Source organism: Manihot esculenta, chromosome 5 (genome assembly GCF_001659605.2).
Source record: "Manihot esculenta cultivar AM560-2 chromosome 5, M.esculenta_v8, whole genome shotgun sequence".
Classification (NCBI taxonomy): Eukaryota; Viridiplantae; Streptophyta; class Magnoliopsida; order Malpighiales; family Euphorbiaceae; genus Manihot; species Manihot esculenta.
Window position 1 is genome coordinate 31,299,078 of NC_035165.2, and position 69,249 is coordinate 31,368,326.

At 30.9% G+C, this 69,249-nt stretch overlaps 4 protein-coding genes, 1 long non-coding RNA gene and 1 other non-coding gene across 8 annotated transcripts; 3 read left to right on the forward strand and 3 right to left on the reverse strand.

Annotated features, from left to right (window-relative positions):
• Window positions 1–1,777: 1,777 nt before the first annotated feature.
• Window positions 1,778–9,042, reverse strand: LOC110616061 (putative aminoacrylate hydrolase RutD). Of its 2 annotated transcripts, XM_021758370.2 has the most exons (11): window positions 8,564–9,042; window positions 8,250–8,457; window positions 7,807–7,889; window positions 7,439–7,539; window positions 5,331–5,426; window positions 4,886–4,939; window positions 4,388–4,536; window positions 3,590–3,707; window positions 2,910–3,003; window positions 2,209–2,408; window positions 1,778–2,120 (listed from the first exon to the last, which is right to left on the reverse strand). In XM_021758370.2, the coding sequence occupies exons 1-10, from the start codon at window positions 8,679–8,681 to the stop codon at window positions 2,230–2,232; spliced, it is 1,200 nt and encodes a 399-aa protein (XP_021614062.1). In that variant the 5' UTR covers window positions 8,682–9,042; the 3' UTR covers window positions 1,778–2,120; window positions 2,209–2,229. The 2 variants fall into 2 exon arrangements, with proteins under 2 accessions (XP_021614062.1, XP_021614063.1); XM_021758371.2 differs by lacking the exon at window positions 1,778–2,120 and having other exon boundaries at window positions 2,266–2,404.
• On the forward strand, window positions 3,606–6,395 carry LOC110616062. The gene is made up of 2 exons (XR_002488136.2): window positions 3,606–3,744; window positions 5,341–6,395. It is a non-coding gene; the product is annotated as an uncharacterized LOC110616062 (long non-coding RNA).
• A 14,362-nt stretch (window positions 9,043–23,404) lies between the features above and the next one.
• Window positions 23,405–28,818, forward strand: LOC110615932 (RNA-binding KH domain-containing protein RCF3). Its single transcript, XM_021758158.2, has 8 exons — window positions 23,405–24,429; window positions 25,518–25,997; window positions 26,288–26,536; window positions 26,951–27,154; window positions 27,894–27,973; window positions 28,105–28,213; window positions 28,298–28,424; window positions 28,529–28,818. The coding sequence occupies exons 1-8, from the start codon at window positions 23,749–23,751 to the stop codon at window positions 28,546–28,548; spliced, it is 1,950 nt and encodes a 649-aa protein (XP_021613850.1). The 5' UTR covers window positions 23,405–23,748; the 3' UTR covers window positions 28,549–28,818.
• Window positions 28,819–37,248: 8,430 nt separating this feature from the next.
• LOC110614336 (target of rapamycin complex subunit LST8) lies at window positions 37,249–44,446 on the forward strand. Of its 2 annotated transcripts, none has more exons than XR_002487774.2 (11): window positions 37,249–37,481; window positions 37,880–38,002; window positions 38,474–38,575; window positions 38,664–38,776; window positions 38,886–38,955; window positions 39,704–39,781; window positions 40,459–40,575; window positions 40,645–40,726; window positions 40,875–40,954; window positions 41,051–41,110; window positions 44,116–44,446. XR_002487774.2 is itself a non-coding variant. In XM_021755851.2 (11 exons), the coding sequence occupies exons 2-11, from the start codon at window positions 37,895–37,897 to the stop codon at window positions 44,241–44,243; spliced, it is 951 nt and encodes a 316-aa protein (XP_021611543.1). In that variant the 5' UTR covers window positions 37,249–37,481; window positions 37,880–37,894; the 3' UTR covers window positions 44,244–44,446. The 2 variants fall into 2 exon arrangements, 1 of the variants encoding a protein (XP_021611543.1); XM_021755851.2 differs by having other exon boundaries at window positions 40,645–40,739.
• Window positions 44,447–46,583: 2,137 nt separating this feature from the next.
• On the reverse strand, window positions 46,584–46,655 carry TRNAE-UUC. Its single transcript has one exon. It is a non-coding gene; the product is annotated as a tRNA-Glu (tRNA).
• Window positions 46,656–48,364: 1,709 nt separating this feature from the next.
• Window positions 48,365–50,005, reverse strand: LOC110616293 (growth-regulating factor 4). The gene is given in 5 exon segments (XM_021758676.2): window positions 48,365–48,696; window positions 48,698–48,713; window positions 48,715–49,167; window positions 49,285–49,693; window positions 49,780–50,005. Coding segments are annotated over 5 exon segments (1,194 nt in total). The 5' UTR covers window positions 49,946–50,005; the 3' UTR covers window positions 48,365–48,546.
• Window positions 50,006–69,249: the final 19,244 nt, after the last annotated feature.

Here is a 69,249-nt window from a genome sequence, read left to right on the forward strand (position 1 = left end):
AATGACGTAGGTTGGAATGGAATATTAGTATATTCTTGGAGTTATTATTTGAATTGGTATATTACTCAGCACCTTTAAGAATCTCTTCTCTCTCTCCCATTGCTCTATTCTTCATTTTGCTTTCAGCTTCTCTTGCAATCTCAGGTACCTTCTCTCTCTCTCTCTCTCTCTTTTTCTATTTCTATAGTTACTCTTCAGTGTGATGTTGGCTTATTATTAATAGTAGAAGTTAATAAAATTAGTTGAGTACATGAAAAAGAAGATTATTTAGAGAAAAGGTTTCATATATTACGAATTAATATGAATTTATGCAAATATTAACTTATTTTATGTATCAATTTGATTTTCAATTGTTTTAGGGTTGATTTGGTTGGGATAATTAAATTTGTAAGGGAAATTTAAGTTTTTGAGAATTATAAAATATTAGTTTATTTGATTATTATAAGTGTTTGCCTTTCGAGAAAATTTTCTCTTTACAAGAAAATCTAAATAACTTTTAAGTTATTTTCTCTACATCTTATTTTATTTTATTTTTTCATAATTGAGTATTTGAATGAAAGTTTATGGATATTTATATTATTTTTATAATTACTTTTTATTAATATATTTTTATAAAAATATGTTATTTTAAACCAAACGAGTTAGTTTGATTTCAATCAATTTAATTTCAAATATATATATAATATGATTAGCAATTGCCTCTGTTTTGGACATATGTACCAGATATTTATTTTATGATTTGTTTGGAAGGGTTGATTTTACAAGAAAAAAATTTAAATTAATTTTTATAAAATTATCATAATTTTTTTAATAATACAAAATTATCATAATTTTAATTCATTTTAAAAATCAAATAGGAAAGAATTTTCTCCCGCAAATAAACTAGAGAATTTGATAAAAAAATTAATTGAATTAAATTTTCATAAAATTTTTAATTCTAAATAGATTAAGTATATATTGATTTGAAATATAAATATATTTAGTTGAATAAATAATTTGTACATGGTGGAAAGTTTCTATGAAAAATATTTTTTTAATAAAATAATTTATTTTTATTATTTTATTTAAAAAATAAAATATATTAACCATTTATATATAAAAATTTTAATAATATTTTTAAAATACAGAAAATAACTCTCTTTAAAAAATTATTTAAAAAAAAATAATTTAATTTTACCTTTGACATAAAAAATATTTTTTATTGATTAATTTTTTAAAATTTTCCAAATGAAAAAAAAAACATTATAAAATATTTTCTGTAAAACAATCTTAATGTTATTTTAGTCATTTTACTAATGTATTGGTCTTTTTGATATACTGTTAAATGCATTAATTAAAAATATTAATAATTAATTTAAAATTAATACTAAAATAATAAAACTGTTTTTATATATATATTTTTTAAATGCGCTTTTTAACCCTTAAACTATAGTGCCAAAGAAGTAAAAATTGGCAAATGAATTGAAACATTTAAGCCTGATTCATGTTGTTTCAGTTTCCCAAACCTTTTCCAGTTCCACTTTTTCTTCCTTCAACTGCTTTATCATTAATCATTGCCACAACATACAAAACAATTTTCTTTTTCTAAAAAAAAAAAAAATTATAAAAATTTAATTCAATTCCTTTCCATTAATTTATTATTTAATATAAAAAAATTTAATTTATTTTTAATTTATAAAAAAAATCATGCATAATTTTAAAATAAAATCTTTTTTTATAAAATAAATCATGTCAAACTGCACAATAATATTTATAAGCAGTTAAAAATTGTACATGCTTAATACAATTTTATCTTTGCCCACCAATTCAGGCATTTACAATTGACTGGTTCAATTTTAAATTAAATCAAATCAAATTGAAATAATCAGAAATCAAAATGAAAAAAATTTAAGACTCAACCCCACACCGTCTCCCTCTCTTTTTTCCTCATCTTTTGTGGGAAACAAATTGTATACATCAGATATACATTGGTTGCAACTTGAGGTCTCTTTCATTATTTGTTTGTACACACTGCACAGCCTTGCCTATCAACCTTTTATTCTTGAATGCAACTCACGATCATTCTACAACAAGTTAACCTAATCACCTTATCATAAATCATTGAAGGCGGATCAATAACCCTGCATCATGATGGAAAATTATTTATTTTCTTGACAAATGACAAGCATGTTTTAGTACAGAGAATGTGCACGAATCTGAGTTCCTTACCTGTAAAAATTGGGGTTCATGTTATGTGAGGGAAGCCTCAACTCTGACTGGTCTTAGACTCCTTTGAGTCCTTCGTGTGTGCTCAAATACCGACACGAAGAGTTTACACATATACAATAGGCATAGATTTATCTTTTCTGCTATTCCAAATGTTGAAAGATCTGTACTTGTCCTACTAGGCGATATCCATCTCAAACTGGCTGACAGAAAACAAGAGAAATTAACACATACAGATATAATCTCTGAAAGAATATAGCTTCCGGGTCCTACTTAAGCTGATAGAGCCAATTAATAAAGTCCATTCCAGCAGATTGTTAGAATCATTCAATATCTCCCTGACAGGAATAGATTCTCCAAGTTTTCAATCCACCCTTCTTTTAGATTCACCTCCCTAATGCAAAACACAAAACAAAAAGTCTCTAATGCAAAAGGTATGTTGAACATGAAAGAGAAGACACTACGGTTTTGCAGGTCCAGAATCCATGGGATTCCATGGTTTATACTGTCTGTGTCCATTCTTCTCTTTCTTCCAAATAGAAAGAAGAAAACGTACTGGAAAAGGAAGCTTAAACCTTGGTCTGACAGGCAATTATATACTTCTATTCTATCTTAAGTTTACGGTGGTTTCTCAAGCACATGAAATAAATAAATGATAAAAAGTTAAACATTTAAAAAGAACCATTTTAACTATGGATGCTTACCACTACCAGAATTTTTCTGGGGCAAATTAGTCCAATTGTGTGGGCTAATCTTTGATTCAGATGCCTTTATCAAATCATAAAGAGCTTGATTGACCTGAAATTTTCAAATACAAGCAACATGTATGGCTCAACTATCACTAAAGTAAAATCCCAAAGACTAACTTTTGTTGTCACATATTACTTTATTACAGTAATAAAAGCTTTTCAAGCTAGGAGCGAGTCCTGAGATATTTCTAACAATTAGTAAAGTAAAACAGTGAGTTTATATATCGTTGGTTTTATGTGTGATATCTCAATTCACTGCTAAATCTGGTTGAGCATTCATGCAAATTTCTAAAGCAAATGCCATTCCATAAAGCTTTCCAGCTTCACTAAATAATAACAAATAATAATAGTAATTCGCATATAAAGTTCTCTGTTTGGAATAAATTATTTTGCAAGAAAAGAATTTGCACAGTTATGCATTATTTCTATTTGTTTTAAAATAAAATTTTTCAAGTAAAAAGAATCAAATTCTTTCATTTCAAATATGAGAATTAACAAAAAAGAAAGCAATTGAATTAAATATTTCCAAATTTCTTAATTCCAAACAAGGGTATTTTATTAACATACTGCCATCATATTAAAGGAAAAATCAAAAGCCTACTGCATGCAAAATTTATCATACATAGAAAGAATACCTCCTCAGTCCTCTCATGACTCACTAAATGACCACCATGTAGATCTATCATCCTAGCAACTGGCTGCAGATTCTCTGCAAGTCTCCTGGCGTAGTATATTTGAGCAATGATATCATGCCTACACATACAGAGCAGCTCAAATTCATCTTAAGAAGGTATGCTTTATCAAGGGTGTAGTTATTAGCACATCACTGTAAAAAAATAAAAATAATAAATAAATAAATAAAAAGACGACCCAAAACATCCAAAATCACTGACATGATACACACGCAAAATGATTAATTTCATCATGCAATACAAGGATACTTAGCACAAAATTGTTGATTGTATCAAAGTACAAGCCCACAAACCATACATACTACCCTTTAAATAGTTCAAAATTTTATGATTTATCTTTTTAGTAACATTGACTAAGAAACTTTCCTTTGGTTCTTTTATTTCAACCCTTCTCGGTTCATTTAAAGGCTTGAAAGCACAAATGCCAAATTTCTCTTTATGCTAGAAGTTGAGCAGTGAAAAGTAGTAAATTTTACCTCGAGGAACAATAGTGAAATCTTAATCATCACTAATTATTTACTTGTGTATTTTCAGAAATTTTATTTCTTTATATTTTTATTTCTTAATTGTATATGTCATTTATATATTTTACTCTCTGGCAAACTAGAAAAAGGAAATCTGAAATTGTAGACTATGCAGGAATACGAATATTAAACGACAGCTCTCCAAGCAATCATATGCATAACATCAAAAAGCAAGAGCACTAGAAGATTAGAATTGCATTAAGGGAATCAGTAATACCTGCCATGTATCACCGTTACAAGGAATCCAGCAGACCGGATTACTTCAATTTCTGTTTGCATCATCTTATGGGTCCAACAAGCATTTATTTGACCTTCAAAACCATAGTTAGACTGCATCCCAGTTGATGATATACTTTTAACATATTCCTGCATGAGATACATTTAGAACATAACAAAGAACATCTTTATGCATAATGCAACACTGTGAATACCTAGCTAAACTATAAGTATTGAACCATAACTGTAACAAATAATTAACCAAGGATCTCAGACATAGCATCAACTGATAAACATTTAATGGGCTGTAACCCAGAGACTAAGCTTAACATAATTTTGAGAGAACTTGGGACTTCATTGTGGTTACAAGAAGAAAGCAATAGTAATTTGGAAAAAGTGCTGAAAAATTTATGCATGGGTGTCTCATCTATGGATGGTGGTAAGAACAAGTTTGAAGCTTTAGTTTGTGCATAGTGGTCAACAGACATGCTTTTCTTACTTGATATAAAATTGCTCTCCTTGTCTTAGACCCAACATATTCCTCGAGATATTCCTGCACATCAGAGAAAAAAGTAAAATTACACGAGTGCTCACATAATAACATGAATTCCAACTACAGAGAAAAATAAGTAAATAGCATCTAAATATAATTGTTATAATAACTCCTTGTTTATTGCAGAAAGAAACCATTTATACTTTCTAGTGTGGTGACAATTGCCTGTATAAAGTTTGTCTGCTGCCATTTAACTCCTAAATCTGTATTTCACGATGAGAAAAAAGGACAGCAAACTTGGAACCAGCACTAAGAAAAGGGCAGGCAAACACACGAGGACACAATCATTACCAAGAAATCACTTTTCAACTTTTAATTTATAGTCAGTTTCTTATCAATCATTGGCAATCGTTCCACATCAGTTGGTCAGCAGAATTAAAATCTTTTTCACCTTTGTGTAGTGGGTATCCAAGTCAACAGCTGCCCTTTGCTCAGGAGTCTTTGCCCTTAAGAAACGGATTGCAATTGACACAGTCTGGCGATCAAGCTGCAAGAAATAAGTAAGATCATCTTTCTGATAACACTTAGAACTAGCAAATCCATCTTACAATTACTAGCTAATAGATTTGTGAAGCAGTTCTAGTTTAGGACATTCAAGATTCATCTGACTTAAAAGCTACATATAGATTTATGCCCATGTCAAGCAAATCATATATACTTTAAAAGCTGCAAATCCTTATCCATCAAAGTAAACCTGGTTATTTACTTGTCATCCTAATGTAAAAGTTTGATATTTTCAAGAATAGTTTATGAACATTGCATTGAGGATTATAACCTTACCATGTGATAAAAATAAGCATTTCAAAGGCTCAACAGAATTACAAGCCACAAGCAACAATGAGTTCAAGGAGGGCTGGCAAAGGCCTATACCACCCTAAAATTGTTATTATTAGTTGGGAATATGTTAGTGTGGGAATGTTTTAAATAGACTCTCACGTTTTTCTAAAGAAAATTTTAATGAAATATTAAATGGTTTATATTTTCTTTACCAATTAAAAAAAAAATTAATGGGCCTATATCCTGGAAGAAAGGTAATTGTTTTAGTCCAACTAAATTTAATTTAGTGTCCCATTCTCTTAAATTTCTCTATACGTAATAAAAATATGATTTTTTTAAAAAAAAGATCCAACTGTAAGTAAAACACACCATAATACATCTACGTCTAAATGTTGCATTCCTCACAAGCGAACTTGATGGGCATTTAACAAAAGTCTATAGTTCTGTTATTTCTATCTGCAGAACAGTATATGCCAAATTTATGCTTTCTAGCAAACATAGTTATGGATGTTTAAGGGATAAAAGCATTTGCTTGTAATATGTAATGCAAAAGGCCAGGTGGCACAAAGATTGATGTTCAAACCTGAGAAATGAGACCAAGACGACAAGGGATTGGATGTTTAGAATGTATGATAAAAAAAAAAAAAATCTTTTTAGCTGTTTCTGGTGATAGATAATCCAACTCATCTTCTCAAGAATGTCATATTCAGTATACAGCACACTGGAAATATCGAAATGAAATGTGTTCCAATTGGATTTGACTCACAACTGGGATGCCTAAATACTAAACTCATATCAAAAGCAAGATCCCCTTAAAAATTTTGGAACCAAGCTAATCCCAGCCTGCCCCAAGCTTACCATAAGGCAGAGCACAAGCCCATTGGGATCGACCTGCCATACTGCAGCCCAAGCACTGCGGCAATTTTGTGGTCAGCAGACAAGCAAAATTTGTCATAAGCAACATGAGACATGACGATATGCAAGTGGCCATGTAATCTATAAATTAACGGAGGATACTATTGACAGCAGCTTTTATTAAACAGTATGGATCACATTTTTTTACTACAAGCACCTAAGACGTTAGGTTCCTCTGCTGGCTTTTTCAAATTCAATCAATGACATGATCATAATTGATTATTTAGTAGCTTTGAAATATTGTTCTATTAGTTTTCTGCCTCAATTTATTAAGGTTATGAAACACACCTAATGAATCCACATTGATTAGATTGACTGGGGTAAACAGCATGAATTAGGACTTTGGTTGGCCATGGAATCTAAACCAACTTGTGACAATCAAACATGACTATTCGAAATTGATTCTACTTATATATATATTCTTTTTTATCATAACTTTGGTTGGTCATGGACATATGGTATTTTGTGATATAGTAATATGACAACCATATCATACATCACAAAGTACTTCATCATGCACAACTACATTTTCTATGGAACATATGGTCATGGACTAACCAAAATCAAGCAGATTGTCACATACAAGTCTTTCCAAAGCTCTCTTCCAATGTCACAAACACATACTATGAAAAATGCATATCATAAGCTCCATTAAGCTGATATATTTATTATGTAATCTACTTCAGATTAATAATTTTCAAGCCAAGAAAAAGGCATAAGAGCAACCCAATGCGCACTTTTATCAATTCAGATTTCAGAAATAAATGAAGCTAGCTAGCTGTGCAGTGACAAGAAGGGTATATATACCTTAGGAAAGCATTCAAAACCTCCACCAGTTACATTAAGTAACGCCAAGGATAGAACTCTATCAGGCACCAGTGCTGCTAACTTACAAGCTATCATAGCCCCTATTACAGTATTAAAACATCAAGTTCAGAAGAGATCAGCAGATGTAACGGTTCAATTTTATTATGAGCAAGTTCAACTCTCCAATCCAATTAGAGCTGAACAAATAATAAAATCAATAGCTCTATAGATTCTTCTGCGGAGAGTTTTTAATTAAAGATCCCATATCAATCTGCTGTACAATTTTAAAGATTATTCCAACCACAACTTTATTGGAGACACATTTACTCAAACAAGATCAGTGTGAGAATCATGGTTCATGGACTCACCCATTGAATGACCAAAAATATGGGCTTTTTGCCAGCCCAGATGATCTAATAAAGCAATGGCATCTTTTGCCATTATTTTTGTTCTGCAACAAGCAATCAGAGAAATATATATCAGAATAAAAGCTTTTTTTTTTTTCTCTAAAGGCAATATTTCATTGATCGTCAGAATAAAAGCTGAAGAAACACAAATAGACAACACAATATTGAATTTAACGAAATAACGATTTTTCCTACATTTTCCCAACAAACAAACAAAGCAAAAATGTAAAACTAGTAGATTAAAAAAATCCAGAGCAAATTCGGTCAGGCACCCGAGGAAAGGACAGTGAAAGAAAACAGAAAATGAGAATTCGTTCAATGAGCCAAAGGAGAAGAAAATACATATATATTGAATTGACCAACAAAGAAAACTTCACATCCACTCTGGAAACAGAAGAACTCACGTATAATAAGATTTTTGTGTGGGGACGGAGCTGCTACCCATACCACGATTGTCAAATGCACAGACCTCGATCTCACCATCCATCTCACTATCACCTACCGCGCCTGAATTCTGATCAACGGTCCTCATTTTATCATCATCATTAGGCCTATCACTCCCCGTCAAACCTTTTATTTGCGGGCCCCAAGAATCGTGAGTACCAGCCAATCCTGACCCGTCGTTTGATCACGCAAAGAACCCATCAACGATCGAGAAACATCCAATTAAAAAATAACAAAAACCAAAAAGAGAAACAGAATACCATAAACGAGCTACCTGTAATGAGTAGGACTTTGGTTGGTCCATGACCATACGTTCTGTAGAAAATTTCGATGCCGTTGTCGCAAGCTCTTTCCGTATCGCTCTGGCGATCGGCAACCTTGCAAAACGGCATCGTTTTTTACCTTTCGTGTGCAGATACTGTCGCAAAGAGGCTATAATATTGATCTTTGAGATTCCGGAGACAAGAAAGGGAAGAGAAAAGAACGGAAAAGAAACCATCGGGGTTGGTCTGAATTATATTGAGGAGATGAGAGAGAAGGGAAAGGGTGGACGTGGCAGATAAGGAATGGGTGGTGCCACGTAGGATGGTCGGCGGACGGCATCATCCAAAGTCAAAATCTCATGCCAACGTATATCAACGTGAGAGAGGAAAACAGGGCCTGGCATTATTATCAGCGTGGCATATTTCAGGGAAAAGAGAAGAGCGTGAGACTCTCCCTGCTGATCTTGTCTTTTACCCTTTGTTTGGATAAAATGCGGAAGCGAGGAAAATAAAATAAGTATTTTAAAGATAATTTTATATTTTTTATACATAAACTATTTTTTTCTTAATATTATTTTTTAAAAAATTAGAGAGAAAATAATGAAAAAAAATTCATATCCTCTCTTTATTTTTCTTCCAATTCTAAATAAGAGAAAATGTCAATTTTTTAACATTTTTCTCATGTAAGTTTTCTTTCCCTTTATTTTCTCTACGGCCAAACATACCTAAACTTTCTTCATTTAAAATTGGACCTTTTTTGTTTTTATAGTGATTTTTTGTTTTTTTGGTAATAATTAGCAGGAACTTCTGTTAAGTCCAATATGGTAAATTATAAATTTTAAGCTTTTTTATATTTATAATTAGAAATATTCAATAAGTTCTCATATATATTAAAATAAATTTAATTTTCACAGGACTTAGATATGAAATTTGATAATAAAAAAAAAACAGTATTATATATCAAAACTCAAATAATTATGAAATCAACAATCCACCCGTTAGCCATTAAACTAATAATATATTTAAACTCTATTTATTTTGAGAATTTTTCTTTTCATTTTTCTATATTTATGATATTTTAAAAATTAATTAATAAAAAATATTTTAAATTCTATTCAATAATATTAATTATTTTAATAATAAATAATTATTTTTAATCACTCTCTCATACAACTCTCTAAATATTACTCTTTTCATCTCATCATTTTTTTATTTTACTTTTTTTCTATTAATTTTTTAATTATATTATTTAAAGACATAAAATTTTATTAAATATTAACCACGTGTTTCATCTGTTGGTGTGGGCACAACAAATAAATCCACCTGCTTTATAAGAAAAATAATAATAATAATAATAATAATAATAATAATCCACCTGCTCAACGGTGTCAATGATTCTTCATTATTTTTGGGACCGTGGAGAAAAAAAATTCTAGAAACATCCTTTTAGGCGTCATTTTCTACTATCTCACCATCTTATATAACAACACGTGGATAGCATCCCTCACCACTTCATCGTTTTAGTTTGATTTTGATTGAATTTTTTCTATAAAAAAATACAAAAGATACAATATATTTTTGCCGATTTTCAACTTCGAATATATAATTTATTTTGAGACATATAATTTAATTTTATATTAAAATAATACTTTATAATATAAATTTTATATTAATATAAAATTTAAAAATTATTATTATTTAAAAATAATATACAAATTATTTAAATATAAAATTAAATTATATATTTTAAATTAAACTATAAGGATAATTATATAAATATTATTTATATTTATTTATTATACCGTTAAATAATTCTATATGATAGAACCGTGTATAATTTTTTGATTTAAACACGACTCCAAATTCAAGGGAGAGTGTATGTATTCGGTTCAAATTAAAAAAATTGATCGAATCAAATTGATTTGAAAATTTAATTTGATTTTTTATATATTTTGATTAGATTCGATTTTTAATTTTAAAATTTTTAATTATTTCGATTTTGTTCGATTTTGATCAGAAAAAAATTAAAAAAATGAACCGAACAGATTAGTGATAATAATATGTTTTTTCAATAATATAGAGAAATTAAATCATATTAAAATTAAAATATTTTAATTAAATTTTAAAATATTAAAAATAAAGTGTAAAAAATAAAAAATTATTAAAAATTAAAACTGATCAAATTGAATCGAATCGAATCAAATCAGACTGATTTGATTCAATTCAATTTCTGACTAAAATCAATTCGGTTTTCATAAACACTAAAATTTTAATTTTCAATTTATTCAGTTCGGTTCAATTTTAAACTAAACTGATCGAATGCTCACCCTGTGTATGAATGCCATAAAGTGGAAAACTAAAGACTAGGCCACGCAAACTGGAAACTGGTGAAGCTCCGACGCCTTCCTTTGCCGACCAAGACGGAGCCTCAATCTAACATGCAACTAAACTTGGAAACAGTAGCAACGGCGCGCGGCAGCAATGCCTCAACAACCATCAATGTGGAGGTAAAGGAGACATGCAGGCATACTCTTCGTTAGAATAATGAAAACTACAAAGCTAAACCCCCATCAACAAAGGTGTATTCTAAAACTCCCCATAGAAGACTAGAAACAAAGAAAATACAAAAAGAAACTACACAAAGCTTTGAATAAGGAGAAGAAGGTCCACGACCTGGTGGTCGAGCCGCACTTCGAGTGACAATTGTGACAAAGAGGTTCCAGAGAGTGGTGAGAGAAGCTCAAGAAAGAGATTTGGAAATAAATCCGTTATCTTAAAAAATATTATTTTACTAACAAAATAAATTTTTAAAAGTTAAATTATTTTTTATTAAAATAATAAGAATTAAGTTATAAATTTTATTAATTATGGATCATATTATAAGTTACCTAATGTTGACATTTCTTAGAATTATATATATTTTTATTTTTAAAATAAATAAAAAAATAAAAATCACTAATCTTGTTACCCGGGGGATCGTGCGAACTATTTATTATTTTATTTTAATAATGTAATTTTGACTTTTATATATTATATTTTCAAAATTATATCATAAACTTTATTGTTAAATTATTTTTTTTTACTAAAAATAGAATAACTATGTTGATTTATAAGAGATAATAACAACAAGAGACTAAGGCAAAATAGATAAATAACTGTGTTGCTTTATCCAAAGTATTTGAATGACAGTATTTTCAATGGTTATATACTCAACTCTCGCTGTGGATAAAGGTATAAATTAAAAATAAAAAATAAAAAAATCAAGAGATTAAAGCAAGCCGTAGTAACTTACATGTTTTAAAAATACTTCTTTTATCTATTCGACTTCTAGCAAAATCAAAATTATTATATTCAATAAGATTAAAAGTTTTATATTTAAAATATCAATGACCAATAAAAAACATATTAATTAGATATTTAAATTTTTTTTTTACAATAATTAGATGAGACTCCTTAGGACAAGATTGAAATCTAGCACGCTAAAATATATGTTAGATCTTAATGCAGTAAGATAAAAAAAAAAGAACCAATCATATTTCGATATAATTTTTAATCTATATCCTCATTTAATTTGACATCTAAATTTATTTTTTTTTTTTTTTGAATCAATAAATACTTTATTTATCTTGTAGAATAATAATCCAAGAGACAATCAGGAATGTCAATCCAAATCTTGAAACTACCATGATGAATAGACTCTCTAGCTAATAAATGGGCGGCTCTATTTTCTGAACGCCGTACCCAACAAACATGAATGTTACCCTGAGACCGTTACCCTGAGACCGCATAACATCTTTGCAATCAGAAACAACTAATCCAAACTCTGAAAAGTCATCCAGAGGAGAGCGAATAGCCAAGGCTAAGGATTAGTTATCCGTAAAAATACAACCCGCCTGAAGAAAACAATCTCTAGCATAAGATAAACATTGACGCAAGGCCAAAGCTTCAGCAATAACAGGTTGCCCACCCCCCCATAGAAACCCGAAATTGCAATGGAAAAGAAGCCTTCCAAGTCCTCAAATACTGCTGCAAAACCGAACAAATCAGCACTAGCAAAGACTGCACAGTCAATGAATGCAATCCAATCAACTTCAAGAGTGGTAGCCTCAACCAATGGGAGCACACGAGGAACAGATGGGTGGGATAACGTCCTTGGTCCAGACACAAGTGAAGCCACATAATCATTAAAATAGGAACTAGCAGCATGATGAATCTCACTGGGTGACAAAACTTTATTGACCCACAATCTTTCATTCCTGGCATGCCATAACTTCCATGCATGTATAGCCATACGTGCAGTCCTTTCTCTGCCAAAAGTATTATAAATATGAATAAAGAAATCCATGAATATAGAAAAATCAACAGCAGTAGAAAAACCAGCAAGTCTCCATAATCGGCTCATTTATTTTAAACTTCTTCGATGTATTTTTGATGTACTTGGATTCATTTATGAATTTTTCCATTATCCATTTGTTTGAATTGCAATCCAAGAAAGAAGGTGAATTCACCTATTAAGCTTATTTTTGAATTTGCTATGCATCATTTTATAAAATTTATTGCACAAAAAATCATTAGTACCACCGAAAATTATATTATCAACATAAATCTAGACAACTAAAATATCATACTTTTGAATTTTAGTAAATAAAATAGTGTCTACTTCTCCTCTTGTAAAATCATTTTTAGCATAAACTTACTTAAAAGTTCATATCAAACTCTAGGAGTTTGTTTTAAGCCATAAAGTTCTTTTGAGAGTTTATAAATATGATTTGAAAATATTAGATCTTCAAAACTAGGAGTTGAGCTATAAAAACTTCATCATCAATATAAATATTTAAAAATGCACTTTTAACATCTATTTAAAGTAATATAAAATTTTTAAAATATGTAAAAGCATAAAATATCATAATAGCTTCAATTCTAGCAATCAAAACAAAGAAATCTATTTGTTCCTCTTAGTTTTATTCTTGAGCTGCTAATCTAGTTTTATTTCTAATTATATTCTATTGTTTCAAAAAATTCATTTTGTTCTAATGATAGATTGACTTTTAGCCTTAACAATAAGTTACCAAATTTTATTCCTCTTAAATTGATTGGCGTGAATCCCAATTATTAAAATTATTTAAGGCATTTTTACGCTAAGACTACAAAGGTGGGTATCTGTCAGACTCATGACCGAATATCGGTTCCAATTATAAACATTATTTAAGGCATTTTTATGCCAAAACCACAAGTCGGATATTTGCCAGACTCATGATCAGGTATCGGTCCGAATTATTAAAATTATTTAAAACATTTTTAGGATAAGGCCACAAGGCAGATATCTAATAGGTCGATAACCGGATATTAAGTCTCGTTAACAATTTTATTTAAGTCATTTTATGTCAAAATTCGGGTGTCCGCTAGGCACATAACTAGGTGTTAAGTCTCGTTAATTTTATTTAAGGCATTTTATATCAAAAGGCGAGTACTACTAGACATTTTGACCGGGTGTTAGCCACGCTTAAGCAATTTCATCCAAGGTTATTTTTAGTTCTATTTGGCTATTGATCTAACTGGATGAAAGTTTTGGTTATGTTTTCGGTCGAGTACCGATCATAAAATACTTAGAAAAATAAAATACTTAGCAAAAATCAAGTAAAAAATATCAAAGAGAGATTTTATTTATAAAAAAAAAAGATTACATGGGAGGGACATCCTCATTCGCTGTTACATTAGTATATTCATCTATTTACAGAATCTATGGAGACCCATCGGTTGGATTGTCCTCAACTTGTCCCTCCCCTTCTTTATCTTCGTATTCATCCGGGAAGATGTCTCGATCCAGGAGAATTCCTCTGCAAAAAATTGCCTAATGAGCTTATTTTTCACGGAGTCTTGACCTTGAATAAACATCTCCCCACCCCGGGCCAGCATCTCCTGAAGCTCAGCTTCCAGTTCAATCATCCTATTTGTGGCGGCATGGGTCTCCTGTGCTTGAGACTGCAACTCTTGGACTTGGCATTGAAGAATAGCCACTTGGTTCTCGGCGGTTTTGGCCCGATTCTCAAGGGCGAGCTTTGAAGTGTTTGCCTCATCTAGGTCTACTTGGAGTTTTTCCACGGACTCTAGCATCTCCATTATGGTGTTCTCACCTCTTCAATCCGAGCCTTCAACCTTGAGCACTCCTCTTGCAAGAGATTTTTATCTGTCTCCTATGCTCCGAACTCCCACCTCAGAGTGTTGTCTCGCTCCTTGCCCATGTATGCACACAAGGCACTCTCCATCATGAAGTGAATGATGTTATCATAGGGATCGTCTGTCTCAAAAGCATTCAGACGATAATGATCTCCAGGCCTCAAGGCATTTTTCGTTATGAGGACAAATAACCGAGGCTCCTCGAGAAGAGAGGTTGTCCAAGTCAGTGCCAATGCCAGGTGTTAGATGCCCCGAGGCCACATGACTCCTGCTCCAGCCTCTCCTTGTGAAGGTTCAACTTGGACATAAACTACTGCAGGGCGCCCCCTGAAGATGACTCGAGTTGAGCTGTGGCTATTTCTTTGGTTATAGATGGAGGAGGGGGAGGAGGGGGAGGAGGAGGCATAATGATCTCCTCCGCTTGACGAGCTCGCTTGGGGTGGTTGGATGTTCCAGCAGCAAATTTTCCCTTGCGAGCATCGCACGCCGCCTCGATAAACTTATTCTTCCCTTTACTAGCCGTATTCGCACAGAGCAAAAGGTGGGTAAGTAAGGCAGTTTTAAAAGCAAAGGAAGTTAGAAAGAAAAATATCCTATTGTGCAGTATAGGGAATGTTTTTCCCAGGGTTTTATAGACTCGGCGCTTGAGGGACCCTAACCTATTTTGCCTGGAAATGACTTTACAAGGAAAAAATGGCATTCCTCGCTACAACATTGATATCAACCCTCTGGGTCAAGGCTATCCTCTAGAGGAAGTCCAAAACCTCTTCCTCGTCCCGTCGTGGCTGGACCCCATCCTTTCTGAGCTCCACTTGTATATTTCAGTCAATCTGGGGTCGCCTAAAACCCCTGGATATCTTGTGATGCAGGGTAAAGAATTTATTCTTCCAGCGCTTAAGGAAAGAGGGTACCCAGTCAAAGAGAGTCTAGCGCTTTTTTCCGCTGAAGAACTATAATTCTTCATTCTTCTATGTACCCAGTTGGTACAGTTAGGAGAAGAGCGCAACACTCGGTTCGATATTATTGTTGAAACAGAAAAAGCGAAAGGCCACTAGAATCTTCCAGCTGTTGGGATGCAGTTAAGTGACGGCAAGCTTATAAAAGCGAAGGACTTCAATGAAGATTGGGTCCATAGGAAACCGAAGATCCACCTTTAGTTACTCTTTGTAAACTATGATTATTTCCTTCGCAAGGATTCGGTCATCTACACGGATGCGCGAGTTGGGAACATGAACTCGGAAGAGTTCTCGGGAGATCTGGTAGTGATTATATAAATGATCCACGTCCTTTTCTGCCAACACGGTGAATCACCCTCAGCGGAACAATAGGAGCCGGAGCACGAATAGGACCGCCAGAAGAGGAGCCTGAAGTGGAGCTTCCATTAGAAGGAGACAATATAGAGGAGATATTCATCTTGGGAAAAGAAACAAAGAAGTACCTTAAGCAAAAGTGGTAGTAGAAGGCAAGGTGGTCAAGTCTTTTTCAAAGTGTAGAGATCAGTTGTAAGCAAAAGTGGTAATCGGAGAAGAAGAAGAAATTTCATACCAAGATTTTGACGGCAGGTTTAAATGCAGCTCAAGAAGCAACACAATCATCATTTATATCCTAGAACAGGCGAAAAGACATGAGTATGTAGAGCCAATTCGGACATGCCATGTACCCAAGATCATGAAGGCAACTGTAAATTTCGAATCTGAAGAGTCGAGTACCAGTGGGAGGACCTCTAATACGATATAATAATCACTCAAAGTAAGCTATAAGTTGTTGCTATATGCCACATGACAAGGGTCTGATAAGCTGACACACAATCGCAGAAGTCTCACCCATAGGATGGAAGGTCAAGACACCGTAACACTCGGTGTTTCACCAAGACTCGTCCTCTTCTAAGTAGGTCGAGCGTTCATGGAAATTTACCGTTAGCAGCTATAATCTAGTAGATTCTATTTACACTTATAATCATGAGATTCCCTATCCATTAGCAATACTAATTGGATTTTCAGGAGATTCGATAACCAATTCTAAATATAAAAGTAAATGTGAACGGAATTCAAAATACCCATTCTTACACACTCATTCTAAACTCAAAATAATATATTATATTCGTTCATTTAACAATATACTGACTTGAGCGTTAGAGTGGTTACCCATAGGCGCTAATCATCTTTTTCTTTTCTTTTACGAATTGACCCATTACAGTTCAATTTTATTTTTAGTTACATTAATAAATAATTTTTATTTTAAAAATTTTTAAAAATCGATGAAATTGCTTATACAACTAGTGTTAGTTGTCCTGATAAATAATTTTTAATGATGTAAATATTAATGTCGGTTATAATTATTAAAATTGAATTAAACAGATTGATTAATTAGCCTAATTTATTTGGGATCCAAACCCTTTTTAATTTAATGAACAAGTGAAAATCAACCCAAAAATTATTGAGCTGAAATCTAGATGTTTTAAATCAAATTTTTTAAATTCAACTGGTCATCTTTAATAAAAAAAATTTATATTGATGCTGAGATTCAATCCTAAGATCTCTTAGAACAATTTAATTATACATATTCCTTACCACTTAAATTATTATATTTTTTTATTATTATCAAAAAAATATATAATTTAATAATATATTAGTTAAACTCAAAATTAATCTTATTAAATTTAAAACTCTTAACCTTTTACCTATCTATTCAAAATATTGATAAAGAATATATAATCAATTGTTCCAACTTCAGACTAAATTGAATTGAAATCCATCTTTCAACTTTAATTGAATTGTATATTGTTTTGATTTGGAAAATCAAATCAAACTGAAATTAATTGTTTATATTTCAAATGGAATTAATTAAATTAAATTATTTCGATTTAAAATTAAATTGAATTATAATAATTAAAATCTAAATAATTAATTTTTTTTATAAAATGAATCGAAATGATAAGAAAATCAAATCGAATTGGATTAAAAAATTGAATTTTAAAATAAATCAAAATTGAATTGATTTAAAAAAATCAAACCGATTAATCAAATTAAAAAATAAAACTAGAATAGTTCATTTAAGATATAACGATATAATTTTTTTAGTATTTATATGTAGTTAAAATTTTTCGATATTTATATTTTTATCATAAAATTTTTATTTTTACATAATTAGTTGACACTTATATTTTACATTAGAAAATTTTTATGAAGAAAAAACTATGTACTAACACGTATTTTAAAATATTAGTATATAATTAAAAATTAACGAGGCTTATAATTTATATTGAAAAATATTTTATATTTATATAATTTACTTATAAATTTATATTAAGATAGTCATCTTATTGTAGTGGTCGTGTTTATTAATGTAAATTAATGGAATTTAATTTTATTAAAAACATGTGAGTACCATTTTATTAAGAAAAGTTTATTATTTTTTAATAAATTTTCAAAATTTTGAATTTTTTAGGAATAATAAAAAATAAATAGCACTTAGTTACTACTAATAGGACTAATGATATTAAATTGTATAAAATTATAAATTAGTTTAATGAAATTTGTTTACAGATCGAAAACCAATTTAATAAATTAAATATTTTAAAAACATATTAAATTTTTATATCTTTTAGTTAATTAATAAAAGATAATTTCTTATTATCAAATTTAAATGCCAATATTTTAGCAATTTCATTATTCTTCTCTTTCCTTTTCTCTCTTCTATCTCTCTATATATATAGTGCAAAATTCTAAAGTAAAGCCAACTCCTTTTTGTGATGTGTAATTATAGAAAATATTATTAATTTTATAATTTTTCTTTTACCTATTATTTAATATAATTCATTTAGCGAGAAAAATTTTTAAATAAATTTTAAAATTATATAAGATTTTAATTTTTTTCAACAAATAAAATTTTGAATTAAAAATTTTCATTTAAAAAAATTAATTAAATTGAATTTATGTAAAATTCTTAATTTTAAATAAAAGGTTAAATATTTATATTAATTATAATACGTGCCAAAATTAAATACTGAGCTGTTGATATACAGACTAATTTGACATCAAATATTATTATTTCATATATAGTTGCTATTTTTTATTTTTTAAAATTAATAATTATTATAAAATTTTGTATTTCATAATAAAATTTCTATTTTGTATTTTTAAAATTAATTATAAAATTTATTTATGAGAATATATAAAATTAATTATTTTAAAAATTAAATATAAATATAAAAATATCACCCGTATTAATAATTATTATTTTATTATCATAATGGCCAAAAAAGAGAAAGAGGGATTAAATGGTAATATAAAAATTAATTAATATGTCGAGATAATATAATATTAAAATATATTAAATATAAATTTTAATAATTTAAATTTCGTCAATTATTTAAATATTTTATATAATCATAAATAAAGCGGTAAAATGGAATATTATCTATATAATAATTATATTCAAATTCACGTAAGCTCATTACCTCTATAATGAGTTTATAATTTCTATAATGAGGTATCCTATTCTCATTACCAATCAATTTCATAATTTATTCAGACCTAAACAATTCTTGTTCTGTACTATTTTACAGATTTGTATTCGAAACAATTTTACAGATTTATATTTGAAATAATATGATGTCCATAATATTATTGGCGTTGTTTATAGAAATTGACATAAAAATTATATATTTCATATTTTTTTATTATTTAAAAAAATTATGATCAAATAAATAAAAATTTAAATTTCTATAACAGAAATATTTATGGCACTAATGAATTTTATTTTATCACAAAATTTGTTAGAACGAAATTTATATATTCCGTGTGCTTTTTTAAAATTTAAGATTTTGCCACAAAAATATTTTCATCGTTAAAGAAATTTATTCCACCATAAAATGTATTACAACAAAATTTATATCACATCAGAAATTTTGTCCGTATGTGATAAAATAATTATTATAGTTAAGAGGTTTTTATTCCATTACAAAAATTTTATACAGTAGATTTACGATAGACTTAATTTTATGTTTACTATTCTCGTCATAAACTTTTTACCATTAACATTTGTGACGGTATCTCTGAATAACGATCAAATTTTATTATTGCTAAATGACTTATATAAATATTTTATTATTTTTAAGTATCATTTAAATTCCCATTAAATATGAAAGCCATCCTTTATTAAGTTTATTTTATAAGATCTACAATTATGTTAATAGTTTAAAAAAAAATTTATTGTATAAAAAATAAATTATAAATTATCTTATTAGAAGATGGTGATATTTACACACATTAACCAAGTAATACTATGTTCTTAACAATCAGCAATAACTAATAATTATTTTTTACTTTTATATTTATTTTTTCATTTAAACTCTGCATTAACTTTAGAATCACGTATCATTATGGGTCATTTCATACAAATTCAATTTTTATACTTTTAAATCTTGTACAATAATTAATTTTGCAAATGAATTTTAACATATTATATCACCTATAAAAAAAGTATAACTCTAAAGTGATAGTACGCTCCACATATCGAAAGGCTCTTCTTCAAATTCAAATGATCTATTGTACCCTTAAGCAACGTAAGAACGCTCTTAGGCAACGTACGAGCACTTTTTCAAAGCAATCAATTGCCCACTTAAAAGTCGTAAGAGCGCCCTTTCAATAAACTAATTACCTCTTAAATGATTGCAATCAATTGCCTATTTAGGCGATGTAAGAACGCCCCTAGATAACATAAGAGCGACATTTCAGAAAACCAATTGCCCCCTTAGGAGATCGCATGCTCTCATCAATAATTGATATCCATTCAGCTTCTCATAGTGACAATATAATACCATATCTCATCAATATCAAACCATCAAACCAATATGGGACTGAAAGTCATCTAACATTTATTTAATCATATAAGTTCATCTATTGAAACACTTATATTTTAGTTATATATTGATAACTTTAGTCCTCTTATCTGGATTAAAATGCATCCATAAAATATCATTACCACAAACATAAGTGGCAAAGAAACTATGACCTTCAAGGTCAAAACACAATGCGACAAATTCATTAAGAAAAATATTAAAGCAAATCATTACTAGAGTCCTACAAGGTGAAGGGAAAAATCAAAGCAATCACCAAAGTGATTTGTCACCAAATTCCTATAAGGTGACAAGTTCATTAAATGGAATAATTCAGTATCGAACTTAAAGATTCAACCATTATTGGGGAGACTAATGATGTAACTTAATATTAAAATATATTAAATCCAGGTCTCAATTAGGGGTGAATATTCAGTCTGTTCAGTTTAAAACCAAATAGAATAAATCGAAAATCGAAAATCGAAATTTTAGTATTTATAAAAATCAAACCGAACTGATTTTTGGCAGAAATCAAACTGAATCGAATCAATCTGATTCGATTTAATTCGGTTCGATTTGATTAGTTTATATTTTTAATATATTTTATTTTTTACACTTTATTTTTAGTATTCTAAAATTTAATTAAAATATTTCAACCTTAATTATAGTCAAATCTCTCTATATTATTAAAAATAATATTATTAAAAATAATATATTATTATCACTAATCAATTCAGTTCAATTTTTTTTTCTGATCAAAATTGAACCGAATCGAAATAACTAAATTTTTTAAAATTAAAAACTAAACTAAATCGAACGGAATTTTCATATTAATTTGGTTCGATCAATTTTTTCGATTTAAATCAAATACTGCTCACCTTGATCTCAATAACCCAAATTACATCAACTATTTAAATATTTTATAATTCCGAATAAGATTGTATAATTCTAATAACAATAAATTATTATTCTTATATGATAGAATTTAGGATTCCATATTTTATTTTATTTAAATTTCATTTTATATTCAAACTCTATCTTAAACTCTATATAAAAAGTTCACAACTTTTATAATGAGGTATGATATTTTGTATAATTTATACATGTTAATGTTAATTTAAATATTAGAGAGGGTGCACAATCAACTCATCTGATATTCACTCTTATTTTATTTTATAAAAAAAATATAATGTGAATAATATTAATAAAAATGTAAAATATTTTTTTAAATCTAAAATTTAAAATTTGTATTTAAATTAAAAAAAAAATCATTCCTCCGCTCATCAAACTCAACAAATTTTTATAAAGGCATGTAAAATAGTTATTATATTAATTATTAATTATTATATTTTTTAATTAATAAGACAATGGCTTAGGTGAGCATTCGGTCGGTTCGGTTTAAAATCGAATCGAACCGAATAAACCGAAAACTAAAATTTTAGTGTTTATAGAAACCCATCCGATTTTGATCAGAAACTGAACCGAACCGAACCGGTCTGATTCGGTTCGGTTTGATCGGTTTCGATTTTTAATAATTTTTTTTATTTTTTACACTTTATTTTTAATATTTTAAAATTTAATTAAAATATTTTAATCTTAATATGATTTAATTTCTCTATATTATTGAAAAAATATATTATTATCACTAATCGGTTTGATTTGGTTTTTTCTGATCAAAATTGAACCAAATCGAAATAACCAAAATTTCTGAAATTAAAAACCGAACTGAACCGAAATATATAAAAAACTAAACTAAATTTTTAAATCAATTCGATTCGATCGATTTTTCGATTTGAACCGAATACTGCTCGCCCAACAATGATCTGATAAAGTTATTGCAGTTAGATTTTTTTAATAAAAAACATTATTATTTAATATTTTTAGATAAATTCTTTAATTCTTCGATCGATTTTAAAAATATATAGTTATTTCTGTATTAGCTTTAATTATTAAGTTTTACCTATAAACTATGAAAAACTTTAAAACATCTATAAAGTCTTAATTTTTAAGAATATATTAAAATATAATTAATATTTTAAAAAAGCTCTCTTACTAATACCTACCTTACCTTTATTAATGCTATTATTTACCTACCGAAATTTAAATTTGAATTTTTATACTCTTAATTTTCTATTAAAAAAATTTATTAATATATATTTAAAAAATACTATTAATAATTATTTTTAATTAATTATTCAATACTCCTCATTTTATTAATTAAAGAGTATAATGAATTAATGATTAATGAAAGAGAGAAAAAATAATAAATACATCTTCCTAGCTAATAAAATAAAAAGTGTTGAATAGTTATTTGAAAAAAAAGTAATTGTAGTCCGTATTTTTTTTATATTTTTTAATAATTAATAGTTAAAATTAATTAATAATTTTTAAAAGCCTAAGACAACTACTGATAAATTTTCTGAATGGTAAGAATTAAATAATAATTTTAAAAAAATTAAATTCTTAACAGTATTAAAAAATAAAAGACTATTCCAAAAAATCACAAATTTACAATTTTTCAGTCAAAATTTTTATTTTTAGATAAAAATTCTTAACTTTTAAATTTGTTATAATTATAATAAAATTAAAATTTAATTTAAATTAAATTTAAATTAATTTTTAAACTGTTAATTATTTAAAAATTTTAAATTATATAATTAAATTTTCTATATTTTATTACTTATTAAAATTAGAGATTTCAATTATATAATTAAAAAATTAATTAAAAGTTTTGAGTTTTAAGTTTTAACTTAAATTAATTAAGTTATTTATGTGAATTAAAAACAATAATATACGAAGGCCCAATGCTTCTGACCAACCGCAAAAGCGAAGAGAAGTAATGGGTTAAATAAATATGGAAGCTCTGCTCAGACTACTTCACTGCTCGATGACTCAACATACTCTCTTCTTCGTCGTCGTCGTCTTCTTTTCTTCTTCTTCTTCAGTTTCTGATTCTAGCTTTCTTCCCTTAATAGGGTTTCCATTCTCAGACTCGAGCATCTCTCTCTGGTTTTCTCTGTCTATTTGCCGAGAAACAAACGGAAAATGTACCTTACAGTTTCTGACTTGTGGACGGTGAATCTTTGGACAATTTGAGACTGACAAAAAGATACAAAGAACTCAAAGACCTTAATCTCATTAAAACTCTTGGTTTCTTGCTGAATTTTTTTTAAATTGGAGATGGAGAGATCTAGATCTAAGAGGAATTACTACTACGACCATCAGAACTATGATAATGAAACCACCATGGGCAGGACCAAACCTAGGTACAACAATCACCAGTACAACCCTAATAACCACCGTCACCGCGGCAGTAGCGCCACCGTCAACAACAACCGCCAAGCAAAGCAGCAACAGGACCCGTCTTTGATGGTAACCACTACCTACCGCATTCTTTGTCATGATATGAAAGCCGGTGGTGTAATCGGCAAGTCTGGAAGTATAATCAAGTCCATTAGACAACACACTGGCGCGTGGATCAACGTGCACGAGCTGATCCCCGGAGATGAGGAGAGAATCATCGAGATATCCGATACTAGGCGGCGAGACCCGGAGGGACGAATGCCTGCATTCTCGCCGGCTCAGGAGGCGTTGTTCTTGATACATGAAAGGATTCTTGAAAGTGATGCTCAGTTTGGTGTGAACGGCGGCGGTTATGGGAATGAAGAGGAGGATCATGGGGGTAGAGGAAACAGAGTGGCTACAAGGTTGGTAGTATCGAGAATGCATGTGGGTTGTTTATTGGGTAAAGGAGGGAAGATAATTGAGCAAATGAGGATTGAGACAAAGACCCAGATTAGGATTTTGCCGAGAGATCATACCTTGCCTCGCTGCGTTTCCATGTCTGAGGAGATTGTTCAGGTTTTCTTGACCAACCTTACTATTACTATGGGCTATTGCTGCTACCGGGACTTTTCACTAAAAATTTATGACTTCACTTGTGAGCTTTAGTGAAACGGACAATTTCACGGGGTTTACTGCCTTACTTTAATCTTCATCTTTAAAACCAATGAGTTGGTCATTTACAATGCTTGGCAGTTGAACAACCTTTATAACATTAGAGAGTTGAAACCATAAGCAGCTGATGACTTTACTCAAATGAATCAATGGATTTGAAGAATTTATAACTTCTTTATTTCTGGATAATTGAACTTTGATATGTTTATAAGGCAAGTACTCGAATTGAATTTTGACAAAAAAAAGTACTCGAATTGAATATGGGCATAAGGATGTGTCTTGTGCTGTAGTTGTCTTTAATTCCTTAGTTGGATGCTTACATTTTACTTAACTTGCCATGAAGAGTTGCTTGATTCACGGTCCATGGTGCTGCTCCATTGCTGTTTGTCAGTGATTTTAACTTATATCTATGCCTTTCAAGATTCCTCTCTATAACTCGCTCATTGATGTAAAAGCATAGTAACCAAACCTGGGGATTCCTTGATTGTTAAGTTCCATTATCGTGTTTCACCAGGGATGAGGGTTTGATACAACACATTGTGAAGTCTTTAGAAATTCATTCCAAAATGTTTGGTCGACACACATCTATACTTGAGATATTTTTGAACTCGGCTTAAATTTAAGTACCTGTTTTAGCTATATCATGTATAGGCTGATACAGGAAATTCAAGCATTGATATTTCTGTGACTTATTAGAATAGGGAAATTAGATTCTTGATTGCATGGATTGATTATAGTTTACTACCTTGATCCAATTGAATTTGTTATTAATTGCATGTATATGATGTCTATAAAGTTACTTTTTTGTTATTACTTTAACAATGTAGGTTAGAAGTGTAAGAGCAGTTAGTTGCTTACCCTTCATAACTCCTCCTGGGGACTTTGTCTTTTTTCTTTTCCCCAGTTCTAGCAGATGGAAACCTCATATAGAGATGATTTCAGTTGAAAATGACCATAATGAGTAAGCCTTATGCATTTTGTTTCCCAAGCAGGTTGTAGGTGATGCTAATGGAGTGAAAAATGCTATAGGGATTATTTCATCGCGCTTGAGGGAGAGTCAGCATCGTGATCGAAGTCAGGGAAATTTCCATGGGAGATTACACTCACCAGATCGATTTTTCCCTGATGATGATTATGTTCCTCACACGAATAACACAGCACGACGTTCATCTGTAGATGGGCCTTCATTTGGATCACGAGCATCTGCCACAAATTACAGAAGCAGCAACTATTCTTCCCGACAATCTGGCTACACAGTTGATGGTGGGGCTACCATGGCTGACAGTGCACAGACCTTTTATGGTGAGGACCTTGTGTTTAGAATGCTTTGCCCTACTGACAAGGTTGATAAAGTTGTTGGAGAGACGGATGGCATTGTAGATTTGCTTCAAAATGAAATCGGTGTAGATATAAAGGTTTCTGATCCAGTATCTGGGTCAGATGAGCAAATTATCATCATTTCATCCGAAGAGGTATTTACTGTCACTTGTCACTATTAGGTAATGGGGTGGTTAGTGGTCAATGCTCCTTATGAAGATCTGATTTTTACTCTGCACAGTGTTATAGCAGTGACTGTTATCATATAACACATGGGGCATGGGCTATTTTTGTCTTTTCAAATTAAGTTTGAAATTTCTTATATTATTATATTTTAGAATTTCTAAATTTTCACTCTGATTCTTAGTGTCTCCATTTCCCTGCCACCCCTAATTTTTCCATTTTGGAGATTCTAATGTATCTTTTGATTTTCTTTTGTCTGCAGGGCCCTGATGATGAGCTATTTCCAGCTCAGGAGGCATTGTTGCATATTCAAACTCGTATTGTTGATCTTGTTCCAGATGAAGACAATATAATAAAAACCAAGTTACTTGTCTCTGCCAGTGAAATTGAATGTTTTGAGGGAAGAGATGGAGCATTATCTGAGATGGAGAGATTAACTGGTGCAAGAATACAGATCCTACCAAGGGATAAACATCCTGCTTGTGTATCAGGGGCTGATGAGCTAGTACAGGTGTGCACTTAATATGATGGGTTAAAATTCTTATGAAGCTGAAATTATTAGATGGTAATGTCATTGAAGAAAATCATCTTGTGTCAAGTTTTGATAGAGTGGAGTAGTGTATGTGATTGATGGTTATGAAATGATTTCCTAATGAATGGATTCTATAGCTGATCCTCTTTAGTGTTTATGAAATGCTTGAAGTTAATCACTCTGATGCATCCTCCATGTGAAATTGTGAATACTTTTGTTTATCATGTGATGTCCTTTTACATCTTCAATTGGTGTGCCAGTGCTACTGGTTGAATTACTTGTGCCTGGAAAAGTAGTTCTGGAAATCTCATGCGTATCCAGTATCTACAAGAGTGGTGGAAATAACCAGCTATTATATCTGCTGTTTCTGAATGGCATTGGCATTCTATACAGATTGAAGGGGAAATAAAAGCAGCACGAGATGCACTTGTAGAAGTGACATCAAGGCTAAGGAGTTACTTATACAAGGAGTTCTTTCAGAAGGATACACCTCCGCCTTCTGCACTAAGAATGGAGTCAGCTTCTCCCAATAATGCAACCCCAGCTCGTGATGGTCATAGTGGAGGTGAACCTCCAGCTGCAGCACAACAATCAAAGGTTATTCTTTTCTATGGAGGATGTTCTTCCTGTTTCACAACTCTTTTCTTTTTCTTGATTATATCATGTATACTATTTTTACTGTCTTTTCATGTTCCCTTGAACTGCTATTTAGAGGAATAGAACAAAGCAAGTAGCCAAACTTAACGTTAGTCCATCTCTTGAAAGATCTTCAACTAATATAACTTGTTAAATCGGATGAAAGCTGAGGATGAAAATGGACATGTTCTATTAGCATGTCTGACAAATGGTTGAAGTATTACTTATTTGTTTACTATGGGAGATAATTGCCAATGTATGCTTTATATCAGATGGCTTTCTTTTTGTCTGTCTACTGGCTCTTGTTTTGTCTTTTAAGTAGTTAATTGCGTTTTATAGGATGTGAGCTTGTCAGTCAAACGATTGCATTGCATATGTATAAACAACTTAATAGTTTTCCAAACTAACAGCATAAAAAAAAGAAGGGGGAAAAGGTCAATTAGGCTCAGAAAGTGGGCAACTTTCCACTTCGATATAGCAATTAGAATAATAGGGATTAAGATCTTCAAAAATGGGTGCCTACATTCCTTTGTTTCAGATTTTTAGAAGGTAAGAAACCAACCTTTCTTTTTATCCTTGAGAAAGGGGCAAGAATCCTACTTTAATTTAGCAATTAGAATAATGGGGATTCGAGATCTTAAAAGAACATTTACCTACTTGATTTCTATTTTTTAAAAGTTAAGAAATCATCATTTTGTAGGATGCTGGTGGATCTGGCACTGAAAAAGTGAAGCAGAATGACACTGAGCGCCATGAAGAGGTTCCAACTACAATAAATAGGTACCTGATTCATCTTTGTTTAAATAAATTGAGCAACACATTGTTTATTATAGTATTGCAACTATTGTTCTGTGCACCATAAGAAGGCATTATTTCTCAACTTCGTAACATATATCTTCAATTTCTGTTAGAATACCCAAACCACTTGTCACTAAGAGTACACTCGAGATTGTCATACCGGACCATGCAGTTCCCAAGCTTGTAACAAAATCGAAAAACAAGCTTTCTCAAATAAGTGAAGTAAGCCTACTCTTGCAATCATTTAGCAACTAATTTTCAGTTCTTGCTTCCTGTAATTTCTGCATGACTGCTTTTGTGAGACAGTTATCAGGAGCCAATGTAACACTTGTAGAGGATAGACCTGAAGTGACAGAAAAGATCATTCAAATATCAGGTACTCCGGAGCAAGCAGAGAGAGCTCAGAGCTTGCTTCAGGGCTTTATTTTGAGTAGTAAGTGTCTCTCCATCTTTATTTATGTGTGATTGCACGTGCGTTCTCACTGCTTAGTGTCTCTGCAAATTCAAATGAAACTTTGCCCATTTCCGTTAATACAGCACAAGAAGATGGACCTTAAGCTAGTATGTAAAGCAGTTGAACTGGAAGTTGAGCCGACCAGAAATGGAAGAGCCTCGTATTTTTACGGAATCTAATTTCCTAAACTTATTACCCTGGAGAGAAAATTACGTGTCTCACTTTTGGTATGTAATGTTTTGCACGTCTTTACTTTGTCTGTTGTTCTGAATATGAATTTTCAGTAGTAGTCCCATGTAAATAGAACTTGGGAGCTCTGCCTGTAATGCTTCAGTTTTCCTGTATCAATATGAGATTGCAGTTTTGTTCTTTACTTTTACAAAAATTTCTGAAGTTGAATTTGCTTGCTCGGTGGGGTATTGGTTCGGTTGGGGGTAATTTGTCCCTATTTTTATTTTGGTCACTCAAACGTTAATTTCTTTCTTAAAGCTCTTTAAATTTCAATTAAATTTTTCTTAAACTTTTTCTTACCTATAATTACAAGTTTTCAGATTAATATAAACTAAAAAAAAAGTTTATTTCTCCTATTATTTATTTTATATTTTTAGTCTCTATCTATAAAAAAAAAATTTACTTATTTTCTTCTTTTTACCCTCTTAAAAATATATAACTTTATTTTGCAATATATAAGAAATTAGAGAAATTTAAAATTATCTAAAGTTATTACAGATACCCAGAGCAAAAAAATTAAAGGTAGAATAATTTTTCTTTTTTTTTTTTAATTAATAATCTTTTATGCATTAATGTTAATTAACGAAAAAAGCTAAGAGTAACATCAGTTTTCTAATAACTATCAGCACTTCTTTAATAAAGTCAAAAGGAATATATATAATATATAGGTCCTACTTTATTCTATTTTTTTATAATTTATTATTTTAAAATATTTTTAAATTTTAAATATTAAAGTCTTATTTCAATAATAATTATTTAAAATTAATTTTGTTATAAATATATATAAAATTACATAAATAACTATTTAAAAAAAATTATTCATTAACTTTAAAATAAAATGATAATTAATAAATAATTTATTTTTAATAAATTGTATATTTTTATTTTAAATATAAAAATATTATATATTTAAAATAAATTAACAAATAATATTGTACAATACAATTGCTTAAATATTAAAACTTTATCTATAAAATTATTTAAATTAATATTAAAAGTTATTTATTAATATTTAAATTAAAATTGTATCTAATTAATATTTATATTATTAATAAATTTTTTAGTGTGATTTGAAAATAAAATATAAAAATATTAATTAAATTATTAAAATAAAATAATAAATCATTATTAAATTGTGTGACTAAATACATATAAAAAAGAGAAGTAAAATGAAAGAAAAAAGAGAGAATAAAAATATAGGATGAACCATAAAAAAGAAAAATATATTTTTTATTTATATTAATTGAAAATTTTATAAAAATAAATAAAAAATTCAATAAAAATAAATTAAAATTTAAAGAGTTTTAAAAAAATAAAAAAGTCTAACCAAAATAAATGAAAATTATTTCTATTGGTTTTTCTGTTTCTAAAGGGCCACAGAGGAGCTTTCTGCGAACCTTCCAGGAAACTTCCAAGAATTTTCAGCTCATATTAGTACACGCCAATGAATGGAAGGTGTTATCTGCAGAGCCTCATTATTATTATAGTTGCTGATGATAAAGTTACAAGGAAATAAGGGACTGGCCGAGAGCTCTCGTATTTACTATCAGCCTGGCTCTCACTCTCTGATGAATTTATTATCAGGCTGAATCTACGAGCGTAGAGCATCGGTATTAGCGTGGTTTCACTCGATTATAATCGTTTTCAGGATTATAAATAATAAATGTCTTATTCAGTGAATTAATTATAAAATAATGAATTAATTATATAATCTTTTAAAATTATTCAAAATAATTATATATTTTAAGTTTATCTATATAGCATTTCTTTTAGAATTATTCAAAATATTATATATTTTAAATTTATTTTTATAACATTTTATTTGATAATTAACGAAATGTCTTTATCTATCTAATATTATATTTATCTTTTTTAAAAAATATAGGATAATAAATTAATTATCATTTATTTTAATAACTGTATTTTGATAATTGAAATAATTATTAATAATTTTCCTAATAAAAATTGAAATAATGCTACAACTAATTAATAATTATCATAAAAAATATTGAATAATAGTTCTCTCTTATTTATTATTATTATTATTACTATTGTTATTCTATAAATCATAAAGATCATATAATATATGAAAAATATAATGGTAAGTAAAAATAATAAATTTAATTAATAAAAAAAGAAAATGATTATTTATTTTAAAATAATTATAATGAAATATAATTATATTTTTAAGTGGTATTTTTTAAAAAAATTTAAATGATAGTTAATAATTTTTTTAAATAAAATAATTTTTTTTTTGAAATAGAATGAGTTTGAAATTTAATGAGTTTAAAAACAAGTAATAATATAAAATTATTATATACTGTACCTAAGCTGTCAAATAAAACAATTGAAATCTTCATTGAGAATCAAATGGATTATAAAATGGGATAAAAGTTGTAAAACTTAATTAAAAAAAATATAATGTTATTGATATTAAAATATATTAAATTTAAGTTTTAATATTGGAATCACTCAATTATTTAAATATTTTATAAATTTTTCAATAAAATATTAAAATTCTAATTATAATTAAATATTTTCTATATCAAATAATTCGGTATATAGTTTTTAAAATTTTTTTAATTGAATGAGAAACTGTATTGAAATTAAAAAAAAAAAGAGTTTTGAACTGAATTGAGAAATTATATTAAAATAAAAAAAATTAAAATAAAAAAATTGATATTGCAGGAATTAAATCATTCCAAACTAAATTTATTTAGTTATGTGATTTTGATTTTAATTTTTTTTATTGAAAAACGTATAAAAAAAACGATTATATATAATATATTAATAATTTTAATAATATTATGATTATATTATATAATTTTAGTAACATATTTTATATAGTTTCAAAATAATTTTATAATTTATATTATTAAAATTATAAGATTTTATTTAATTAATTTAAATTTAAATTTTATAAATTATTAAATAATATATAATAAAAAATTATAAATAAGGAAAAGTATAAATAAAATAATTATTTGAGAGTTATTTTAAGTGTGTATATACTCTCTCTGTTTAATGATTTTTATAAATTAAATTATTCATATAATTTAAATATGATTCCCTTTGTTAACTATTAAAAAATTATTAAAAAGTTATTAAAAATATTATAAAGTAGCTATATAATCTACTTAGTTATTAAGAATTTCTAATAATATAATTTACATAATTTAATTAATTTATCTTAATTTATTCTCTCTATATATAATTTTTTATTATTTTAATTATAAATATATTAATCACTTTATATTTTCAATTATATTACATAAGTGAATCATATATTTTTCATTAAAAATATAAAATTAATAAATGTATATAAAATAATATAATATTTTTATTGAAAATTATATTAAATATATATTAATATTGATATTATTTAAATATTAATATTATTATTTTAAAATAAACATAAAAATATTAAAATTTTATTTATAAAAATTTAAAAAATCAAAATAAAAATCGAGACGAAACAAAACCATATTGAAATTGCTAAATTATATCGAAATTAGGTTTAAGTATGATTTCTAAATATCAAAAAATTGAAGGTTTAGTTTCGGTTTCGATTTCGATTTTAGTACTTAATAAGGACTCTACCATAATGAGAACCGAATAACTCTAATATCGGAATGTTGTCCTCATTTGTAAATGAGTTTATATACAAGGAATATTATCTTATACACTTCTAATAATATTTAATCTCTACATAATTATATATATTATTATTTTAATAGTTAATTTTATTATTTATTCAATATTTATACTGATTTAAACATTATGAAATATTTTCAAACTAATTTATTTATCATTATATTTTGCATGTGCATATTTAAAAAATATAATATTAATAATATTATTGGGACGATATAAAAAGTCAACTCTCTCATTTGTTTTATAAAAAAATTAAATCTATTCAATTTCGTATTATTCGTATTGCAAGTTTAAGATGGTAGTAAAATTATTATTTGAAAAAAAATAAAAGTTAACCATCGAGTATGGAGATGAGTGATTTAATATTTTTCTCTTAACTGAAGTTGACAGTTTAATTTTTAGATATATAAAATAATATTAAGCGTATTTTATTTTTAAATGGACCGATTCTAGCATCAACATCAATAAAATTAGATTACCAAAACAAAAAAGCATGAAGCTGCTTACAATTCTCGAGTTTTTATTTTAATTCCATATTTTCCATAGCGATTTTATGTAGTTATATATAATTGATTGTGCCGAATAAAAGTTGCCTTGGTAAATTTTAGATGACTAATTTGACACAAATTAATTGATGATATAGATGGCAACGTGTCACTATTTGGTGGGCCAAAATCAATTTTCAGGGGTGCATCCACCTCCCGCTGCCGTTTATCTTGTTAAAGATGCATCGGCAGGTTGCAATCACGATTTAGTTAAAATTTACAACTCTTACCACCGAGTTTTAATGATTTCGTGCTTTATTTATGACTTTATTTTGTTGAGATTTATTATTTAATTTTTAAATATTATTATAATTAATATGTCAGTTTTTATATTTTAAAAATTTATTAAAATATTTTTATTTTTTTTATTTATAAATAAAATAATCATATTATTTAATTTCATCTATTTTTATAATTAAAAATATAATAAATATTAAATTATTTCGTTTTTTATTTTTCTTTTTTATTAAAAAAAATAATTATTTTATAAATAAAGAGAAAATATAATAATATTTTAATAAATTTTAAAAAATATATAAACTAACTTATTAATAATAATAATATTGAAAAATTAAATAAAAAAATTTATTGAAGGCGAAATCAAATTTTAAAAATTTTATCTTTCATTCTTTATTTATTTTTAATATAAAAATTAACCAAAAATTATTTCGTTTGACATAAAGAAAAAATAAAAATTTTTTAAATTTTTTTAAAAAATATGATAACTAATTTATTAATAATAATAATAAATAAATCTCCTATTATTTTACTAAGTTTGCCAATTGAAAGAATAGCCACAATTGAGTGATCTTATGATTTGTTTAAATGTCTTGCTCATAATATTAGATTGCCTTCATTTTCTTGATTAAATTTTATATGAAAACCTATTATTGAATGAAAATATCTAAATAAATTCTAAATATATGTAACATAAACTTATTATAATTGTATAAGTATTATTTTTTCAGATAAATCTCCAACTGCTATAATACCTACTAAAAAATTATAACTTTAAAGTAATAATTCACTCCATATATAAAAAGTCTGGTGCTCTTAAGTTTGGAAGCCTTTTACTTATTAATGTTGAATCCCATATCGGTTGTAGAAAGGGGTAATGTGCCCCTTATATTGGTCATAGGCAATCCTCCCCTCGAACTAGCTTTTGGGTGAGTTAGGCCTGACCCAAATTTAACATGGTATCAGAGCCTCCCATCCGATGTTGGACCTCCCATAAATGTGTCACGCACCAGTAAAATTCTGGGCGTGAGAGGGTGTGTTGAATCCCACATCGGTTGTGGAAAGAGGTAATGTGCCCCTTATATTGGTCATAGGCAATCCTCCCCCTCGAGCTAGCTTTTGGGGTGAGTTAGGCATGACCCAAATTTAACAATTAAAAGGCAATTTATTAGTAAATTCCTACAAGACATCAAGTTTATCAAAATAAACTAATAAGACATTTTGTCCATAAAATTTCGCAAGACAACACGTTTATCAAAGAAAATTATTAAAATAATTTGTCTTAAAAATTCGATAAGACTATAAGTTTATTAAAAGAAATCACCAGGACATTTTATAGGCGATAAATTCGTAAAAAAAAATCAACAAATTGATTCATTATTTAATATTATGGATATTTGATATCATTTTAAAATTGAGACGAATACTTATTATTTTGATATAAATAATATTAATATTATGTCATAAATATTTAATTATTTCAGTAAAATTTAAATTTTATTATAAAATTTAAAATTAAATGAATATTAATATTATGTTATAAGGATTTAATTATTTTAATAAAATTTAAATTTTATTGTAAGAATGGAAAACTAAACGAAATTGAAATAAGAATCGATATTAAAACAGAATTAAAACTGAAAATATATAGAATTATATTGAAATCATATCAAATTTTAATTTCGATTCTAATTCTAAAATATCAAAATACCTTACTTTCAGTGTGGATTTCAATTTCAGTTTGGATTTCAATTTCTGTAAAGACTCATCTCAAAATTAGAACAGCACATTCCTACTATATATATTTATATAACGGTTCACTCTGATGATAGTTTAAATCAAAACTAAATTAAAAATATAATATTTATAAAGTAGTTATATCTTTTTACATTTTTATTTTCTTATGCAGAATAAAGTTTAAAATGACAATTAATTTTTCTTAATTTTAAAACAATCTGATAAATAATCATATTTTTTTAATAATGCAACTGAATAAAATTTCATTTTTTTTACCTATGATTTAATAGTTATTTATTATTTAATTTAATTTAATTTTCAATCCTTTTCACTTTGTTATCACTTACAATTGATATTCTTCTTAATTTGATGGCTAAATTACTTGGGACTGGGCTAATTAAGTCTAACTTGCCAAACTCTCTTTGTTTGTTCCATAAAATTGATGTGCAGGAGTTTCGAATGGAATTAAAAAAATTATATGAATTAAATTGAAATTGAAAATAAATTTAATAGTGTGAAAATTGAATAATATTGAATCAAATTTATTTAATTATTTAATTTTTATTTTTATTTTTTTTATTGAGAACCGCATCAAAATCAAATTAAAATTATACCAAAATTGTATTGAATTAAAATCATATCAAAAAATCAATTATATATATGATTTTAAATAATTTAAAATGATATTATAATTTTGATATATAATTTTAATAATATATTTTGTATATCATATAATTTTAATTGAATTATATATATATAATTATAATGTTATTTAATTATTAAATAATTTTTACTATTTTATTTAGTTAATTTAATTAGTCGATTATAATTTATTCTATTTAAATAGATAAAATTAGGTATGGTATATACACTATTAAAATATAAATTATTAAAATAAATAAACAAATAAATATATATATAATTGTTATTATTATTTATATAATAATAATAATATAAAATTATTATATATTTTAGTTATTGATAATTATTAAAAATTTATAATGATATTTAACTCATTTTATTTGTTAATTATAATTTATTCTATTTAAATATATTATATTATATATTATCTCTATACTAATAGAATTTATAGGAATAGAATATAAATGATTAAAATTATATATATATATATATATATATATATATTTATTGTAATTATTATTATTACCTTTATATATATAATATTACTAATTATAATTATTTTTTAAAAAATGTACTATTTTAATTAATTTACATAATTTCTTTAAATTATAAAATTTTATTATAAAAAATAAATAATAATAATAAATTTGCAACAGAATAATACAAACTCATTTAGTTATAATTTATTTTTTATAAAAAAATTATAACAAAAATTTTAAAAACTGAGTTTTTTTTTAAGAATTTGAAAATTGTAATAGTGAAAATTGTATTATATTTAGTTATTTAATATTTTAATATATTTTAAATAAAAATATTATATAATATCATAAATATTTATATTATTTTAAAGTTAAAATATAAAATTTATTAGTGTAATATAAATATAGAAGTATTTAATTGTTCAGTAAAGTTTAAATTTTATTGTAGAAATTGAGAATTCTATCAAAATTATATTAAAATTAAAATTAAAATAAAAATTGATACTAAAAATTAAATTAAAATAAAAAACACTATATCAAAATCATACTTAATTTTAATTTTAATTTCAATTTCTACAAGAAACTGTCCGAAACTAATTTTTAATATCAATCATGACTTACTTGAAAATTTATTTTAATTAAAATATTTTATTTAAAATATCATTTTATTAATATTATAATTTAAAATTTTTTATTTTAAAAACACTAATTAATTATAAATTTAATGAATTTTTTATATTATATATTTATGTAAATATTATTTTTATATTTAAACTATAGATTTTATTAATTTTTAATATTTTAAAAGAGAATAATATAAAAATATTTATTTTATTATTTAATAAATAAATAATATAATATAAATGCAATAATAATATTGAATTTTATTATAATTATATTATTTTAAAATATTATTTTAAATTTTAACAAATACTTAATTCATTTTATTATATTATTTTATTATATATGAGTGTTTTTATATTTTTAAATTTTAATTTTAATATTTTAAATTATAATATTTTAGAGAAAGTATATACATGTATTATTATACTAAAGTAATTCATTAAGTTTATTCAATGGAATATATTTTAAAATTAAATTATTTAATTATAAAATATCAACCATATTACTTTAAGTTAATTAAATATCCTTGAAAGTCAAATAGACTATAAAGAATTGTTTAAACGAATTTTTAATTTTTTTTTATTGATGTGAATTATCTTTAAAAGTTTAAGGATTAATATGTAATTTTTTATTTTTAAAAATTAAAAAAAGAGTGAAACGCAACAAGAGCTGCGTTCCGAAAGGGGCAGCCTCCCATGCTCCCGTCTCTCCCTGCTCTTTTCCCCTCCCTCTCTTCAGCCTTCTTCGGCCGGCCTCCACCTTTGACGCCGGCGAGTGCAAAGCTCCAATAGATCGACGACGCCTCCCCCAGCAGACCAAAACAGTAGCAGCGAAGGACTGAATTTTTCAGTTGAACTACTCCCCACTGTCAAACAATCTCAAATACAGTAATTTTTCAGTTGAACTGCTTCTTACTAACTTTTCTCTATTACTGATGGATGCAATTTCTTCCTCCAGTTTTAAATGTCATTGCCTATTATCTCAAAATAGGTGGTGGACATTAGTATTTGGTGGTTTCCCAATCAGGAACTAGAGAACCATGGGAACTGGAATGGAGAACCTATGAATTCAATTCAATTCAATTCAATTCAATTATTATTTTCGTTTCGGTTGCTAGGGGGAAAAAAAGAACCGAACCAAAACATGCATTGTACTGGAATCATCTGTCATTCTCTCTTTTTTCAGTGTCGCCTCACCAATAATTCAATTTTAAAATTTGGTACATTCAATTTCAATTCTATTTTGGTTGATTAATGTTATACTAATCAAATAATTTGTTGATCAGGGGGTTAGTCTTAAGATGACTCAACCATCAGTGATCCTTGCAACAGCTAGCTATGATCACACCATTAGATTTTGGGAGGCAAAAAGTGGCCGGTGCTACCGTACAATCCAGTACCCTGATTCAGTATTCTTCCTTCTACCAAATTTAATTTGATTTCAGATATTTTTCTTGTGTTATATATATGAATTATGTTTTCCTTTCCATTTTCTTGGTGGCATTGGTTTTCCATAATGAGCCAAATTGAATTCTAGTGAATAGCTAAACTTATTTTATCAAGTTTGTTTTTTATTAGATTGTTATTCAGTTAAAGGACATGCTTGAGATGACTTTTGGTTGCAGGGATTTGTTATTCATGGTCTAGTTTTAGCTATCATGACTGAGAAATAAAGTGATAAATATTTATCTTTTGTGTGTCTGAATGGATTTTATTTTTAGGCAATGAAGTACAATTACAAGCACTCTGCATTAACTTTCATAGAACCCAACTCCTAGACTTTGGAATTTTAAATATCAATGATTATCAGCCATATCGACTCTAATGTTTTACTTTTCATTTTTTTTTTTGGTTTTTGGTTTGTTATATGATGGGTACAGCAAGTTAATCGACTTGAAATAAACCCCGATAAACGCTTCTTGGCTGCAGCTGGTAATCCTCACATTCGGCTGTTTGATGTCAACTCCAACAGTGCTCAACCAGTATATCTGCACTCTGCTATTATTTTCTTTCTGAAGTATGATATTTTTTTTTCGCTTATGATATAAATTTTTCCATACTGCATGGCAGGTCAGGAGTTATGATTCACATACAAATAATGTCATGGCAGTGGGATTTCAATGTGATGGAAACTGGATGTATTCAGGATCTGAGGATGGCACAGTAAGGATTTGGGATTTGAGGTAATTTTTCCCTAAAGTGAATGCTAGATGTTTAGTTTTTGTTGTTTATTCTTTGGATCTTTGTTTTGAATGTTATTTGGAATTAATTCTTATTTAAAACCATTTGCAGAGCACCAGGTTGTCAAAGGGAGTATGAAAGTCGTGCAGCTGTTAACACTGTTGTGCTACACCCAAATCAGGTTACATATTATGCACCTCCTCTCATATATTGAAACAGTCCAATGCTAATATGATTTTTGGCAATGAAATAAGAGTCTTTGCGTTTGATCTTGTACGATAGCAACTTTCTTCAAGAGAAAGAGAGTTGTCATTATTCACTTAGATGTTATGGTAATTGCAGTTTGATTTTGATTTGTTTTTCATGGTTGAGCATGATACTTCATGTGCTAGTTTGTTTCCCATGGTTTAAGGGTTGCCTAGATAACTTGGTAGAGAAGTTATTTCAAAAAAGAAAAAAGAAAAAAAAAACAAATGACTTGGTAGAGAAGTTGTTTGGTAATGGTTTTCACAGGATAAGTTTTTGATTCCATGTAGGAACTTTTTTGTACTTTTCCTTGCATTTTTGTGCAGTAAATAACTTGAACTTGTTTCGTCTATATGTTTTGGTAGATCAGGACATATTTTTCAAAATTTCATTTCAACCCAGTCACATTTAAGTTGGCTGTTAATCTGGGTGAATTTTTCATTGGTAACTATGTTTTGTTGCTACAGATGAGGATATTGACTATATTTAGCCTTAGAATAATTAATTATGATCAATATCCTTAATAAAATTAATTTTGTTGGATTCTTTCTTTTGGCATTTTAATTATACTTTCTTAGAATGATCTTCATGTTATATTCTTTTGAAGCTTGGCCCAAAAATAATTAAAAAAAATAATTATGCTTTTGGTTGTTAATCTATTGTGTTAATCTGTATTTCTGCAGACTGAACTGATATCTGGGGACCAAAATGGGAACATTCGTGTGTGGGATTTGACAGCAAATTCATGCAGCTGTGAATTGGTATGCTTTGAGAACTTGCATTTTCTTATAGCATATGAAGTTGCAAATTAAACATGGACTTGTAAATCAGTTGCTTTATCCATTTCCTTTCTGTTTGCGTCAACAAGGTCTACCATAACTTATGTGGTTGAAATCCATTTGGTTATGTTTTAGTTGGAAAATATGTTTAATCTAGTAATTACTTTCCTTAGCTTGATAAGCTAAATTGGTTCTAGAGAAAATATTCAGATGAATGATAAATCATTCAAATAGATAAGATTTGAGACTAAGCAACTCTAATTTAGTGTATCAATAATAGTAGATATGATTGAATTCCACAAATTCTTTCATTCACGCATGAAAGAGTATGCAATAGACTGAGCCAAAAAAAAAAAAGAGAGAGAGAGAAGATTGAACGAAATGAAACAAAATTTTGTACTCTACTGCACCAATTTTAGTGCTAATGTATCACCATCGGCATTAAACTTTGAAATTGTTTCCTCCAACAGTGTAGATTTGTTGGGAAAAGACGAGCAGGTTGATTGGTCTCCATCTCTCTCTCTCTCTCTCTCTCTCTCTCTCTCTCTCTCTCTCTCAAGTGTTGCCTTAAATTAATTGTTGTTAGACACATTTTGTTATATAACAATTATTATGAAGCTATCTGAAAATTGTCACAATGGTGTACTGTTTAAACATAGGTACCAGAGGTGGATACAGCTGTAAGGTCTCTAACGGTTATGTGGGATGGGAGCTTGGTAGTTGCTGCAAACAATCGTGGAACATGTTATGTTTGGCGCCTATTGCGAGGGTCGCAGGTAGCATCTTAGTGCATTCAATCATCGGATGTTACTTTGCTATTCTTTTCTAAACATGTTTTGTTGCAGACTATGACCAACTTTGAGCCGCTTCATAAGCTACAAGCACATGATGGATACATTCTCAAATGTCTCCTTTCGCCTGAGTTTTGTGAGCCCCACAGGTTTCTGTTTTTGGTGTTAAATATTTACTTGTTGGTATAGTATATGTTTTGCATTATTCTTTATATATCTTATGTCATTAATCTCAATATTGTGTGGTAACATGCCTTACACCATTGCGATATTGTATCTGTTAGATATCTGGCAACTGCATCTTCTGATCACACTGTCAAGATATGGAATGTTGATGGGTTTACATTAGAGAAAACTTTAATAGGTAGATTTGCTGTTAGATTTCTGTTTTTATTTAAGGATACAATAGTCTTATAAGAAGCTTTACAAAATTTCCTGTAATGTTTTATGTTATCTTCAGGTCATCAACGGTGGGTATGGGATTGTGTTTTTTCGGTAGATGGTGCCTACCTAATAACAGGTAATTAACTATATGTGAATTTTTTATTATCTCATTCTCTGATGCTGCAAAACTGGGATAGTGGTTTCATCTAAGTAGTGTAAGTAGGGGCATAAAGAAACTAAATTGAATTTTGAAGAGTTTAAGTTTGGTTTATTAAAATTTTAATTGAGCTAAGTTTGTGTTTGAGCGGAAATTTGAAGCTCAAGCTCTGCTTGTTTAGATTTGTTGGGTTTAAGCTCCACTCAAGCTGAGCCTGCAATTAGCTTGTTAATATCAAGCTCATGAGCTTGGTTCGTGTCTAGCTAGTTTATCAAGCTCAATTAATTAGTCAAATTACAAAGTATATTAAATTAATTAAATTAATAATTAAAATGGAAAATTAATAAAATTGTAAAGGTAATAAATCATGTAGTTTAATTATACTTGCATCATTTATACTTCAATTATCTTATTATTAGTTACAATTATATGTAATTCTTATAATTATTTTATTTGTTTTATTGAATAATGTGTAATTTATTTTTTTTAGGCATTATAATTTTTTATATTTCATAATTTTACACATCCAACGTTTTATACAATTTATGCATATGTAACTTAATTAATCATGATAAATAACAATTTCTCACTTATGTAATAAGTTTTAAAGTTTTTATTAAACTTATTCATTTAATTTTTTAAATAACTCACTATATTATACTAATTAGAACCTTTACGTTATATAAACTGTAGTAAAAGAATTATCCAATTTCATTTAATTAAGGAATATACAATTGAAAACTTTTATATACTTATAGACATTGCTTAAAGACAGAAAGCATAGTGGTGAATTTGAACCTAAACCAAAAGGTTAAAGGTCCTCGAAGACAGAGATTCAGATATATATATATAGAGAGAGAGAGAGAGAGAGATGATAATAGTTGGATAGTTCAGTGTTTAACTTGAATCCTACATACTTGAATCCTACATCTTTTGAAGGTTTAAAATTTAGGGAGAAATAAAGAGAGGGAGGGGGAGAAAGAGAGGGGGTAGAGACAGAGAAGGTAATAAAATATTTGGATAGCTTAATGTTAAAACACTTGAATCTTAATCTTTTGGAAGTTCTAAATCTAGAGATAGAGTAAGGAAGAGAGGGGCAGAGAGTTAAGTTTATGTATCAAATCTCACTATTTTCAAAACTATGTTGCTTTGATTTATTCAGTAATTAATTATGGATAAAATGGTTCTAAAGAATTTTTATGATTAGATATTCTTAATTCAAATTTGTGTATATAAAATGATTTAGATATCTTCTTGTAATACAAATATATATTGGAAATTGAGAGTATCTATTATCTAAAATTCTAAATTTATTTATCATTTAAAAGTTAAATTCTTGTTTATTAATAAAGTTAATTTTTATGAGAAATAAATAATAATTAGGCTGATAATGTAAAATTATATAATAATGCATATAAAATTATGATATAAGTAACAAAAATTGTATTTATAAAGAATAATTATTTGCAATTTAAATTAACTTTATTTTCATTAAAAAATTTAAATTTAACGTACAAATAGTAATATGTTATAAATATATTTTATATACCGATTATATCATAATTTTAAACAACATTTTATTTTTAGAGAAGTCCTAACTGAAATAAATATGTTTACAATTTCATAAAAGACAACAGTAAATATAAATATTTTTGCAAACGAACCAGCTACAAGCTTATTTAATGTGCCTATTATCGAATTAATTCACAATCTTATAAAGGAACCTACAATTGAATCTAGCTTAAGCCTGCTTAATGAGCTTGCTTTTGAGCCTATAGAAGTATTTAATTCATGAGTCTTAACAAGCTAAATATTAATGAACTTTATTATCGAATCTGTTCACAAGTTAATTGAACCTTCAATTGAATCTATCATAAGCCTGCATAATGAGTTCTCTCTTGAGCTTACAAATACAAATGAATTGAGCTTACGAGGCTTAACAAGCTAAATGCAAATGAGCTTGAGCTCCAATGATTTATTAGACAAGCCTAAAATTAAAGTTGATGCACAGTTTATTTTCTAAATGAGTCAAGAGTTTTTAATGAACTAAGACTCAAATGGTTTTATGAACCGTTTACTTTATTTACAGTATAGTTGCCATATTGAGATTCAAATCGAGAATTAAAATCTTTTATTTTGTGAACCGAGAATTGAGAACTGTATAGAATCGTAGGATTCAATAAAAATTCTTAAAATTAATTAAAATGGTATAGCTTCTGAAAAATAAGTAAAAAAAAAAAAATCTCACAGTGATATATTTTGAGAATGTGGAATCATCACTTAGCTAATGAGAAGGATGCTTCATAATGGATAAATATGTTTTTATTATGTTATGTGGTTTTTAATTTTAAATTATGAACTATTAAATTGTAGACAATGATCGGCATTATGTATGTGTTGAAACTCCCATTTAAATTTAATCAAATAATTAACTAATAAAAAAAGATGTGGGTATTAAAAGGTCAAATCGTATTAGTACAAGTGTTATAATTTGACAACTATAATTAGAGAAATAAATTAACAAAAACAAGAACAAGAAGAAGGGAGAGGAAAAAGACTGGCTAGTGGAGGAAAAAAGCTAAGGAAAGGTTCTGAGTGCACTTTTCATTGTTAAAATAATGTGAAATCTTAAATTTTAAAATATAAGTTCTAACAACCTTCTAGAAAAAGAATCTATTGGATCAATAGATTTATATCAAATGGTAAGTTTTAATATTGTCACATTGTTGGTAAATTTATTAATTACCTTATAGATTTGAATTTCTAGGATAGAAAATCGAATTTGGAATCATAAGATTCTAAGAACAGTGAAATACACCCCTAAGTTTAACTACCCAAGTCATCAATTTCTTTTATGGAATTTTGCAAATAAATTGGAAGCTAAATGGTTTAAATGTCACTATCACTAGCAAAGTGTTAGCTTTCAACTGAATATAAAACAAGTTTGATTTCTCCAGTTAATTGATGAATATTTTGCAATACAGCTTCTTCTGATACAACAGCAAGGCTTTGGTCCATGTCTACTGGGGAAGACATTAGAGTGTATCAAGGTCATCATAAAGCAACTGTTTGTTGTGCTCTGCATGATGGGGCAGAACCCTCTTCAGCTTGAATCTCAAATTTTTATTTTATTTAATTGGTTGTGTACTTTATCGGTGCGGTGAACATGTTCATGTTCAATATGCAAAGTGTCTTGTGGGTTTGTGGAAAACTTTTGAACAGTAGTGTTGTTCTAGCCGGCAGAAGTTATTGTTTTAGATTTCCCTTTTACTGCAACCATTAATCACATCAATTGAAATTATAGCCTGTGGAACATTTTAACTTGCAACAAATCATAATAATTAAATAAAAGTAAAAAATAGTTATAATCATTACTTGTCAGTATTTTAAATTTGGATGATTGCGCTTCAACTCTTTTTAGAATAATAGTGTTTTCTTTTTTTTTTTTTTTTTTTTTTTTTTTTTGTAAAAACCAAGTTGGAGGAAACACATTCTAAATTTTTGCATCTGACAGTGAAACACGTCTTTGCTAGGGCATTTGCTGATGGTTTTACAAAAGACACAGACACTATCATCAACTCATGCATTAGAGTTTTACTTCAGCAACTAGACTTCTAAAATAAGAACAATCCAACAGAAGCTTCTGAAGTTTTTGCACCCATACACTCCATCAGGCTCCAGCATCACTGAATGGTATTGCCTAGCCTTGATCCATAACACAGTTTCCCAAATCTCCAAAATCTCATAATATTAAAACATAAAAAGTTTTAATAAATTTAGTTTTGTTAATAATAGAGGTAATTGTCAATTTAATACTATGTTTTATAAAATTTTACAATTTTATCCTATATTTTGAAAATAGCTAATTAAACACTATATTTTGAACATTTTATTTAAACTTTAATATCTTAACGATAGAGTTACCTCACATATCACGTGTGCATATTACATAAAAATCTTGTATCTTTGAAATCATTACAATTGTACCATATACTTTGAAAATAACTAATTAAATTTTATATTTTGAGCATTTAATTAATTTTATCCTATTTTTAAGAAAATTTTTATATTACTAATGAATATAATTATGCTACATGACTCTCGAATAACTTTTAAATTTATTTTTTAATTTTTTTTTAAAATAATTCTAACTCTGATTTTATACTATACTGAATAATGGATGAAAAAGTGAATTATAAATTATTTTAGAGAGTAAAAATTTGAAGAATTGTTTTAAGATTGAGCTAATTATGATATGGTTACTTGGCTACAACTATGTACTTTTTAAATTTTTATCATTTTAATACAATAAAATAATTTTCTCAATTTTGACTCTTAAGATAATCCTTAATTTATTTCTCGCTCAATATTTAATATTTTATAAAAGTAATTTATGGCTATTTTAGGAAATGAGAGTTAAAAAATAAATTTAAGAATCGACCGAAACTCATGTGATATAGTATATGATATTTCTTAACATGAAATTTTTTCTTAAAGATGGGATATAATTGGTTAAGTATTTAAAGTATAAAATTAAATTAATTATTTTTAAAATATATAATAGAATTGCAATAATTTAAAATATATAAGATTTTTTTTTACAATTAGATTTGTATTACTTGATATATATACATAGTATGTAACGTGACTATGCCATTAGTATATTAAGGATTAAATAAACGGTAAAATATAATTAATTAAATGTTCAGAAATATGATGTTTGATTAGTTGTTTTTAAAATGTAGAATAAAATTATAAAAATTATAGAGTAAAATTATAAAAATTTATAAAATATAAAGGTTAAATAAGTAATTACGCTTTAATAATATTATCAAACTGTAGGGATTAATTTTCTTTAAAAAAATAATTATTTTTCTTAAAAATAACTTAATTTTCCCTCTTCTTTCGTTGAAGTAATTTCATAAATGCTACTAATATTAAAAAAACACATAATTTTTTTATGAAATATAATTAATATTAAAAAAATACATAAATTTTTTAGAAATTATATTTCATAAAATAAAAGAGACTATATCATCGATTATATTTTTTAAATGGATTACTCCTTACATAAATTATTTAGAAATTATATTTCATAAAAGAAAAGAGACTATATCATCGATTATATTTTTTAAATGGGTTACTCCTTTCATTTTATAATTTTTATTTATTTTATTTTTTTATATATATTAAAAATATAATTTTTTAAATATATACATTTTAAATATATTAAATTTTATTAAATATTATGAAAAATTTCTTAAAAATAAAATAAAATTAAATAGAATTATTTTTATACATTAGATAATTGGCTATATCATAAACAGAACCAATCGATCCTAAATTGAGACGCAAAATACGAAAAATAATTATAATATATTAATTTGTTTTAATTATTAAATTATTGTAGAAAGAAATAAAGGCAAAAAGCTTTCTCATTAAAAGATAAATATTCCGTTGCCGGGAATCGAACCCGGGTCTCCTGGGTGAAAGCCAGATATCCTAACCGCTGGACGACAACGGAACCCTTGAGATTGAGTTGCTGTACGACATCTATATAGGAGAAGGGAATCTGGAAAGGCAATTCATTACAAGATAGAATCCATTACAAAGCTTCGTTGAGCAATCCTATTACAACGAAAATGTTGATCAATAATTACCTTTGCTGCAAGATTACGAGCCAACTGATTCCTGTACATTTGACATGCATAAAAGAAACAGAAATTACCCCAAGTGAAATAAATAAAATAAAATTATTTAAAATCATTTGATTTATTTAAAAAAAAATCAGTTGATTAATTTATGAGGGTAAATTATTATATTAAGCTTCAATTTAATTGCGAGTCAAATTAAATAAAATATTTTATATGAGAGTCAATTTAATTTACAAAATTAAATTGAGTCAATTTATTATGTGTGGTTATGTGAGTTTATTTACTTAAATCAATTTAAATCAAATTTGAGCAATTTATTTAATAAACTCAATTTACTTGAAGTCAAATCAAATGGATTAAAAATTAACTTGAGATCTTAATTATTTTCTATTAATTTAATTAAGATTTTAATTAATGTGAGTTAATTAGTTTAAAATTTTAATTAAATTGAGTCAATTTAAGATATATCGAATCATATGCTTGATTCTATTCAATTATGAGTTAATTAAATCAAAACAAATTTAATTTACTTGAAATCTTAATTATACCAAATCAATTTTTAATCGATGCGAGTCAATTAATTTAAAATTTTAATTAAATTGAGTCAAATTAAAATGGATCGAATTAATTGAATTTATTATGATTGATTCAATTTAAATATGAGTAAAATTAAATTGAAATGACTTTATGTGATTTGACCGTATGTGAATCAATATAAATTAAATCAATTCATATTATTTATATAATTTATGAGGTTTAAATTTAAAATATAAAATATATATTTATATAATAATATATATAATTTTTTTATATATCTTAATTAAAAAAATTAGACAATTAAAATAAATTTTATAGATAAATTGATTAAATTTTTATAGGAAGGAATTATAATATCACATACAAGTAGTTTTTATTATAATTTAAAAAAGTCACACGACGCCGTTTTGATTGGTTGGGATACAAATGAGTCAAATTTACCCCCAATTGGTGTTGCTTTGCCGTTTGGAACACCCAAAGAAGGTAAAGGGTTTACAGTTTTCAAAAGGAATTGAACTGGAGAATTTATCAATGACCCATTTACTCTCCACATCCTGTTCATATCAAACATGATTTTCTTTCAGTTTCGAGAAAGAAAAGCTAATATAGGAAGATTTATCAATCACCCATTTTGACAGTCGTTTATGGAATGAAGGATGTTTTATATGAATTTTTTGTTTCTTTTCTTTTTGGATGAAAATTAGGTGAGAAAATTTAAATTGAAAGACAAATTAAGTGGCATGTGTCTAAAAAGTAGAATTTTCATTGAGATTTGTATCTCTTTATAAAAAGAGAGACAATTTTCAATTTAAATTTTAAATTATACACATTCTTTTAAAAAGAAGTCGGTGAAAGGATAATGCTGTAAAAGATATTTTTAACATAATTTATTAATGAAGGAAATTAACCCAATTGATCCACAACTAGTTGTAAATAAACTTGATCACTTTCCAAAAAAATCAGTAGAAAATAAAATAAATAAATTATATTAAATTTTTATAAAATAATCTTGATTACAAACTCTTTTTTTTTTGGAAGCATTAAACATCTTTACATAGATCTCGTTGAATTACCACGTTGCAGAAGAACAAAACTTGCTTCCAAGCTTACGAAACCAAAATGAAATCAAAATCATTGAACATTTAAATGATAACGAGTTATAAACAAATCCAAAACCAAAAATACATGCAATCTATCTATAAGGTAAGAATCTAACCATTTGCCTTAATCCAACCGCAGCAATCCAATCTCAAATTTGGCCCTTACAGAACTCGCCAGCTTTTTGCTGCTATTACGACTGATATCGAAAAATGAAGTAAGCGTTCTCTGCAGAACCCCAGATAGTGAAGATAATGCAATTGCTGGAGGCTCTTCTAGAATCGCCATTCTCAAGCTGAGCTGTTTCCCCCGCCCAGTTGTATGACTTCAGCCAGAGGACCACCTGGTGTGGCCCCTGTCCAAGAAGCAGAGGCCAAGGCCAGATATTTGGCACAACATTCACGATTTTGATCCGGTTCCGTCGGGCCTAACCCCATTTGGATTTGACCCATTTCGTAATCTGACCAGTCAACTCCTTCCGTGGATAGATATAGGGAGGAGGGTGAAAGTTTCCCAGTTGAGAAAACAGCAGAACCTGTGTTGTTTAATGCTCCATTAGACCATGCATCGATGAAACCCTTAGGTGTCTCGCTAAGAAACATGCACGGGTTGCTCTGTTGATCTTCTCCCGCGCTGAAATTTCCAAAGGAGTTCCAGTTCAAAGTCTCTCTTCCAATATCTGTTTGCTTTACTACACAGTGCCATTGTTCATCAGCAGTTTCTCCTTTTATCATTCTCTCCAAACTCCTGCAAATTGGAAGAAAAGAAAAATCTCACACTTCCAAAAATGTATATATTTATAAATTTATTTTCTACCCTTTTCCTTTGTATTAGCATATATTTGAAAAATGCTAAAAAACCGACCTGGGTTCCTTGAATGTTGAAGCAAAGGCCAGAGATGCATCACAACTTGTAACCTTGTCAATGGGGTTTTCAAGAAAAACAGGAGCCTGGAGGTAAGGAGGCGAAACAGTACTAACAAATTGAGAAGAAACACCGTTCTTGTCAGAAATAATAGCAGGAAATGGAGATTCTGCAGAAATAGCAGGATTATAACGAGTCCTCTTCTTGTTATTAGTGTTAGTCTCCCTGCTGGCTTGGAGTTCCACAGGCTTTCTTGAACGGGGACGAGCTCCATGCATGTGACGCTCACAGTACTTTTGGTCAGGAGCTACATTTCTTGAGCACCTCCATTTCTTCCCGTCTGTTCTCCTGCACCTCCCTGGTTCTAGATCTGCTCCATTTGTGAACTTTAGATTCTGACCAGTACAAACTGCATATCCATGCATTACAAATTAAGAACCAGCATTCTAAAGTTTTAAGAAACAGAGAAACGAAAAGAAATCATGGGTAATTTACAAGAAGATTGGCGTGGAGCTAGGTCTGAGTTAAGATCTATTGAAGTAGGAATCAGAAGATGTGGAGGCACAGGAATAGAGGACATCAAGTACTCATATATCCTAGCCTGTCTCTCTAACTCTTTCCACTGTGCATTTGTAAAAGGAAGCCCAAAAGATGCTGCCATCCCTCCTGCAATTCACAAACATCCCGACTACCAAGTTAATTTACTTACTTTCTCCTCTCACCGAGGAACCTTTTTCTTTCCTAAGCAAATGAAAAGAGTAAATTTTACTATTTAGTAATATTACTCGTTGTGTATTGATTTTAGAAAATATTAAATATATTAAAATATTTTAAAAATTTTAAAAAACTTACTAATTACACATTCGTTAGTTTTAAAATTAAATGATTTATTATTTAATTTTTATAATATAAAAAAATTTATTAGTTAATCTATAATTTTATAAAAATATTACTAATTAATCTCACTATATAAAAAATAATTTCAATTTTTATGTTTAATTATTAAAATTAAAAAATAAACTAATTAATAGATTTTTTAAAATTAAGATATTAATTAATAAATTTTTGTTTATATTATAGAAATTAAGTAATAATTTTTTTTAAAAAAAAAGAAAAAGAAAAAGAAAAAGAAAGAAACTATGCATGAATTTGGTCAGTCATCTGACTTGAAAGAAAAGAAAAGAAAAGTTAAAAAGAAAATCACCTGTGGAATTGAAAGGAGTTATAGTTTGAGAGCTAAAGAAGACTTGGAAAGTCTGCAGAGTTGTTAACCACCTGGTGGCTGTGCACCACCACTAGCAGCATCGATCTCAGCCTCCACCAGCAGCATCGTATATATGTTAGAGAGATGCAGCAGTTTCTGCACCTTGTGGGACCATCACCAACACCTAATCCACATGATGGAAATGGACAGCAGTAATCATACTAACCAACCATAATATTCCAAAAAGGGAATGGTTCAGTATGTTAAAGCTTCACAATCACATTAACACAATCAGTTGGCCTACACTCCACTGCCTTGTCTAAAACGCTAAAGCCATCTATAGTCGTAATGAAAAAACTTTCCAAAATTCGAAATCTGGTTTTCCCATCAAACAAGCCATGAACCAAAAAAAGGAAAAAAGAAGCCTCTCACTGGACCCTCTATTGAAGCCCCATTCCTGTGAGTTGTGACCCATAGCTTGATAAAAGTCTCTCTCTTTCTGTAGTTGGTGTGTGCGAGTAAATTTATGGTGCGGGACAGTGTGGGGTCAATATGGGATTTTATGATATAGTGATGGGTTGCTGCCATTGTAGCCGTTCTAGGCATTTGCTTTGCCATGCTTCCAAGATTCCCACCGTTGGTGGTACTTCGACAAAATAGTAAAATCAACTATTTTCCAGAATTTCTAGAAATTTAGAGTCTGTTAGTTTTGGTCGTGATTTTTTGTTTTTCCTCTTTTATTTGATAAAAGAAAATTTCTTTATTTATTATTGTTGCATTTTTTTTATTTATTAAAAAACGTTTACAAAATCATCATTAATAATTTTAAAAATTTATTTTCACCAATTAAATTTATTTTTTATAACCACATGAGATCAGCTCACCAAAGTGATACAGTGCTTCAGGCGAGTATTTACTCTCCCAGCGAGTATTTACTTCTATATAAAAATCAAACCTTGACTTTATAAGTGAGTATCGAGCTACTCATCCCATCACTAATTAATAAATTTATTTTTTAAAATATATATTTATTCAATTAATTTATAAAATATATTTTTATTTTAATATTATAAGAAAAAATTATTATTTAATTTATATAATATAAAAAATTATTAATTAAAATTTTAATTTTTAAAAAATACATTAAAATATTTTTAAAATTAAAAAATTTACCAATAGTCTTTTTATTAATTTTTATTATTAAATATTTTACTATTTATTCATATAAAAAATTTATTAGTTGATTTCTTTTCGTAAAAATATCTATTAATTATTCTCTTAAAGGCATTTTAAAATATTTTTTTTTAAAAAAATATTATTTAATTTATAAAATATAAAAAAATTTATTAGTTGATCCATTAATTTTAAAAAAATATATTAAAGCGTTATTAAGATATTTAAATATATATTAATTATTCATTCTATTAACTTAGCCTTTAAGTATTTCAATATATAGTTTATATAGTAGGAGAAGATTTATTATTTAGTCTTTTAATTTTATAAAATATATTAATTAATCTCTTCATATTGAAAGTATTTTAAATTTTTTTATTATTTAACAATTCAAATTGACGAAGAATTAATTACTATATTTTTTAAAATTTTAAGCGTGTTTTAATATATTTGTCTTAAATTAATTGATTAATTATTTAATTTTTATATTATAAAAATTAAATAGTATTTTTTTTTATTTTTATAATATTTAACATTTAAAATTAATAAAATAATTAATTAGTATATATTTTAAAATATAAAAAGTATTTTAATATATTTTTTAAAATTAAAAAATTAATTAAAATTTTTTTCTATATTATAAAGACAGTTTAATAATTTATTTATTTTATAAAAATAATTTTTATTATTTTTATATGTAATCATTTATAAAATTATTTATATTATTATTTTATTTTAAATATATATTTTATATATATATTTATTATTTATTTTTATATAAAAATTTAAAATTTTAGTTTTTATAGAAAGCAGTTTTTAAAAATAAATAAAACAATTTTTAAATTGTTTAACAAAAAGTAAAACTTTTACAGCATTATGGAACGCACCTTAGTGTTTACGCTAACGTCTGTGTACCCAACCAATAGAAACTTCTTTATTCAAATTTTATGAGAAAATTACCATCTAAATTATAACAAACTCATTATGTAATCTTTTAATTTTAAAAAAAAATATTAAAATGTATTTAAAATTTTGAAAAAATCTATTAATTAGTCTCTCCAATATTTTTAATTATAAATATTATAAAAAAATTTAAAACATCTACCATATAAAAAATAATTAGTAGTGATGACCGCTGGATTTTTTCACCCCGGATCAGGGGCTTGACCACAGCCAAAGGCCCATAACGTAGAGGCCCACGCACCTGATACGCACAACAAGCCTGGCTCATTCAACCTTCAAGGCCGGGCTCAACCAAGCTTCTTCACTCAGATCAGCCCAGTCCGCGACCAGCAGGCCCTCTCCTCTCAGGCTCAACGTCCGGCTCGACTCTCGGCCTAGCCCATTATCCAGAGCCATACTCAGACAACCTAGCAGATCCGCTCGAGCGTACGCACGAGGAGAATCAGAGGCCGTTACGCATGGAGCAGGCGGCTGATACCCTCGTACGCCCGAATCTGTATGTTAGAGACGCGTGTCCCAATCATGGAGAGGCCTTTACACGTCACCAGCAAGCATAGCGAAATGGATAAAAGGGGAATCCCCTCCCCAGAAAGTTTAAGTTTATTTTTCAATACCAAAACCCTTGTAAAACCCTATTCTATTGGATCTCAGATCATCAATTGGCGCCGTCTGTGGGAAACGAAGGAGATCTTTTCATCACCGGAGTTTTCACTTTCAAAACCCACTGAGATCCACAATGGCAAACCACCAAGAAAATAACCTTAACGTCATTCCAAATAATCTGAGCTCTGCCCAAGAGGGGCAACGGTTCTTATTTTCCAGTCCTACAACTCCAAACAACCAACCACCCATTCCTTTTAACCCCTCGCCGAGCTTGGCCGAGAATGTGCCCTCCACGAAAGAGATTTTACTATCTCAAAAGTTTTCAGATCCACCCATTGAGATCCACATAAGGTACGAAAGTTTGAGCAGATAACCCAGCTGAAAAGAAAGGTTCATTGTGCTAAAGAATATTTTGATGGTCTTTCAGATAATTTATTTTAATATTTATTAGATTTTATTACGGCTGATTTTTTCTTTGAAGTCTGGTGAATATTTTCTGTAAAAGAAAAAAAAGGGTGAGGAATATATGTATTGTTGAAATTCTGAGGTCCGCTGTATATATAAAAAAAAAAAAAAAAAAAAAGAGAAGAAGAAGGTGAGAGAAAGAGAAGAGGAGTCCGTGAGAAAAAAGGAGGTCGGAGCCGTGTTTAGCAAGACAGAAAGGAACTCAGCAAATCCGACGACCACAGCGATAGATTGCTCGTTGAGGTCGGATCCATGTTCGAAACTAGATTCGTGGTCGAGGTTGGAGTCGCATTTCAGGACAGATGGAAAGCATCGGGGCGACAGAGAGACAATACAAAAAAGAAAGCTTACACGAAAAAGAAAGCTGGAGATTTACAGTAACCCAGCTGAAAAGAAAGACCCAGCTGGTGTAAGAATATCTTAACAGTCTCTTAATCTTCATTTTCCTACCCTCGTTGTTTATTTTAACATTTATTGAATTTTATTACTACTAACTTTTTCTTTGAGATCTGATGAGGTGATGAGGTGAAACTTCAGATTGAAATGCTTGTCTCTGAGTGTAGATTTTAATCTTTTCTGTAAAAGGAAAAAAGAATGAGAAGTATATATATATTTGTTGAAGTTGTGAGATCGGCTGTAAAATCTCAGGTTAGCAAGTTAGAGAGAAAATTAATAAATGAAAAATAGACAAGTTCGGACTAACATTTCAGGTCGGACATAGCCATCTAACTCTGTTGCAGAGCAACGCCCCTCAAGTATCAGAGCAACCTGGAGATAATAGGAAATAATCAAATATCCAGGCAAGGTGGATAAGCTCGGACGCAGTATGTCATCCAGCTCGAAGACAAGGTGAACTGAGATACCCAGGTTGGCATGGTCGGCCTTAGTCCGTTTGACTGTCGAAAGAACGACTGATCAAACACCGCTAATAAGACCGTCAATGGTTTCGCTGGTCGGAGTAGCAGAACTGAAAGGAGCTCGACATATCCAATGACCCCAACATTAGATTACTCGTTGAGGTCGGATCTATGCTCGAGCTTAGATATGTGATCGAGGTCGGACCCGTGTTTGAAGCGTTACCTTTCTTCCTGGGTTTTGGCTTCTGGAACCAGTGTTCTGCAGAGAAATATTTCTGGGTTGGTTGGTCGGAATAGTAAGACAGAAGGAACTCGGCAAATCCGACAACGACAGCGACAAATTGCTCGTTGAGGTCGAACCCGTGCTCGAGCTTAGATATGATCGAGGACGGAGCCATGTCTGAGATCGGCCTCGCATTTTGGGTCGGATAAAAATGATTGTCGCGTCTAGTTGCCGCTCTCTGTTTCTGGTTCGCGTAATGCTGAAGGTCAGAGAACTCGGCAAATCCGACGACCATAGTGATAGATTGCTCGTTGAGGTCGAACCCGTGCTCGAGCTTAGATGTGATCGAGGACGGAACCGTGTCTGAGATCGGCCTCACACTTCAGGTCAGATAAAAATTATCGTCGCGTCCAGTCGCGTCAGTCCGTCTCTCATCACCCATTGAAGATCCCCTCTACAAGCGTATCTCTCCATTTCTCTCTGAAACAGAGTTCAAAAACGTAAGATAATTCCAAAACTCCCTATTATTTCCAATGGATCCGTCAATGGCAGAGGAACCCGCCTCGTCGTCTCTGGTGGCGCAATCGCAGCAGCAATCACAGTCTGCGCCGCTTGGTTCCTCAGTCATACCGATGGTGAATAAGTTGCAGGACATATTCGCGCAACTCGGGAGCCAGTCGACGATCGAGCTGTCGCAGGTGACGGTCGTTGGAAGCCAGAGCAGTGGGAAATCCAGCGTGCTGAAAGCTCTTGTCGGGAGGGATTTCTTGCCTCGGGGAAAATATATTTGCACCCGACGGCCGTTGGTTTTGCAGCTGTTGCAGATTAAAAGAAAGGCCGATGCCACAGAGGAGGAGTGGGGCGAGCTCCTGCACCTTCCTGGAAAATGCTTCTATGATTTCTCCGAAATCCAGAAAGAAATTCAGGTACATTTGGACTGTACAGAAGAAGTGGTTCATTTATTTATTTATTTATTTTGCTTTTATAAAAGTGAAATATTCAGTAGTATGAAATTCTAGCTTATTACGAAGTGCTATTCAAGTGGCACTATCAGAAGAGGTATTGGGTGTACAAATTTTGGTGTTGGGAGTGGGGTCTACTCAAGAATTTCTTGTTGTCATGATTACTGTCAACATACAAAGTTATAAATAGGTAAAATATAATTTAATTTTCAAGAATGCCTTTAGTTATCGGCAGTTATTTTAAGCATCATTAAAAATAAATAATTTTATAAGTTGATTAAAGGGCAGGTTTCGCATGTAAATAATAAGATTAAGTTTAATTAAAATAAAACTCTATGAGTTTAGATATCCTGATAATAGCTTGCATTTTATAGATCGAAAAATCTTGAAGAAATTTACACAGGCAAAATATTGTTTATTGCATCTCTAAAACTGCATGGGTTAACGTTGCAAGAGTTAATACTTGCATTTGTTCATCTGAAGTATGAAACTAAGTGACACGTGCGGCATATTATTTATTGATGAATATTATTAAATTAAACAACGAGCATCCTCGTTATATGTGCTCTGTGCAAGTTCTTATTTTGCAGAAAAATCCTGAATCTTTCAGAAAGACCCCTTGAAAAAAACAAGACCTCAATTAGGCACAAAGCCAGTTGAGATGACGAAGCGACAGTAAGGCCACTGAGCCCGAATCTTGTGCAAAACCTCAAGGAGGAACAAAAAACAGCCGGCGGGGCCCCGAGGTCACCCCGGAACGGCCGGTGAGGATCTTAAAAGACCTCCCGGAGCATGAAGACCGGGATCCCCTAGAACTCCTGGGAAAACAAAACAAAAAACTGCCGGCGGGCCCCGAGGTCACCCCGGAACGGCCGGAGAGGATCTTAAAGATGCCTCCCGGAGCATGAAGACCGGGATCCCCTAGAACTCCCGGGAAAACAAAACAAAAAACTGCCGGCGGGGCCCCGAGGTCACCCCGGAACGGCCGGTGAGGATCTTAAAGATGCCTCCCGGAGCATGAAGACCGGGATCCCCTAGAACTCCCGGGAAAACAAAACAAAAAACTGCCGGCGGGGCCCCGAGGTCACCCCGGAACGGCCGGTGAGGATCTTAAAGATGCCTCCCGGAGCATGAAGACCGGGATCCCCTAGAACTCCCGGGAAAACAAAACAAAAAACTGTCGGCGGAGCCCCAAGGTCACCCCGGAATGGCCGGTGAGGATCTTAAAGATGCCTCCCGGAGCATGAAGACCGGGATCCCCTAGAACTCCCGGGAAAACAAAACAAAAAACTGCCGGTGGGGCCCCGAGGTCACCCCGGAACGGCCGGTGAGGATCTTAAAGATGCCTCCCGGAGCATGAAGACCGGGATCCCCTAGAACTCCCGGGAAAACAAAATAAAAAACTGCAGGTCACCCCGAAAAAAAAAAAAAAACAAAAAAAAACAAAAAAAAAAAGAAGAAGAAAAAGCCAGGGTCTCGTAAAGATCTCTTGAAAACAAAAATGGTCGGAGAAGGACTTAAGAGCCTCCCAAAATGAAAATTTCCGACCTCACAAAAAAGAGAGGAGCCCAGAGCTACCAAGGCAAAATCAGGTTCCGACCTCCTGAAGAGGTTCAGGGCACAATAGCCAAGAAGCGCCGACCTCGAAACAGACGCTAACGCTAAAAGTTTGGCTATCGGGCAAAATGCCGAGCTCCCAGCTCGGATAGACCTATATTAAGCTCAAAGTCGAGCTCCCAGCTCGGATAGACTTGCATCCTTAAAAGCCCAAGGTATGAAGGCCAAAACAAAAGGCCGGGCTCCCTCTTTCAAAAGGCTCATAAACAAAGAAACCTGTAAGAGGATAAATGAAGGAGAAAAAGGCTATACTCCAAAATCAGTTTATCGGGAACAGGCATCCAAATTCACAACCAAGAAGGAAAGGCTAAAAGCAAAAAACAGACATGCTAGTCGCCATTAAAAGGTATGAGATTTGATCTCTCAAGACTATTAGCTAAGAGCTGAGCTCGCCACTTAAGATCAATTCGGAGCTTATGAATGAGAACACGAAGTGTACATTATAAATATGAAAAGTCGAGATAAATTCCAAGATATATGAAAAATAAGAGCAGTCTAAGAAGAAAACTGATATTTCATTAAAATAGCTGTTACAATTTATCTCTCTGGCGAGGTGGGAGGATAAATAGTCCTTAAAGGACTTACATTAGTAGGAACATCCTCGCCTACATTATTTCTATTTATAGCCACATCTGAAGAAAGCTCGGTATCCCTTGGATCAGAGCTCTCAACATTAACAACAGGGGCAACCTCTGACCCAAGGTGGAGGTCCTCCTTCTCAGAGTCAGGGTCATCTTCCTCTGACCCAAGGACTTCCACATCCTCCCCCTCTAGCTCGGATCCCTCTGAGGGAGACCCAGCTGGCCGGCATATGTCCCTCCGGCAATCTCCTCGGGGCATAGGGAAATCATCCTCCCCATACAGCACTGGCTCGCCATCTGAGTCCACTTCGTACTTGCGAAGCTCGGCCAAAGGAGTATCAGGAGCGTGTCTGGCTTCTCTTAAACCGCGATTGTAGCCGGTCACATACATACGGAAGGCTTTCTTAAGAATAGCCGATTTCATTTCACCAGAAGCCTTATATTCATCGAGATGTGCTTCACAGGCCTCAGCTACAAATTCCTTAAACTCAGAAGAGTCCTTATAGTCCTGAAGGTGAGCCTCACAGGCCTGCTCGATCTTCCTTTTCAGCTCGTCAGACTCCTGATACTCCGCTATACATTGCTCGTGCACCAGCGAAGCCTTGTCCTCACCATGTTTTACTACCTTGAGCAGGGCTAAACACTTACTTTCCAAGGTCCTGACTTCATGGTTGAGCTGTTGATGGCGAAGCTTGAGCTCTTCAGCCGATGAAGCCAGGTCTCTGATATGATCAGAGCTCGTACTCAATTCCTGCTCAAGGACCTTCACCCGAGCTAGGGCCATTTCCTTCTGAGCCTTCACTTCCTTCAGCTGATCTTGAAGCTCTTCAAAATCAGCCTTTAAGGCCTCATATTGTTGCTGGACCTCAGCTTTTTGCCTCACGGCCTCATCCCTTTCGCTAAGGGCCTCCGTCATAGAGGACAGCTGCTTCAAAACTTCTTTACAACGAACCTCCACTGCAGCTGCCCTCTCATCAGACGCTTTGAGAACCCTGCGAGCCTGAGACAGCTCTGCTTCTAAAGACTTGGTATGCTCTGCTGACTCAGCCGCCTTCTCATCAGCCTTTTTAAGGGCCTCCAGCGCAGAATGCAACTCCACCTGGAGGGACTGGATCTGCTCCCGAGCGGCTACCAGATTACCCCTCGCGTCATTGGTTGCAGATAAGTTCTCCTCCAGACGCGCCTCTTCAATCCGGCGGTCTACAGACTCTTGGAGGGAGCGATCACGGACGTCCACCTCCATAAAGAGACCCGTCACCTAGTACAGAAGAACAACTGTCAAGAAAGGAAACAAAGCAAACTGAAAAGAAGTGAAAAAAGTAATTTACCATTAGAAGCATTTCCCTGATCGTGGATCCGAGCTCCTCACGAGAGCGAGATCGGAAGGATGCTTGCTCCTTGGTCGAGCTGGCTAAGAGACCAGTCAGGGCAAGAAGGCGTGGATCCGAGGCCTCTGTGATTCCGCCGAACATTCGCTCCCGGAGAAGTTCGGCAACAGCACTGGCCGGAGACTCGGAGGTAATGCTTGACGCGTTCAGAACATTGTCAGTAAGAGATAACGAAGGCATAGCAGAAACACCTTTCTCCTTCCCAATGGGAGGAAGAGCTGGAGAAGATCCTGCAGCAGTCCTGGACTTCTTCCGAGCAGGAGACGGGGCAGATGTTCCGGAGGGGGTTGGACGCTTGTCCCCGGTCTTTGATGAAGTGCCCTCAGATCCCTCAGGCTCAGTCCTCGCAGGGGCAGGGGCATCTTGAGCAGAAACCTCTGAGATTTGGTCATCTAGGAGGATGATCTCCATCCCTATCCCAGAGGCCTCCTTGTCTTCAGTAGCAGGGGATTTAGATTTTCTCCCTGACACCCCTCCAGGAGAATGGGCAATACCCTGCTCCACTTGTTCAGCACCTTGGGTCTGCTCCACAATAGCTAGGGAGGCTTCCCTCACGACCTCTGAGGAGGCTGGAGCAGATCTAGACCCTTCAGCAGGCTTCGAAGTTGAGCTCGATCCACCCCGGCTAGACAGCCGAGATGACTTGGTGCTACGAGAGCTCGGCTTCGAAGCTCTAGAAGAAGCTTTGGCGAGAGGTCGGCTAACCTTTTTGGAGGAAGCAGCTTGAACCATCTCCGCAGCAATCTCAGTCACTGAACGCCCATCCCCAAAGGCGTCGAAAATGGCATGCATATTATCCCGAGACAGGACAAAGTTCTTGGGGAACTTGATGTCATCCATTTTTACCTCAGAAGCTGCAAAAGAAACGAAATTATAAAGAATCAACATACTTTCCGATATTATGAGCAAAGAAGAAACAGAATAGTCGGACAAGGCATTATACCCGTGTCCCGGATATCCCTAAGATTGGACGCGAACATACACTTCTCGACGTCATACTTCCTCTCAACGGAAGTCAGTCGAAGCAGCCCGACCTGCTCAATAAGACTCAATTGGGGCAGCTCGTTGCAACCTGGAAAGATCTCCCCCCAACTTAGATCCACCTCCCACGTTCGGGCGGACCCTAATTTTAACTCCGCCACAAGGAAGTTCTCCACCCATCCCTTTATGGAGTCCTTGTACCCCGTGAAAAGAGATAACCCAGTACGGGAGGAAAAATAATAGAACTTTTGAACCGCCCTAACCAGACGGAAAAAAGTGACAAACAGACAGGCCGTGGGTGTAAAACCCCAACTCAGGCAGATAGACTCAAAACAGGACATGAACAAAATGGAATTTGGGGATAACATCCGAGGAGTTACCCCGAAGTATTCAAAGACCTCAATAAAGAAAGGGGTAAAAGGAAACGGTAGACCGAATTCTCTCTGCTTCAAGAAAAACACTATACGACGACCCTCTTGGGGATCTATCAAACCCGGAGGGGGAGGGTAAGGAAGGACTATCCTTTCATTTGACAGAGGTGCTCGAAGGAGATACAACGGGGCATCTAAAAGTCTCTGGGAAATATACTTAGTTATGTTGGAGGGTGTAATATGCGACTCAAGGTTAACAACATCAGGAAGCTTTGAACTTGCCATGGAAGAACAAGGAAGCGTACCTGAGAACACAATGGGGTGAAAAATGCAGAAGGAGTTGCAGGAAGACAGAGAGCAGAAAAGAGCTAGTTTCTTCAGAAGACAGAAGGAATTCGTGATGAAAGGCAATAATGAGACGGAACGCTGATCTGAACAGTTTTGTCTTGGAGCGGCGCGATCATTAATTACTCTTGAAGTTTACCCTCTCAACGGTTAGATAAATAACCGGTGAGAAGGTAAAGGGGCAAAAAGATGATCGCTGGGCTTCTCCACATCCGTCAAGGGCCAAATCCGTGATTACAGCCCATCAATCAAGAGCCCATTCGCCACCTACATAATACAAGCCCAACTCGCCAGTCAGAGCAACTTAGCCCACAAGAACAACTCAACCTGCAAAATCCACCACTTCACCACCTCCATGGTAAATACCAAGGAAACAGAGGGGCAAGTCATGAAAAGACTCAAAAGTACAAGCAAATGGGAGCATGATAAAGGTCAGACTTGCTCATCGTTTAAAAAGTTATAAGATTTGACTTATCGTTATTGAACAAAGGCTGCGAGATCGGAAAGAGGCGATAAGGGCACCTCGGAATCATACAGAGCTGAGAGTTCAGAAATCAACTCAAGGATTAAAGACCGAGCTCACAGGTCGGATTAGTCTAGCTCGGAAAACATAACTTGAGAGCTCGGTCGGCTAAAGGAGGCCCAAAGCTCAATCCATCAAGTAAAGACCGAGCTCACGGGTCGGTTAGTCAAGCTCAGAAAAGTAAACCGACCGTCCAGTTGGTTAAGTAGGCCCGGAGCTCGGCTCATCGACTAAAAGCAAGAGTTCACAAAACATGGTCAGTTCAGCTCGGAAAAAACGAAACAAAATTTAGTTGGCTAAAGCTACGAAGAAAAGCAGTATCAATACTTCATCCATGACAGAGAAAGAACAAGTATGAGTAAAAAACAAGAATTTCATTAAAAGAAAAGTACATTACGGCACGTTACAAAGGCCTACACTACAGGACGAAAGACTATCCTTAAAGGATTTACATAACCACATACATCATCATCTACGTTTACATCACTGACATCTGCCCTACTATCTTAGTCTTAATTCCGGGGACTATCCTAGTACGGAAAGCGAGCTCTACAGGTCGGCTGAGCTCTGTCTCGTTATTATAGGGGAACTGAACAAGTTGATTCCCATAAGCATTTCTCACTATTCCCCTAGGCAAACGTTCGGTTACCCAAGTGTGATGCACGGTACATTCGGACAAGCTCAGATATTATATGCCGGCCGCGCACCACACATGAAAAACATAAGTCTTCGAGTTACGGCACCGAAGAGATCACAAAGCATACATTCGAAGAAATCGCTGGAGACTTGACTGAGTGCAGCTGATCTCAGTCCCTCATAACGTAAGCACCCCACACTGAAGGAAACAATAAGCTGATCTTTCTCGCCACTTCCATTTATATCAAAAGAAGATAACAGGGGCATCAGAGAAATTTCTTTCTCCCTCTTGAGGGAAGGCAAAGTTAGAGCAAACTCCCCAACAACCCATAACCTCTTTGGAGCCCGGACAACAAACAGAGGAGGAGGCCGGCCAGACGACCTGGGTAAAACAGTCTCAGCAGCTTGCCGAATAGTCCCACCCATCGGCCGCCCTACCAGAAGGATCTCCAAAGCACCGTCCAGACTCCTTAGAGGTAACATCAAATTTTCAAGAATTTTGAACTGACCCATTCTTATCTCAGGTACTGCAAAAAGTTTCAAAACAGAGACAAGTCAGAAACAATTCTCCATCAAGATGATAAAAGCAAGATTAAAACAAACCTCTGGGGCAACAAAGCAATACAAACTCAAGCTCACCTCATTCCGTTTGAAGAAGGCGTCAAATGGATCCTTTGCAGATAAAACAGAACAATCAGAACAATCTCGCTGGAGGAAAGAAGCAGACAGAGAAACGGAAAGGAAGAACCTCTTGTTCCAGCAAAGGATTTGAGAATGAAGAAAAGTTAGCGTTGATATATACCCGGAGCCTGAGGTCTTAGCACGGGGCAGAGCTATGCTAGACTCTAAGCTAACGGTGTCAGAATTTTAAAAGATAGTCATGGAAAAGGAAAGAAAGGACATGTCCAGATAATGATGACAGGAAAGCAATGACAGCAAAGAACACGAAGAATGGAGAAAAGCCAGAAAGGGGAAAGAGCAGATAGGATTCGGAAACTGCACAACGACGGAAAGATGAAAGGATGTTATTAAGGCACCTGAACACGAACAGGCGCGGTCATAATGGTTCTTGATATTCACCCCCTCGGCAGTGGGAGCAATAACTACCGAGAAGGTGAAGGGGCAATTGATGACCGCTGGATTTCTTCACCCCGGATCAGGGGCTTGACCACAGCCAAAGGCCCATAACGTAGAGGCCCACGCACCTGATACGCACAACAAGCCTGACTCATTCAACCTTCAAGGCCGGGTTCAACCAAGCTTCTTCACTCAGATCAGCCCAGTCCGCGACCAGCAGGCCCTCTCCTCTCAGGCTCAACGTCCGGTCCGACTCTCGGCCCAGCCCAGTATCCAGAGCCATACTCAGACAACCTAGCAGATCCGCTCGAGCGTACGCACGAGGAGAATCAGAGGCCGTTACGCATGGAGCAGGCGGCTGATACCCTCGTACGCCCGAATCTGTATGTCAGAGACGCGTGTCCCAATCATGGAGAGGCCTTTACACGTCACCAGCAAGCATAGCGAAATGGATAAAAGGGGAATCCCCTCCTCAGAAAGTTTAAGTTTATTTTTCAATACCAAAACCCTTGTAAAACCCTATTCTATTAGATCTCAGATCATCAAGTAGATATTTTTATAAAATTAAAAAATTGACTAATAAATTTTCATCAAGAAGATATGTGTTTGATTGGGTGAAATTATTATTATGATTTTTTTTTTTTTGGAAATAAAGCAAGGTAGAATATCAAAATCTCAAAACCATTAAAGAAGAGAGTCAAATTCAAGCCAATCAATATTTGATATATATATTTTTTACTTTCTTTTATTGATTAATTTGGATTTCTGAGAATCTATAATTAAGCTTTTTCAAGAGAGAATTAGCTACATTTTTTCCCCTCCCTTTTGATTTATTTATTTTCCTTTTAATTAAATGATTTTTTTTCTCAAAATCCTTAATAGATAAAAATTCATAAGAATTCAGTTTAATTATTTACTATTAATTTTATTATTTAACATAGAAGAATTTATTTATTTTAATTTATAAACCTTTTATTTATAAAAAATAAAATTATGTATAATTTGGAAAAAAATTATTTTATTTATTTTATTATAAAATAAATCATGTCCGACCGAGGGAACTAGCTTTATTTTCAAACTCTCTGCCCTTGTGTTCCAGTGGACTTATGGAGCAAGACTTAATGGGGTCTAGCCTTCAGCTAGATTTGGTCAAAGGCCTTCTTAGCCTTATTGAGCTCCTGAGGACTCTTAAACTAAGTCCAAATGAGTGGCATGGACCCACGTCTAGCTATAGTTTGAGAAAAAAAAAAATTTCTATTTTTATAATTCTATTTTTTAAAATAATTCATCGATTAAATCTTATACTTTTATATTTATTTTAATTATATTTTTATATTAAATTTTTCATTAGAAATTTATAAAATTGTCAATATATCATTGTTATTTTCATGTTATCCTATTACGTCAATAAAATTTATGATATAATAGGTTATAATTTAAAAAGTTAAGACTTATTGATAAATTTTTAAAATATAAAATATAATTGTAAATTTTTAAAAATTAAAATTATTATCATTTCTCATAAAATTAACATTTATAATAATTAAAAAATAATTTATATTATTATTATAAATTTCTTAATTTTATTTATTATATCAATTTATTTTAATTTAATCCAAAATTAATTCATATCCTAATTTTTTTCATCTATACTAATTATTATTGTAGTTTAAAAAAGTATTAATTATGATTGTAGTTTAAAAAAATGTATAATTAACAATATATATTAATTATATTTCATAATTTAAAAGATGTGTTAATTTAGAATTAAATTAAAATAAAATTGATATACTAAATCATTAATAAAATTTAAAAGATTTATAATAATATTATAAATTATTTTTTAATATTATCAATTTTAATTTTAAGAAAAATATTAAAAAAAATTTATAATTACATCCTAAATTTTAAAAATTTACTAATTAAATCTTAAATCCTATTTTTCAATAGTGATATAAATCTTAATTATTTCATTAAGTATAAGTTATAATTAATTTCAAATTCCAAGAGATTTAACTATATTGCTCCCACTCAAGCTAAAATCTCAAATCTCCAAAATATCTATTATTTTAACCCGATTCATACATTACCTCCCATTACTTTCATACATTCTCTTCAAGTACTAGCTACACAATAGAGCTCAAAACCATTAAGCACAATAATAAATATTTGCATTAATAAGGAAAACTAATATATATGCCCAAAATATAATAAGGGTTCAAGTCACATTTAATGCTCTAAATTAAAAGTTAAATACACATGAGTTCAAAATTACTAACAAAAATTATAAAAGTTACAACCATCTCTATAATAAAATAAAAATGATATTAACAAAATAAAGTTTAAGGGAGGAAAGAAAGCTTCAATTTCTTGAACCAATTGCCCCTCTTTCCATGAAGCACCCTTCTTCTCCCTTATTGTAGAGAGTGGCTATTGAAAAATGGATATTTGAAAGACTTATAATGTGGCTCTCCCCCGCGAATAAGAGAAAATGGGATTTTTATAGTATTTTGTTATTTAATCTAGAGTTTTAGAGCTAAAATAAGAGAGAAATCGGGTCTTTAAAATGTCTTGCGACTAGACCGTATGTGAGGAGTCTTTCTCACGGCTTAACCGTGAGAACCACTGTCCACTTGAGCACAAATGCATGTCTCACAGCCAGGCCGTGAGATTTGGCCATTTCTCATTACCAGGCCGTGAGATTTGGCCATTTCTCATGACCAGGCCATGGACATTCTGACCTCATTTTTTCATTCTATTCATTGCTGTTGTGAGTTTTGGTGGCCATGAAACGTTCTGCCTCTTTGATCTCAAAAAAAACTTCAAAATTTTCAAAATAACCTCAATTTCACTTAAGAACAAAGAAAATAAATAAAAGTTAGAAAATTTGAAATTAATATCTACCAAATAAAAATTGCCATGAAAACATAGAAAAATGACTATAAAATTGTGGTTAAAAGTACTAAAAATAAATATAAAACTTCATCATATCATTATCATACATCAGCTACTAACTTAGATATCGAAGAGATTTTTAAGTTAACCCACCGGTGTTCTCTTTACTTTTACAGGTTCATATCCGGCTTCTCAACTCGAAAAAGAGATTAAAACAACATCATTAGCGCCATCTGTGGGAAATCTCTTTTTAGAAATCTCGCAAAATAAAAAAAAGTTTCATGATTGTTGTTGACGTTGCCACCAACAACATAAATCATCCCAATGACAATCAAACCACTATTACTTAGAAATTTTCCAACCAGGAAAAACGCAAAGGAAGCACAATATTTTGACTCTTTATCTAGAGAATAACTTCTGGAGAAATTAAGGGTTATGTGAGTAGAGCTCCGCTGAAGGGAGGGGCCCGAAAACCCTTTAAGCGTCCAGAAATTGGCAAAGTGTAAAGGGTTGGCCCTTGGATGTAGCTTGAGAGACAAAGGGCACTCGCAATTAGATGCTAGATTACTGGATGCAGTAAGAAGAATCCAAAGGAAGTACCCAATTCGTTGCTAGATTCCACTAGGCGACAAGATCGTCAAGAATAACCTAAAAGGCAATTCGTTGCCAAAGTCCACAAGGCGACAAGATTGTTAAGGACAACCTGAAATGCAATTCATTGCCATAGTCCATAAGGCGACATGTTCGTCAAGGACAACTTGAATTCATTGCCAGAGTCCACAAGGTGATAGGATCATCAAGGATAACCTGAAAGGCAAGTCGTTGCCAAGGTTCGCAATGCGACATGATCATCAAAGACAACCTAAAAGGCAATTAATTGCCAAAGTTAGCAAGGTGACAAGATCACAAGGACAACAAGAAAGGCAATTTGTTGCTAAAGTCTGCAAGGTGACAAGATCATCAAGGACAATCTGAGAGGCAATTTGTTGCTAGAGTCCAAAAGGCGATAAGATCGTCAAGAATAACCTGACATGCATATTCATTGCTAGAGTCCATAAGGTGACATAATCGTCAAGGACAACCTGAAAGGCAATTCGTTGCCAAAATCCACAAGGCGATAGGATCATCAAGGACAACCTGAAAGGCAATTCATTGCGAAAGTCCACAAGGCAACAAGGATCGTCAAGGACAATCTGAAATATAATTCTTTGATAGAGTCCATAAGGCAATAGAATCGTCAAGGATAAATTGAAAGGTAATTCATTGCCAAAGTCCACAAAGTGACAGGATCGTAAAGGACAACCTGAAAGACAATTTGTTGTCAAAGTCTACAAGGCAACAGGGTTGTCAAGGACAACTTGAAGAGCATTCTCTAACAAGATTGCAAGATGGCATGATCGCGTCACTCAAGGATGGATAAAATAAATAGAGGATCAAAACCTTTATGGAATAAAAATTTAAGCCATAGTGACGCGGAACCCTATGGCACAAGCCTCAAACCCACACGCACAAGTAGATACGGAATCCAAAGATCTTATAAACCCACCTCCTATGGCACCCCAAACTTAGAGAAGCTGAAACACCAATGATCGAAGGATTTAGATGAGAATCCGACAAACGCCACAACGAATAGTTGATAAGTTAGCCAAGATTCCTGGTGCAATTGATGAAAGCAAATCCTCACTCTCATTCAAAGCAATACACGCCAGAGGCATGAAAGAAATTCTGAAAAGTTTGATTAAAAGCTGCCTCTTACAATTGTTTCTCATCCTTATATAGTAAGGAGAAGAACAAATAAAACCCTAAGACACTCTTCTTGGACCTGACTTAAACACATAAGGCCCAAGCCCAATCACACACTAAAATAACACATAATATTAAAACATAAGCCCAAAACATGGCCCAACACTCTAAAACTTAAAAGATAAAATATGGCTAGAATACAAGCCCAAACAAAGGTAAAATAAAATAAGTGTTCAAATAATAAAACATAGCAAGCCCATCATAACAAAGCTGAATCTTCACAAAAGCCTTACTTGATCTTCACTTTAGGCTTCCCTTTGTGTAGTTTTAGCCCATAGGTTTGATTAGGCTCCCTAAGCCTATGATTACAAGTGTTGCACCAAATCTGTCCCATATGAGTTGAAGCATGCCCCAAATATATATGGATCATATGAATATGATTTTGAACTCCTTTTAGATCCATTTAAATGACATAAGTTTACTCCACACCATTGTTAGAAATTTGCCCTATTGGATCTGTATCATTCTCTCCTTCTTTAAAAAAGATTCGTCCTCGAATCTTGCTGATATTTATGTCAAAAACGGAAGCTTTAGGAACCCATGTATTTTCAAAGACCTCCTTTTGAATAGGTGGAAATAGGATAAAACTTTCGTCATGAATGTTTTCATCAACAACCTGCACATCAAGAACAAATGAACTAGGCATAAAAATATTAATCATAGAAAGATCATTTGGATGTGACCCATTCTCCTCTACAACTTCCAAAACAGTCTCATTCGCCTCCTCCACCTCATCAATCACGTGCTCCCCATGTCCCTCATCATTCACAACCTCTTCTATAAGTTCATTGATGGAATTCTCAACAACAACTACATTAGATTCATGCATTACAACTTCCTCTTCAATTTCAATCTCTATGGAAGTTGAGATTGGAACTTTAGCCTCTTCTTTCTCCTTTTCTTTCTCCACCTTTCCTCCTTGAACTAGTCTTGATTCTTTTCCAGCCTCTTTACCCTCAAACTCACTCTTTTCTCTCATCTTTTCCGCAGAATTCAAGCTCTCACTCCCCTTTGTGGCCAAGGCCGAAGCCTCCCTCTCCCTCTCTATCATCTTTATTTGATCAACATATACCTCTTGAGGTGATAAAGGAGCGAGTATAACCTTCTGTCCTTCATGAGTGAATGAGTACTTGTTATTAAACCCATCATATTGCATCTGTCTATCATGTTGCCACGGTCTACCCAACAACATATGGCTTGCCTGCATAGGTACCACATCACACAATATCTCATCCTTGTACCTACCAATAGAAAATGGTATAACCACCTGGCGTGTAACCCTAACCTCACCACATTCA

Excerpts from the sequence above, each read along its gene's own strand:
- LOC110614336 (XM_021755851.2), top strand. The coding sequence starts at position 37,895 with ATGACTCAACCATCAGTGATCCTTGCAACAGCTAGCTATGATCACACC. Across the intron at positions 38,003-38,473 it reads CAATCCAGTACCCTGATTCA|CAAGTTAATCGACTTGAAAT; the intron begins GTATTCTTCCTT and ends TGATGGGTACAG. Across the intron at positions 40,576-40,644 it reads GCCTATTGCGAGGGTCGCAG|ACTATGACCAACTTTGAGCC; the intron begins GTAGCATCTTAG and ends GTTTTGTTGCAG.
- LOC110615932 (XM_021758158.2), top strand. The coding sequence starts at position 23,749 with ATGGAGAGATCTAGATCTAAGAGGAATTACTACTACGACCATCAGAAC. Across the intron at positions 26,537-26,950 it reads GGGCTGATGAGCTAGTACAG|ATTGAAGGGGAAATAAAAGC; the intron begins GTGTGCACTTAA and ends CATTCTATACAG. Across the intron at positions 28,425-28,528 it reads TCAGGGCTTTATTTTGAGTA|CACAAGAAGATGGACCTTAA; the intron begins GTAAGTGTCTCT and ends CCGTTAATACAG.
- LOC110616061 (XM_021758370.2), bottom strand. The coding sequence starts at position 8,681 with ATGCCGTTTTGCAAGGTTGCCGATCGCCAGAGCGATACGGAAAGAGCT. Across the intron at positions 4,940-5,330 it reads TGGATACCCACTACACAAAG|GAATATCTCGAGGAATATGT; the intron begins GTGAAAAAGATT and ends TCTGATGTGCAG. Across the intron at positions 4,537-4,885 it reads GGAGAGCAATTTTATATCAA|GAATATGTTAAAAGTATATC; the intron begins GTAAGAAAAGCA and ends TATCTCATGCAG.